Source organism: Aristolochia californica, unplaced genomic scaffold (assembly GCF_029961685.1).
Source record: "Aristolochia californica isolate CCGP_79_NKW_82.1479 unplaced genomic scaffold, dmAriCali1.0.hap1 SCAF_3, whole genome shotgun sequence".
Lineage (NCBI taxonomy): Eukaryota > Viridiplantae > Streptophyta > Magnoliopsida > Piperales > Aristolochiaceae > Aristolochia > Aristolochia californica.
In genome coordinates this window covers 43,839,379-43,900,326 of record NW_027181992.1, presented here as the reverse complement: position 1 = coordinate 43,900,326, position 60,948 = coordinate 43,839,379, and the positions used below count along the sequence as shown (strand labels likewise).

At 37.0% G+C, this 60,948-nt stretch overlaps 6 protein-coding genes across 14 annotated transcripts; 3 read left to right on the top strand and 3 right to left on the bottom strand.

Moving 5' to 3' along the window:
• Positions 1-7,824: 7,824 nt before the first annotated feature.
• LOC137959804 (uncharacterized) lies at positions 7,825-13,202 on the top strand. 5 transcript variants are annotated; one of them, XM_068807161.1, is made up of 7 exons: positions 7,825-8,159; positions 9,072-9,118; positions 9,770-10,663; positions 10,788-10,988; positions 11,219-11,414; positions 12,399-12,505; positions 12,707-13,202. In XM_068807161.1, the coding sequence occupies exons 3-7, from the start codon at positions 9,806-9,808 to the stop codon at positions 12,881-12,883; spliced, it is 1,539 nt and encodes a 512-aa protein (XP_068663262.1). In that variant the 5' UTR covers positions 7,825-8,159; positions 9,072-9,118; positions 9,770-9,805; the 3' UTR covers positions 12,884-13,202. The 5 variants fall into 5 exon arrangements, with proteins under 5 accessions (XP_068663262.1, XP_068663263.1, XP_068663261.1 ...); XM_068807162.1 differs by having other exon boundaries at positions 9,069-9,118; positions 9,773-10,663; XM_068807160.1 differs by having other exon boundaries at positions 9,069-9,118.
• Positions 12,946-14,519, bottom strand: LOC137959593 (NDR1/HIN1-like protein 6). Its single transcript, XM_068806953.1, has 3 exons — positions 13,968-14,519; positions 13,809-13,886; positions 12,946-13,038 (listed from the first exon to the last, which is right to left on the bottom strand). The coding sequence occupies exons 1-3, from the start codon at positions 14,517-14,519 to the stop codon at positions 12,946-12,948; spliced, it is 723 nt and encodes a 240-aa protein (XP_068663054.1).
• Positions 14,520-15,879: 1,360 nt separating this feature from the next.
• On the top strand, positions 15,880-18,702 carry LOC137959824 (large ribosomal subunit protein eL18y-like). Its single transcript, XM_068807201.1, has 5 exons — positions 15,880-16,029; positions 16,117-16,206; positions 17,041-17,169; positions 17,923-18,105; positions 18,402-18,702. The coding sequence occupies exons 1-5, from the start codon at positions 16,027-16,029 to the stop codon at positions 18,558-18,560; spliced, it is 564 nt and encodes a 187-aa protein (XP_068663302.1). The 5' UTR covers positions 15,880-16,026; the 3' UTR covers positions 18,561-18,702.
• A 9,679-nt stretch (positions 18,703-28,381) lies between these two features.
• Positions 28,382-30,860, bottom strand: LOC137959895 (ethylene-responsive transcription factor RAP2-12-like). The gene is made up of 3 exons (XM_068807303.1): positions 30,533-30,860; positions 28,720-29,646; positions 28,382-28,600 (listed from the first exon to the last, which is right to left on the bottom strand). The coding sequence occupies exons 1-2, from the start codon at positions 30,756-30,758 to the stop codon at positions 28,772-28,774; spliced, it is 1,101 nt and encodes a 366-aa protein (XP_068663404.1). The 5' UTR covers positions 30,759-30,860; the 3' UTR covers positions 28,382-28,600; positions 28,720-28,771.
• A 16,512-nt stretch (positions 30,861-47,372) lies between these two features.
• Positions 47,373-50,106, bottom strand: LOC137958552 (subtilisin-like protease SBT1.5). Its single transcript, XM_068805613.1, has one exon. The coding sequence runs from the start codon at positions 49,914-49,916 to the stop codon at positions 47,568-47,570; it is 2,349 nt and encodes a 782-aa protein (XP_068661714.1). The 5' UTR covers positions 49,917-50,106; the 3' UTR covers positions 47,373-47,567.
• A 5,961-nt stretch (positions 50,107-56,067) lies between these two features.
• LOC137960186 (transcription factor LRL1-like) lies at positions 56,068-60,885 on the top strand. 5 transcript variants are annotated; one of them, XM_068807708.1, is made up of 8 exons: positions 56,068-56,143; positions 57,452-58,448; positions 58,541-58,636; positions 58,741-58,887; positions 59,014-59,079; positions 59,215-59,280; positions 59,365-59,433; positions 60,197-60,885. In XM_068807708.1, exons 2-8 carry the CDS (start codon positions 57,774-57,776, stop codon positions 60,605-60,607), a joined length of 1,530 nt encoding a protein of 509 aa, XP_068663809.1. In that variant the 5' UTR covers positions 56,068-56,143; positions 57,452-57,773; the 3' UTR covers positions 60,608-60,885. The 5 variants fall into 5 exon arrangements, with proteins under 5 accessions (XP_068663809.1, XP_068663810.1, XP_068663812.1 ...); XM_068807709.1 differs by having other exon boundaries at positions 56,101-56,143; positions 57,467-58,448; XM_068807711.1 differs by lacking the exon at positions 56,068-56,143 and having other exon boundaries at positions 56,179-58,448; positions 58,547-58,636.
• Positions 60,886-60,948: the final 63 nt, after the last annotated feature.

Here is a 60,948-nt window from a genome sequence, read left to right as displayed (position 1 = left end):
ATAGGTAGATTAATCTTCCAATTAATCATTGATAATGCCCTTTGTCTACTGGGATTTGATCTAGAAGAATTCTGAGCTTATGATTCATTTCCATGGGCGTCTCTATTGGTTTACAGTCAAGCATACCGGTTTTGGCTAGAAGATCCAACACATATTTTTTTATGTGAAAGGAAGACTCCATGTTTCGATCTTTCAACCTCAATTCCCAAAAAATATTTAAGTTGTCCGAGATCCTTCATTTCGAATTTAGTGGCTAAATACTTCTGTAAAGCTTCCATTTCACATGGGTCATCTCCTGTCACGACCATATCATCAACATATACAATTAAAGTTGTTACTTTTCCTTCTTTGTGTTTGATAAACAAAGTATGATCTAAGTTATTTTGCTTATAGCCAAACTCCTTCATTGTAGCCGAGAAGCTCCCAAACTATGCTCTAGGTGACTGTTTAAGTTCGTACAATGACTTGTTCAATTCACAGACTTCACCTTGACACAAAGAACCACTTTTAACTCCAGGTGGTAGCTCCATGTAGACTCTTCTTCTAAGTCTTCATTGAGGAAGACATTTTTAACGTCAAATTGTTGCAAAGGCCAGTTTCAATTTACTGCTATAGATATAAGAATGCGAATTGTATTGATCTTAGCTACTGGTGCAAAAGTATCCTGATAGTCTATCCCATAGCTTTGCGTATATCCCTTTGCAACTAGCCAAACTTTATATCTGTCAATATTTTCATCCGGTTTGAGTTTCAATGTGAAGACCCATCGACATCCAATTGTCTTTACTCCTTTAGGTTGGGGAACAAATTCCCAAGTGACATTCTTTTGTAGAGCCTCCATCTCTTCGTTCATCGCCTTTTTCCATTTTGGATCAGCTAATGCATCATGCACATTACTAGGAATAAAAAACCCTGGATAATTGATCAACAGTAAATGCATGCGATTTAGTCAACCTATGGGAGGACACATAGTTGTTGATTGAGTATTTGGTCTTGGCTTCAAAATCATGTTCATACTGTTTTTTTGGAACCCCCCTATTCAATCTTTGTGGATATCTAGGGGGTATATTTTCTGTAGGAAGACATGTTTCATTAGACTCATCAAACACAAAATTCGTATTTACCTGAGGAGGAACATTCTGGATTGATTCTTCAGTTGTTGGTGTAGACGAGGGCAACTCTGAGGGTTCTTCAGGAGAAATTACTAAATTACAGTCTTTTTGCACATCATGACACTTGAAAAATTCATTCACCGCTTCTAACTCAATAAACTCAGCACCTCCGCTATTTTCTTGTGGAACATTCTCTTCACTTGAACTCTCCCCCTGAAGAGATTTCCAAGAGACTCCACCTGAATAATAAGGTATTGATTCATGGAATGAGACATCTAGAGTCACATGGAGCTTTTGGGTGTGTGGATCATAACACCGATATCCTTTTTGAAATTCAGAGTACCCAACAAATACACATCATTTGGCACATGGATCAAGTTTATTTCGCAAGATTTTGGGATATGAACATATGCAGTACACCCAAAAAATCCAGGGTTCAAGGTTCGGAAGATGGGGAATTGAAATTAGGGATTGTAGCTTGATTTGAGGAGTTTGAAAATCTAGTACTCTAGAAGGTGTTCGATTGATGAGGTAGGCAACAGATTTGACAGCTTTGCCCCAATAAAAGAGAAAGGCACACACTACTTCCAAATGTTGTCTATTCTTCCTTTCTGCCAATCCATTATATTGAGGAGTATATGTGCAAGAGATCTGATGACGAATTCCATGATTGGTCAGAAAAATTTCGAGAGAAGCATTGACAAACTCAGTACCATTGTCAAATTGCAAAACACGAATCTGCTTTTGGTATTGACTATGTATCATTGTGTGGAATTTCTGAAATGCTAGACACACATCACTCTTTTTTATAAGCAGAGATACCCAAGTCATTTTAGTGCATTCATCAATAAATATCACAAAGTAACGAGCTCTAGAAATAAAGGGAACCTTGGCTAGACCCCAAACATCGGAATGAACAACCTCAAAAGGTTTGAAACTTTTATTCAAACTCGGTAAATAAGCAATACGGTGGCTCTTAGCTAGTTCACAGGTGTCACAATGAAAATGCACATCATTCAAACCTGAAAAAAAGTTTTGGTCACAATTTCATAAGATAACCAAAGGAAAGATGGCATACTCATTGGTGCCATAACCATACAGTTGTTTGAGCATTATCTTCACTGTTAGCTCGATTTGTTCGACTGATTTTCGATCTCCCATTTTCTGTCAACTCCAAATAGTAGAGTTTGCCCCGTCTAACACCATAATCAAAAATCTTCCTGGTTAGAATGTCATGAAAGATACAAAATGAGGGCCAAAAGGTTATAGTAAAAGCAAGAGTGGAAGTAATTTGGCTAACAGACAAAAGATTATATTCAACAGATGGAACCACAAGGACAGTTTCTAATGTAAGATTATTGGATAATATAACAGATCATTTCCCAGTAATAGGAGAGGTACTACCATGGGTTGTTGAAATAACAGATTGTGGAGAAGGTAGGATAGATTGTAACTGACTGGGATCCCCTATCATGTGATCGGATGCACCTGTATCAATAATCCAAGGTCTATTCTTTGAATTTATAGAGAATACTAATGCTTTATTGAGAATACCTGGATGGGTAACATTTGCCATAGGTAGTTTTTGATTATCTTCAGTGGATGTCACCATAGCTTTCACAACAATCTTTTTACGGGGTTTTTTTGGAGAAATCCCACCACTCCAGATAGCCAATAATCTCATAACACCGTTGTTGCGAATGTCTTTTTTCTCCGCAGTGAATGCATACCCGATTGTTACCTTTTCCAGAGGATTGAGTGTTCCGACTGCTTGATGATCCTTGTCGGTTTTGGTTGACCAGCATCGCCGAGTTCTCTGAGACTGGACGATAACTCCCCATTGTCTGTCTCTATTGATATTCTCGTCTGAATATGCGTATGTACTCTCTAAATCAAGTTTGGGGTCTTTTCGCAAGATTTCTCCACGAACTTGATCAAACTCAGAGTCAAGTCCACTGAGAAAAATATGAACTCGAAGCCTAGCCATTGTAGAGTGCAACTGGATTAGCCCTTCGACTGTTCCTTCCTGAGATGTAGTTCTATGATCAATCTCCTGGAAAATAGCAACCAGTTCATTGTAGCACGTGGATAATGGTCTGCCATTTTGTTTGGTAGAAAAAAATCTCTGGTTCAGCTCAAATATACAGGTTTCATCTGATCCATCATAGAACGTTTTTGATATTGCTTCCCATATCTCCTTGGCAGTGGACAGGCGAATAAATCACTGCATTAGCAATTGACTCATGGAGTAAATAAGCCAACTTTTGACTCTTTGATTTTCAGTAATCCATGCTCCATGATTGGGATCACCAGATGCTAGTTTACTCATTTCGCCGGTGAGATATCCAGCTTTGTTGCGCGTACCAATTCACATCTCCATGAGCTGGGACCATAATGAATAATTGGTCTCATTGAGGATGATTCCAGTTGAAAATGCAAAATTGTCTTGGTGAACTATAATTTGTGGTGATGGGATCAGTTCGGTTGATGCGCCTATAGTGGTGGCCATCACAACTTCTGGAAATTTGGTCCAGTCTTGTCTGATCCAGTTCAGTTCGGTATAGACCGATCTGATCCGATTCGGTCTGGTCTGGTTCGGGTCCAGTAAGATTGTGGTCCGGTTTGGATCCACTGGTTTGACCCGTAGACAAATAAAGGAACAATGTTCCTAAGTTACAAAAAAAAATTTATCAGCTTTCTTCTTCGACGATGGCAGCGTCGGCTTCCTTCGGCGCTGTGGTCGATAGCGACAACGGGGCGGGTGGTGCAGTCGTCGACGGTTGTCGACAATGCTATTTCGGCTATAGGACCATCGTTGCAGAAAAAGAACATAGTTCTGCAAGTCGGCTTCCTTCGGCGACTGCAGTGATCGACGACAATAACGGGTTGGTGGTGAGGTCGTCGGCAGTCGTCTTCGGTCTTCGGTGATCGTTGTTTGTCGTCGGCGACGTTCTTTTGGCTATGGGACGGCTGGGATACGTAGTTGCAGAAAAAAACAGAGTTCTGCAACTCCCCGATGATTTTTTTTTCCGACTTCCTCCTTCAGCGACTACGGGAGCACTTAGCTTCGACTTTCGGCGACGAAAAGGAGAAGATAATTCTCCCGCTCTGATACCATGTAAAAACGAAGGATTTCAATGTAAAACCGAAGGATTTCAAAGAATTTTTTCGATGTACTCTTCTCCGTTTAGGAGGTTATTTATAAGACATTACATCCTTATTTTAGGTCCAATTTATATCCTAAAATCAAGGTACAAAATCACATATTAATGGAAGTGATTAGTTTCCTATAATTACGCTAATCTAATTTACATTACAGTCTGAACACAAAATCTTTTTGTATTTGGTTTCTTATTAGTTTGCTTTTGCTTCGTTCTTCAATTAGCAAACAACATTCTTTGCTTTGTGAGAAGATATAAAACAATATCCTTCAATTGTGTTTCTTATTTCTTTCCCACATATAATCTTGTCCCTGAGAGGAGGGTGAGACTTGTGTTTAGGGGTGGCATCGAGACGAGCCGAGCCTGAACCTACCTATGTTCAAGCCGAACTTGATTTAAATATTTCGAACTCGAGCTCGAGCCGACCCAATCTCGAGCCTAAAATTGTTATCAAGCTCGAGCTTTAACATATATTTAAAACTTTTCAAAAAACAAAATATATAAAATAAATTGTATATAAATTATGCATACATTTTACTTAAAATTGGGCATGACCTCTACATAAAATTGGCCATAACCTATATATATATATATATATATAATACCTATATAAGATTGGGCATGAGGAATAGTATGAATTCCTATCTGATTTCTACTTTTGCAAAAGATATATAGGTCACTTTGTCACGTGTCCCTTGGGAAATCTATTCTAGGTAGAAAGAAACTAATTCTTAGAAAAAATAATATTTCCCTAGAAACGTACCCTCGAAAATAGGGGTTTTTTTAGGAGCCTTCACTTTTAATTTCTTAGAAAAATATTGTTCTAGAAAATCATTCATGTTGGCAGGTTCTTTCACCAACTAAACAAAAAAAGGAGGGCATCAGACATTCATCTCTGATATTGCTTTAAGTCCACATTGTTAAGTCGTGTCTGTGACTTTCAAGTAGGACTTTCATAAGATTTTAAAGTGAAAATTCATTGAAAACCTATAATCCAGAAAAAGAAAAAAAAAAGAAAAAATGAATCTTCAGGTAAGGGAAGAAGTTTGAACTTTAGTGACCACTGGCCACATCCACCAGTTAAAAGTAACTATGAAAAGTCTTTATTAATATGAACCTATAGTTCAAAAGTCCAAATCCAATCACCAACCAAATATAGGTTCAGCAAATATCCTCAAATGAGGTAAGAGTCACATATTAATAACAAGTATATTCCTTTTCACGTACCTAAGAAATATATTTACTCCACTCTTTATTTTTTAATTATTAAAGAGTTCATTTTTAGAGTCCTTTCCACAACTCTTCACATTCATGATCTTTCATCCTCCTACGGCATATTCTATTGTGTTGGAGGAATAAAAAAATAAGTTAATTCTTTTAAGTGCAAAAAGAAGAAGAAAAAAAAAATCAACAACCTGGACGGCTACACAACCAAAACAACCGATACAGACAATTAAGATAAAAAGTTCTTGGATTAAGAAAGAGTTTTATGTACATTTGATCTCCATCAACATTCACATAGGAGAAGTAATTATCACATCAATGCACATAAAAAAAGAGGGCGGATTAGGAAAATAATTCCAACAACCTCTTCCTTTTACGGCGACGAAAGACGAAATTCACAGAATAAGAAGAAAATCAAAGAAGAAGATGATGATGAAAAGAATTAGATGTAAGGGTTGATGTGAGATGAGTAGTCTCGGATTCCGGCTCCTTCCTAACACGTCCATTCTTCCCATAAATCCTAGCTCGAATCGTTCATTCCCCTGAAGGGTTCGTCGTAACCATTTGCATATTCGTAGCTTTTGGTGTTGTAAGAATATGATTCGTCTTCATCAGTATTAGAACCTTAGATCAAGAGAGAGCCGTTGAAGCTCTGCTCGTCGGGGAGTCACAGTCGAGAAGATGAAAACGAAGAATAAAAATGATGTTTTAATTATTTTACTGTTTACAAGTTACAAGAGGGACTTTATACAGCAGTAGGATAATACGGTAACATTACATAATAATAAAATAATAAAATAATTAAAATAATATTTACATTCTAATAATCGGATTCCTTCATACTGCCCATCACCATTTGAAAACGGAAAAGGGTCACTGCCCATCACCATTTGAAAACGGAAAAGGGTCACAGAGGAAGAATCGTTTTCGTAAGAGGCAAAAATTGGTTTCATAATAATGTTACAGGGGATGAGATTTTTTGGAGGTGGGGAAAGACACCTCGTCACATGTAGAGAGGGAAAGCAACGGAACCTAGAGGTAGAAAGATTGTCTTGACAAACAGAGATATGAAGGGCCGAAATAGAAGCGGAGAAGGTTTATACTTAATGGTGGAAGGAAGAGCTTTCCTCCGTTCCTAGGCTTCTTCTGCTTTCCTTCAGATTTAAACTGGCCCTAGACGAAAAATTTGAAAAGAAAAAAAAACAAAGAAAGAAAGAAAATAGATGAAAATAAGAGAGAGCCGTAAGGGTGTGAAAGAGAAATTAAACAAAAAAACTATAATGGTTGGCCGGTAAGGGAAAGGGCGCAAGGAGAAAGACTCCCCGAATGCATAACGAGGAGATGAAAACAGAGGGGAGAGAACGAGGGAGGGAAGAAAGGAGAAAGAAAGAGAGAAAACTGGGAATCGCAGAGACGGAACGGAAGAGAGTCCCGAGTCTCCTGAATCCCGCCGAGCCGAACCAATTCGGTCAAACTCGACTCGTTAATTTAAATGAGCCGATTCAGGAACTCGAACTCGAGAAATACCGATTCCGGAACTCGAATGTATTGAAATTAAATATGTTAAATATTAAACATAATAAATAATTACTACGTGGCAATAAATGTAAAAAATTAATAATAATATATTCATAAACAATATTAAATAATAAATACTTGTTGGGTTATATTTTCTTTTGCATCTGTATTAGCACAAGAACTGTAAAAAAGAAAATTTTACTTTAAAACGATAGAGTTAAACTAAAAAATTTTAAGAAGACAAATGAAATTATAAAATTACCAAATATTAGTAGTATTATTAAAATCGTGAAAATTATTATAATATTATAAAATATTATTAAACCAAAATACAAGTTCAAGGAAGTAAATGAAAACAAAAAAGCAAAAATATTAATAAATGGGAAAGTGAAAAGAAGCAAAGTAGAAAATTAACTATATACTTTAAAAATATCCAAATAAAAAAATAATTTTTAAAAATAGAGAACAACAAAGATAATATAATTATATATTTTAAATAAAAATAATAATGATAAGAAAATATCAAAGTAAAAAAATAAAGTTAATAATAAGAATGAAAAATTAAATTATAGGAATAAAAAATTAAGTATTTTTTAAGTATTAACAATAATGTTAATATGTTCAAAGATATTAAAATCTGTTTGGGGTTGAAGTTTGTGATCAACTTCATTAATTGGGCTTTGATTCCATGGGTTTTAAAAACCCAAAACTCAACTCTTCCTTTCCCCGTAATTTGTTTTTTCAAGTACACTAACCCTATATCATGATGTCTCGATATCAAATTCCGTCTGCTCTACTTCCCAGTTAATTTGTCTATGGCTGTTAATGCACGCTGAGCTCGTTAGTGTGCGCTAAACGAAACGAGCGAATAACTCTCTCTCTTGACGCTCCTCTCGCCGACGCCTGCTTCCCTGTAGCTCGGCCGCTGCTCCCCTGCTGCTCTCTCTTCCTCTCAACCCAGTCTTCGTCTCAGCCACGTCTCTGACCCTTCTTTTCCGTTCCACTCTGTTTATCCTCTGGCCGCCCCTTCTCTCAATCCTGGAAACTATCATTTCATCGTCTCGCCGCCCCCTCTCTCAAAACCGAAGACGTAATCAACTCCTCTCACCCTATAAAGCCGAATTTCAGAAGCCGATTGACCAAGGTAATTTTTTACGGTTTCTGTTAATTTTGATGAAAATATTTTTAGGGTTTCTGTTGAATCTAATTTCTATATTTAATTAATGCATTGATTTTAATTTAGGTATTTAATTACTGTATTTATTTTTCGTAGTGATTTACAGTTTAATTACTGTATTAATTTTTCGTGTGATTTACAGTTTAATTTCTGAATTTCTGTCGGTTACAGATAAATTGAACTGTGATTTAAATTGAAGTTATTACTAAGTTTAATTGAAGCTTGATAGAATTGATCTCTGTATTTATTAATTTTCTGTTCTTTAGTTTATAGATTCCTATGTCATTGAATGTTGTATTTTATTTCGGTAAATTGACATATTATTCAATAATTATGATTTTGATTGTTGTATTTTATTTCTGTTAATTAACTGATGATTTTTTTCTAATGGACGATTTAATGGATGATTTATTGAAGTTGATTTCTGTTTTTTAATTCAAATTGTATTTTTGTGTGTTTAGGGCCTAAACCCTTTCCAATTTTTTTAGGGTTTAGGGTTTAGGGTTTAAAATTACTAATCATGTTTGTTTAGGTATATTATTTTTTGTATTTAATTAAATTAATATTTTATTTTAAATTTGTAAATTATTTATCTTATTTTATTAATTAAAATTTTAAATAAAACTATCTTAAAAATATTAAATGTATCAGAGTATTTTATTAATAAACTCATTCTGCACTTTCCACTATATTTTCCGTTGTGCACACTAACACAAAAAAGTAATTTACATTGTACTTTCCATTGAGCACACTAACACAAAAAAACCTTTCACTTTCACTTTGAAAATCAGTAACCTCCCCAAGTTTCGTTGCTTACAAAAGCCATCAAATGTTTCTTTCACCTTTTCACGTAAAATCCTTTCTTTTTCCTATCAGCAGCAACTTCACAGCCATCTGCGAGTTCGCATCCTGAGCATTGTAATCAGGTATGTCATAGAATCGTGCTTTCTTTCCCTGTCAGCAGCAACTTTACAAATTATAGAGGAGTATTCAGGTATGAAGTGCAGGTGCTATTCTGTGGTTTTCAAATGACTTTGGTTTATCTACACAGAACTAGCATTTTCAAACCTTTCGTTTCTGGTGTCATATCTTCCAAAGCGTTCAATTGCTTTGTGAAATTGATAGGTATTTAAAAAAAATAAAAATTGATAGGTGTTCCAAATGTTGAACTCCTCTTCAATCCGCTTCCACGTTGAGTTGAATCTATTCCAATTTTAGTTATTATTCTGGTCTACTATTAATCTTTTACCTCAAAATTCACCGGATATATTGTACTATCTGATGTATATCCAGCACCATATTTTAATCTTTTGGATTACCTTGTTTGTATTGTACTACTAATCACTTCATGTTTGTTATTGTATTTGCTTCTTCTTATTGCTTTTAGCTGCTTATCTGATTTTACTTGGGAAATCTTTTCTCCCTGAAGCGCTATTGTTGCCAGCATGCCTTTCTTTTTTTATAATTATTTGGTTTCTTTTTTATATATACTAATAAAGAATATTAAGCAGCAGTAGGTGCACTCGTATTGCCTCTATTTTCATTTGCATGATCTAACAAGTATTGTAAACCTGCAGCAGTGGCTTTCTGTGCTTCAAATTTCTGCTGCACGCATGGATGAAGGACGTGTTTCATATTCTTCGCTGTCTAACCTTGATAAACCGACTGATGACATTCATTATGAAGAAGATTACCCTCCTTCTATGTGGACTGCCTCTGGAGGAAAGGGTTCTTGTGCCTCAGGGCCAATGCCTTTCAAGCAAGAGTTCACTTATCAATTGCCTTTAAAGTTAGATCTTCTTGATGGAGGAAATGAGTCAAGCAAGGATTCTCAGATTTCTACTCAAAAATTTAAGAGGCCTCCTGAAGTGAACTTGAGAAATGTGTTGAATGGTATATATGCTATCATAACAGGTAGTTATAAGGGCCCTGCTGTGATAGGAGATTCACGGGATAGTAAGTCAAATTTGTCATTTCTTGGTTCTGAAAAGAATGGAGATAGTTTTTTGCATCCTTCAGTTTACATTCCAAGTGCACCACCTCTGTTTGAGCCCCTTGGCTGTAATTATGGTGTAAACAGAGATGTTCTGGATGCAGACCCTCCTGAGTGGCTTCCGGATAGTTCTTCAATGGTTTGCATGCAATGCAATGCCTCTTTTAAACCTCTCACTCGTGGTAGGCACCATTGCCGGTTTTGTGGAGGTGTTTTCTGTAGGACATGCACAAAGGGTAGATGTTTGCTACCTGTGAAGTTTAGAGAGCGGGACCCCCAGAGGGTGTGTGACACTTGCTATGATAGGCTTGATCCTCTGCAGGGTGTATTGATGAACACCATCAGCAATGCTGTGCAGGTTGCAAAGCATGATGTGACTGATTGGACATGTATGAGAGGATGGATAAATATGCCCATAGGTTTATCTATGGCACAGGAGATATACAAGTCAACCATTACTTTAAGGAGTTACTGTCAGGTGCACCTGTTATTACTTTTAGGGTCAATCTGTGAGGTTCCTGCTAATTTGAAAATTTTGAATGTATTCCATGAAAGTTATTTAGATTCCCAGTTTACTCTACATTGGTTCTTAAATCTTACAGGTTGCTAGGTTAAATCCAGAGAGATCTATACCTCTGGCAGTGCTAAAAGGAGCTAAAGGGCTGGCAATTTTAACAGTTGCAAAAGCAGGGGTGGTTCTTACCTACAAAATGGGTACAGGTTTGGTGGTTGCTCGAAGGTCGGATGGGTCTTGGTCTGCACCATCTGCCATACTGTCACTTGGCTTAGGGTGGGGAGCGCAGGTTGGCTTGCATCATGGCACATTTTTTAAAATGTTCCAATTATTATTTAAGAACATGTATTTTATTATCAAAAGTTGGATGCCTGTTTTGGCATCTAATTTAAAGACTTGTGTTAGGCTTTTCTTGAAAAAGAAAAAAATACAGAAGAAGTAAACATAAACTGTTTCTTTGCTACTAATGGTGAGAAAGCTATAAGTTTTATTGGTTACTTTTTTATTTGTATTCTACAGATTGGGGGTGAACTCACCGATTTCATCATTGTGCTTCATGATTCTAAAGCTGTGAAAACATTCTGTAGTCGTATGCATTTTTCTCTCGGGGCTGGCTTGAGTGCTGCAGCTGGACCTGTAGGGAGAGTAGTGGAGGCTGATCTTCGAGTTGGAGATAAGGGCTCTGGCATGTGTTATACTTACAGCTGCAGCAAAGGTAGAAATCAATATAACTTTGAAATCCTTGCAACCCATTTTTTCAATCATTTTTATGGTTCCAATATATCTTTTATTCCAATAAAATTGTTAACCAATTGCATTTCTTAACCTACTCTCTTTCTTCTTATGAAGACACAAAGTTGTGCATGAATTTGATTAACACTGCAGTGATTGACATGGGACCAACAAAAATCTCTTTGTTTGAACCCTCAGTTTTTGCTACCTTGTTTCTTTATTTTAAAAACCTTTCTTCTCTATCCAGTTTTTAACTTGGGAAGACATTAAATGTAAATATTGGAAGTAGATATTCCTCATTTCTCAGACAGATAGATAAGTATTTAATAGAATAAAAGAGATTTGTCAATTTGTCATGGGGTGCTAAGGAATTGAGGCCCTGACCTATGATCATGGGCTCATAGTTTTTCTCAATTTATTTAGGGGTACTTAGGAATTATCATGAGCTCATAGTTTTCCATTTGCTACATAAAGAAATTTTCTAGAAAGGGAGAAAAAAAAAGGTACTGGAGTAGATCATGACTATATAGGGATGGAATCAACTTTTTTCTAGGGGAGGAAAAAAGAGATGCAAGATTCTTTTTTTCAAATTTAAAGAGTTGGCAGTCCAGTATAGACAAGGATGGATGCTTCTTGATGGTTACCACTTATATGAATTGAAAGGCGGATGTTTTTTAGCTGTAAGGAAATTTTCATTTTTTCTAAATTTTCTATGATTTTTAAAGAGATCAGTTGATATTGCTGTAAATATCATGTTAGATGGCATATAGACCCCCCCACCCCCCTTATGAGGAATCCTAATCTTTATCTATCTGGAAGTCCTTTTGTTTTTTAAAGCAAAGGTGAAGTATATATTTTGCCCATACCATGTATACAGAAGCATATATACTTGCCTTGAATTGCAAATCTTTATTCTACATTTATCTGTTTTCAGGTAAGTTTTTGTGGTAAATGTTTTAACTTTCAGGGCAGAATTTTATTTATATAAAATTACATCCTGTCCATCAGACGAGAGAAAGTAAGCCTAAGAAGGGCCAAGCACATAGAGTCATAAAAAAGCAACATGATGGGATGGTAACTTCTCCTTCTTATGTGGCAATATGATAAAAAAAATGGAATGAATATGCACATTTATTAACAAATCAAGTTTGAAAATGTCTAACATTTTAATGAAATTATGTTGAAAATGTTGACATGCATGAATGGAAGAAAATTTGGGTAGTATTCTTTGGTTTATCCACAACTTGACCTTTGCTGGATGTGAATTTGAAACAGGAGCATTTGTGGGCGTTTCACTGGAAAGCAACTTCGTTGCAACAAGGATGGGTACAAATTTATGTTTCTATGGTGATCCTTATCTCACTACAAATGACATTCTGCTTGGGATGGTTGACAGACCCAAGGCTGCTGAGCCGCTTTATTCTGCTCTTGATGATCTCTTCTCAAAGATGAGATGTAGACTTCCACAGTAGGGATTTGCACATATTGCACTTTACTTGGGCTCTACCACCCAGTTAATTAGTACATAACCACTTGGAACTCTTTACTGGCTCCCTGGCTCCCTGGCTCCCTGGCTCCTTGCCTTTGCTAATCTTAATCTGGGTCAGCTGGAACATATTCAGTTGAATGTACATAATCATATCGTTGTGAATGCTCATGTTCGTTTGAGTTGTAAATATTCACTCTCATTTATTGCATTTATTTGGTGACATTGTTGGTGAAAATACCTTAAAGTTCTAATATCATTAGCTTTTGTCACCATCATTTTCTGGCTGAGCATCTCTTTACACTGATCAAATTTAATCAGCGTTTGCTTATGGGAGTGTTTCTTGCACTGTTCAAGAAGATTGCAGGATTGGGACCAGGACCTGTGAAATAAAGTTCATATATCGCTCAAATCCCATCCATGATACCCACCTAAGATGTCTGTTTCTTTTCTAGCCCAGAAATGCAAATTATCGGTTGAATTACTTCTTCTTTTGTTCAAAATTGTTTAAACATGGTTAATGAACGATAGTGAATATGAGCAAACGTGATCTTGCAGCAGCAGCTACGTGAAACGACATCCATGTTCTAAGACTATTACTACTTCTGCTCCGTAATCCACTAGCATGTGGTAAAAGACATCTTTTTTCTCGTATACAAAAATATCAATGAAATCACAATAAGAAACAAGAAGGAAAATTTTTCTGTTACATGTGTTCTACTAATCATCAAATGACATTGTATCGGTTATACATAAATAGCCAGAGAGCATTTTTTGGAGAACGGCGGAAAGAAAGAGAGAAGAGCCTGCAAAACCCATAAACATAAACAAAACGACGGTCAGTAATAAAAGAAAAAATGCGGAAAAAAAAATAGAAAATCTCCTGTATACCTTGTGATCTCTAGTGAAATTAATCCCTTTACTTAAAATTTTTCTGTAATCTATATCTATTTGACAGTCCAGCGCAACCTGTTGAGCAAAAAGCTTAAAAGGTTCAATTCGATGGAAATGAGCAACTAACAGAAGGATTTTATGGGGAAGCAATGGAACCTTAATGACAGGCAAGGTAAGACGGAGAAGGCAGAAACGAGCTCTGATGTCTCCTGCGATTCGAAACTCCAGCACAGGGTCCATAGCAGTAGCCATCTGAGTGAGGTTAACATTCTGGAGCACCAACTCTGACTGCACGCTTACGTTCTTGCTGTGTGCCGGCTGGTAGAACTTGGGGACGTGAGCGACTCCAACGGGTATCCCTCCGTACAGGAAATAGATCTCTGAAGGGCTGTACTTGATACCAATCTTATTGGGGTTCTCGGCGAGGAACGCGAACAAAACGACGGAAGAGACGTAGACGGTCGACGTCGAAGTAGAATTTAGTGCGAAGGAATTCACACGTAGAGCTTGCAGAGAGAAGACTGGCTTTCTGGGCTTCAGGTAGAAGATGATCAGGAACAGAACTGCTCCAGCAATGGCCACTCCGATAAGAAGAAACAAGCAGAGGAAGTAACAAAATCTTTCGAAGGAAAAGAGCGGTGCTTGTCCGAGACGATCTGAGTCGCAGAACTTTTTCCTCTCGAACCGCTCGTAGGTCTGGTTATCCATGATGCCACAAAACTGTAATTTGTGATCATGTTTAGGCTAATGAGGGTAAGCTCCTGGGTGGAGGGAGAAGAATGTGCCCTTGCCCTGTTAGTAAGCGATGCAAAAGTGCACCTTTGCGTTATTCCTTTCTTGAAGGAATTACAAAACCTTGATCGGAGATGCTTGGTTTTGTAATTTACTTTAGCAGAAAGCTAAACTTTGTCTCCGCAGATGTCCAGAACTTTTGAAAGAATTCAGGTTGATCTTGGTTTCCAGTTGTCTGCATGAAGACCAGTAAGAAAACTTACTCTGGTCAGGACCTTCCAGACGATCGATGAACTCCTCGTTACAGTTGAGATATTGCCAAAACTGGATTGAACCCACCGGTTCAACCATTTTTTTTTTTTATTCTTATTTGGACAAAAACTGGATTTGTCTTACAATCAGATGACGCGGCTGGTTACTCCAGTCCTGACTATAAACCGGACCCGTTGAATCAGTCCTTACACTAGTGTCTTGCTGTCTTCCTTTCTTTTCTAGCCTTCCATGAGCTGGTTATTCAAACATTTAGGTGAAGAGATCCTAACAAAGAGTTTTCTCTCCTGGTTGTGTGAACAATGGGCTTTATGTCTTTTAAGAGGAATGACCTCCATATCTCTTGTTGTATTGGCAATTTTCTGGCTGTTCTTGGCTGATTGCGTGATTAGTTTGAGGTTTTTTTAGCTAACCAAGCTTACTTGACACACATAATTAGTTGATTAAGTGTTCGATACCATCAAAATTAGCTCAATGGGGATTTTGAGACCAACACCGGTTTTAGAGAAAGCTAATAGAGTGAGTTTCTTTCACCTAAATTGGCTACCAAAGAGGATTTCCATGTCTAGAACAATTAGATTAATCTATTCTCCTAAAGTTTAGGTGAGCTATAGGGTGTATTTATAGAGACAAGAATCAACTAGTAGTTTCCTAATCCTTGTGGATTGAGTCAACTCAACCCTACCTCAAGTTGGCTCTGTATAACATGCCTAAAATAGCGTCCTTGATGGTTGAGTTGACTCGAGGTAACCTCTATTTGACTCGAGGTACACCATGGAATAGTTGAAGTTGCTATTGGGGATCAAGTTGACTCGACTTATTCTACACTTACTTATTATCCCATGCATTTATTTTGATATTCATTAATTTTTATTAATTTTTTATTAATTTTATACAATGAAATGAAAATAATGGCATTATTGAAAATATGGAGATATAAATGACATCTTGTAATTGGAGTAACTTAGAAGAGGTGGGGGGGGGGGGGGGGGGGGGGGGGGAGGGGTCAAATACAAATTGATGCTATCCCAAATTAAACTATCTCAAGTCTCGTCTCAGTTAAAAACAGTGGGTAATTTCGTCCAATGAGTACTATCTTTTGAAAACCCAAAACCCTAGCTCGTCAAGCTACAAATACTCGTCGCCGTTTTGGCTCTCCCTTTCGCCCGGGATTCCTGAAAGGTCATTTACTGAAATTTTCGAGAGGGGGAAGATGGTATGTTCACGATTTTATCATCTGCATTCTCCTTTTCATTTTGATTTAAAATTATATATTCTGAAGATATTAGTTTTGTTTGCTCAGGGTATCGACCTGGTGGCCGGAGGAAAGTCGAAGAAAACGAAGCGTACTGCTCCGAAATCAGATGATATTTATCTTAGGCTTCTCGTGAAGGTTGGAACTTTGGGTTTCACTTCAAAAATTCTTTTGGACGTGTATTTTTTTTGTTTGGATGGAGCTTAGCTCTTCTTGTTTTGCTCACAATTAGTGGAGATGCTACTTGATCTAGTGTTTTTTTGTGCACACGTCTCAGATGCTTTAATTTATTCTTGTTGCTTTTCTGTCATTTCTCACACGTTCTTTTACACTCATTTCTGTTCGTTAGATTGTTTGCCTTTTGGTCCTTGCCATAAGATTCGAATGTATTTGTCTTAGGTTTCAACACTTTGGTCTGATATTCGGATCTAGGGAGAATTGGCTATTTTATGAGAAACGAGAAGCTTAGATTCTATTCACCTGGGAAGTTGAACTCTTCACTAAAAGAGCCATTCCCCTTTTTACCTCTGTCCTAGCAGTGATTTTGTATCTCATCTTCACTTGAGATGGGTTGTGAGCGTGAATTGTCCCTTCATTGCTTCAAATCACATGATCTTTAGGTTATGAGATTACCTTGGGATTTATTAAAACTACATTATTAGGTTACATGTAAAATACATTGTTTTTACTGTCTTTAGTCCACTCTTTTTAACTTGAGATAATTGACATCGAGGTTTTGTATTCTAGCATTGGTAGTAGTCAATTATTTGTTGTATCTTTCACGATAACCTGGAACCACACTTGTTATATGTAGGTTCTCTTGGATTGCATCTGCACTTGCTTTTATTTGACATGTCTAGGAATTTAATTTGTCCTGTCTCTACTGATTTGTTTTCAAAAGTGGAGGAAGTCTGGTGAAAATACTGTTGCTTTTACCTCAGTTTTATATTATAGTTTTCGTTCTGGTTACAGCTTTACAGGTTCTTGGTTAGAAGGACAGAGAGTAAATTCAATGCTGTTATATTGAAGAGACTGTTTATGAGTAAGATCAACAAGCCACCATTGTCTCTCTCAAGGTTGATTCGTTTCATGAACGGGAAGGTACACATCTTTTGCTTTTACCGTCCTTGAGTTGCTTAGATGGCATTGGGTTAGCTCAAAATAATACATTAACTTTTTAGTGGTTATTCAGTTAAGTTTTTAGTGGTTAGATGATAAAATTTCATGTTTTGTCATGATACTATGTTGTTAAGAACATGACAACTATTCTGAAGTAGTTTATATTTGAGCATGCCTGAAAAATAGAAGAGTTTAAGTAGGTCATTTTTAGCAAAAAAACAGATGAAGACAATCAGTAATGTGGTGGCAACTAATTTGGTTAATTCATTCTGAAACCATACTAGGAAATGGTTTGACTATTCTTAAGTCTCAGATGGAGTAGTTCTTTTGGAATTTTATTCAGCTTTTTAAAAGTGGTAGTTAATAATGTATTGTCTATTCTTATGAACACGTCACTCTTGCCTGTGACAGAAATGCAAAACCTTGTTTAAGGAAGGTTCATGCTAGTGGTCCATATAAGAACTCAAAACAGGATTTGTATATTGAGTCTTTTGTCTCTTGGCTCTACCTCAGGTATTTCAATTTTAAAAAGTTTCAGGGTGAAATATATCTCAAGTTAAAACATTGAACTCGGAAGCTTTTTTTATAGAAAAAGGAAATTTTCAATCGGGTTCAACTATGTCATTGGTCTGCCTATATTTGAGAATGTTTTAACTATCTTAATTAGATACTTTATTCAATCTTACACAAGTGTTATTCTTTTTTTGTTTTTGTTTTTGGTTTTGGGTTCTGCAGGAAGATAAGATTGCTGTGGTTGTTGGTTGTGTTACTGATGATATACGAGTCTATGAAGTCCCTGCGCTGAAAGTGACCGCTCTTAAGTTTACAGAGAAGGCTAGAGCTCGAATTCTGAAAGCAGGCGGTGAATGTTTGACATTTGACCAACTTGCTCTCAGAGCACCCTTGGGCCAAAACACAGTATGTTCTGAATCACATTCCTTGGTTTTTTTAAACTGATAAGGGAAGTCTAGGATTTGCTTTTCCAAAAAAAAAGGGAAGTCTAGGGGCTTATCTGCTTGCACTGTGCAACTTGTCTGGTGGACTGCTGATTTTGATAATCATAAGACAAATTTAAATTTACAGCTTGCATAGCTTGTGGTGACATTATTTAAGAGTTGTTGGGAAACAAACAGTTGTTATTAATAGATAGATTTCTTGGCTAGTTTCACTTAATAGGTCTTTTATCTTCTTTCTTTGGTTATCCGTGTGCACAGGTCCTCCTGAGGGGTCCCAAGAATTCAAGAGAGGCCGTCAAACATTTTGGCAAGGCACCAGGCGTTCCAGGGAGTCACTCCAAACCCTATGTTCGTTCAAAGGGCAGGAAATTTGAGAAAGCTAGGGGTAGGAGAAATAGCCGTGGTTTTAGGGTGTGACCACTTTTATTCTGCTCCTTGTAGACAATTTACTAGGCCCAGTTTTGAAACAATTTATTTACCGTTCTGCTACATTTTTGCTTCCCTAAGGTGTTTTTGTTTTCGAGTTGGTAATGTTGAATTTTGTGGTGTTTACTCTTAAGCCGTATATTTTGTTGCCTGCCTCTGACATGGTGTAATTAAATATATGGTGAGTAATGCTAATCCTAGTTAAAACATTATTCAATTTTTTTTCACCTCAAGTAAACAAACATCTAATAAATACTTAAAGACTTATTTCCCTAGATAAAAAATAAAAATAAAAAAGACAAGATTGCATTAACTATGATTGTGAATTGAGGTCCTTTCAAATAAAAGTTCTGTGTTTGTTTTCAGGATCAACAAAATAAGAAAAAAATTAATAAAAACTTACAAGGATGTAGGTAAAAGGATATTAGTGTGTTGATAAGAATCCAAAATACTATTTTCAAAGATGTGGCACCGCTTTCCTCTTTTTCTTTGTTAGGGGTAATTTTGGATCTCTATCATTTGACCCTTATTGAGTATAAACCTTGTCCTCACGGTTGAAAGACAAGGAATCATAGAAGGAATTCATCTTCACGTATCCAAAGTAGCATACCCTAGATTTTCTAAAAAACAAAATCAAATGGTGACTTTTACTCTTAAGGTTGCACACCTTAGATTTTGTAAAAATAAATGCCCCCGAATTGTCAATTTGTACCCGTTCCCTAGCTTGGTGCATGTGTATTATTTACATAAGTTTTGGTTTTACATCCCACTCTGTCTTGGAAAATCAACCTTGCCCTCAAGGTTAAGTACTATGAAATCGTTGTAAAAACTTGTCTTCAATCTCCCACATTGCATATTTCTTGTTAAGCTCGTTTTGCTTATGCTCTTGTGGTATACGGTGCAACCAAGCTTTTTTTAGAGTAACGATATTTTGGTCTTGGACAATAGTGAATGGTTGTGCTGAATTGGATGATGGGTGATACACATGTGGTACATGAGGCTGAGGGTTTGGTTCAAGAGGGTTAGGGCCTGCATTTGGAAAGTGAGATGAGTTGGGGTTGAATTAGGAAATAGTAAGGTAATATGTGGTGTGATTATTTGAATGAATAGGATGGGATCATCATGGGGGTGGGTGGCTAGAAGACTAGCTCGGCGGGGCATAATTTTGTGGTTTGTTTCATGGTTTTAGTGGTGGAGGTGGAGGATTTGTTTGGGGAGGAGAGGGAGTGATTGAGATGGACGGAGAATATGAGTTGGGTAAGTTGTATGTCTATACATTGGTGATTTGTATGAGGTGGGGGTGTGGAGAGAAATAATAAATTTTGTTTTTATTAGATGTAGTGTGGATGATTGGATTTGTGAGTTGGTTTAGATGTGGGTTGAATTGAGAGTGAAAGTGGAAGTATTTTGATGTTGGGTATATGTTTGGGATATTGTGGCATCGAGGTGAGTAGTGGTGGAGTATATGGGTGATGTTTGAAATTGATTAAATTGGTCTTGTGAAATTGAAGATGGATAAGGTGACATTCCATAGTTGGGTGTAAAAGTAAGGATTTGGTGAGCAAGGTGTGTGATGGATGGAATGGAGAAATAGAAAGAAGGTTGGAGTGCTGGGTAATAATTTTGGTTTAGTTGAGATGGGGTTGGTTGGTTTGGAAACATCTTGTGGTGGTAAACTAGAAAACTTACCAACAACATATTTTGTTGTGTTCCATGATCTATTACTTGTTGAAGAGGGTTACCACCCTTGCTTCCATGCAGGATTGAAACATATTTGTTAGGTGTTGCATTTGTCCTTCCAAATTAGTAACATTTTGGCCCAAATTTTCTTGGCCAAACTTATGACTATCAACAACCTCATATTGATATTGTTGTTGTTGTTCTAAACATCCTTTGCGACACCATGCTTCTTTTTTTGGGTACAAAGTGATTTTGGAGAAGAGGGAGAGTATTTAGGGAGGTTGGGATGTGATTTAGTAAGTTCTAAGATGTGGTTTTGGCTGGAAAAAAATTGGGAGAGAAGTAAGGGAGTTTGGAAGAAAAAATATGGGGGTTTATTTCTTCAATTATGTGGGGGATATGAATAAGTAATTTGAGAGTTTTAAGGTAATGGGGGAAGGGAAAGGGTGAGCTTGGTCGAATAAGCTCAAGAAAGATGGAAGAAAGTTTATGAAGGATTAACCTTTGTGGCTTCTGATGATAATATCTCACTAAATATAGTTATGAATACCATTTTTAATCCATTAAGTAGACTAGAAGATATTTGATTTGATATATACTTTGATATAGAAAGTGTTCACCTTGAATTGGTTGTAGTTGTTTGAATTGATTTATTTAGCAGTAGGACCCTAGTCGACTCTGATACAGATATCCGATTGACTTGACGCTTGTTTCTTCCGAAACTATACTTGAATATATTTCATTCAAGTATAACATTGACACATTAAATATGATTCTTGTGATGGCAATGCTCTGTTTAAACACCAAATCTATAGTCTCATCCAAATGATCTTCTATTTGGTTAAACAGTTGAGACGGAGTAGGTCCCAAAGGACTATAATATCAATTGATAAAAATCTTAATTGTAAGAAGTTCTTATCTTTTCTAAAAGTGAAAAGAAAAATTGAAAATGAGAAGTTAAGAGGGTTGGAATAAGAGAGAATGAAAGAAGAAAGAAGTAAAGTAGAAGAGAGGGAGAGAGATCTTAAAGTAAAAGAGAAAAGAAGAGAAGAGAAAGAGGAGAGGTGCTACACACCAATTTGAGAGAGGAAATAGATATTTGAAAAAGGCTTAACTGATTTTTCCTTAAACTATAACCCCTATTTATACTTTTTTCCAATTAATTATTTGGAAACTCCTCGTGGTTCCCTAGGGCCTGTTAGTGCGCAGCGTAAGTGAAGTGTATTTCACTTACGCTAGGGAAAGTGGGCCAAAACCCATTAGTGTGCCCAGTAAGTGATGGGGGAAAATGAAATACACTTGCATTTTGCTTTTCCCCGTTTCAGGCTTAAAACGATGGTAAGTGAATGTACGTACTTAACCAATACAACCTGAAATGACTAATTGATTAAGTGGAACCAAGGACCCACACTTACACCTACCCCGCCAAATGCAAAGTCCCCGCGCCAAACCAAATGCAAACAAACTCATGGGGATTCAAACGCGGGATGGCGTGCCAAATGCAGAGTACCAAACCATTCACACCCAACAGACTAGTCGATTAAGTGGGACCAAGGACCCACACTTACACCCACCCCACCAAATGCATAGACAAATCAAATCCAAAGACCAAACCAAAGTCCCCTCGGGGATTCGGACACGGGGTGGAGTGTCAAATGCCAAGTACCAAGCCATCCGCACCCAACAAACTAGTCTATTAAGGTGCAGAAAGCCAAGTCTTAATACAGATCACCAACATATTCCAACACTCCCCCGCAGACCAAACCCCCGGGTTAAACTCAGGCCAAATTCCAAATACAAATGCAAATACAAAGTCCCCTCACCAAACATGCGAACGCATAGGGATTAGAAAGCGGGACATTTGGAATCTGCTCTGATACCATGTAAGTACCTAACCAATACAACCCGAAAATACTAGTCGATTAAGTGGGACCAAGGACCCACACTTACAGTGAAATTCGAGGGGTCGAGCTCGGATTTCACCTACCATCGCTCAAATACATCTTGCTATTGGGGAGGAACGTTTGTCGAACGAGGGTTTCAGAGAGAAAAAAAATTTCTCCCTTGCTCGCTCATCTTCGGCGATTTCAATCACCCTACGACCTTATCTCTGGCGCTCCTCTCACCGTTCCCAAATCCGACGACCTTCGGCGACATCTCTCCCCTCTTTGACTCCTTCCTCACTCGCGGCCGTCGGCGATTTCAATCGCCCCCTCTGCGACCTCTCCCCGGTGCTTGATTCTCTTCCTCTCGCCATCCCCAGCACCGACGATCGTCGCCGAACCAGTCTCCCTTCTCTGCAACCTCTCCAGCTCAAATCGAGGTATTTATGAAGTTATTTGAAGGCACATCGTGGACTTCTTGGTGCACATTGGTGATGAAGAATTATTTCTGACCGTTTATCAATTAGCATATCTCAATCCAGTGACAACAAAGAGATTGTAACTCAATCCATTGATGTTATCTGTGTTTTAAAAAAATTGAAAAGTGGATAACTTAAAGGTTTAGAAACTTGATATATTCTCCTTTGCTTATGTTTTTAATTCATTCATCTGAAGCTGAATCAATTGTATTATCAGTTCTGAAAGCCAAAGCCTGACTCCAGTTATATTTAATATAATTCATCCATTATCTGATTACACAAACTTTATTGATTGACTATTCTTTCCTATTGAGAAGTTCTCTTTTGTAACATAATGGACCTATCAAAGAGAAACCTGAAACTTCTTTGTAACTTGCAGAGTGCGATTGTATGAGATCAACCCAGTAGACCTATAAGTAGTTACCCAATTGGTAAATAACTAGACTAACAGGAGTGGGAATCTTATGCTTTTGTGAGAGTGTAGATAAAATGAAATAAGAGAAATAGAATAAAATGAAACAGAGTTTTTGACGAGGTTAATGCACTGTAAAGATTTTTAGGTGGTCTTCATTTCAAATTTACTGTTTTTCTTTTTCAGGACCTATTGTTATTTTTAATATGTCTACAACACTATATGATTTTATCCGAGGCTCTTCTATCTAATATGCTATATATTTCATGTTAACGATGCTTAACTTCTTGTAGTGACAGTAAAAAGAATAATAGTTTCATATATTATTACTTTGATCACATGTCTTATATTGATATGCAACATAAAAAAAAAATTAATTTCGTATAGGAATTGTATGTTTCTAACCTCAGAGTCATGTAGCTCATTAAATGGTTTTAGACAAATAGAAATTTATTAAGCATGGGATATTGAACACCAAAAATGCCTGGAGCAATTTGTATATGAACTATTTGCTTGTGACTTCATTCCCACATGGACTTTGTAAGTTATTGGGGAGTTTGGACATTGGAAAATAAAAATAACAAGGTAATGGAAATTGTTACTGATGTGTGAAATTTTTTTTTTAATTCATTGTCTACTGGTTATGAGTTTTAGATGGCTAGAAGGAGGAAAGGTAATGACAATATGGATAGCACTACAAAGAGGTCATACGACACATGGACGTCTGACGAAGACTGTAAAATGATTGATTTGCTCATTGAGCAAGTCAATTTGGGTAATAAATTACCCAATGGAGTTTGGAAACACGAAGTTTTCAACGATTGTGTCAATAAGTTCAATATGGATGAAGCAAACCAAAAAACAGTAGAACAGTTGAAAAACCGCATGAGGACTTAGAAAAGAATGTATATGGTTGTGAGTACATGCCTAAACACTAACAGCTTTGGGTGGGATCCAACAACCCAGAAAATCACTGCTAGTAAGACAATGTGGCAAGACTATAGAAAGGTTTGTAAATGCAAGATAGAATGTTATGTTTCTTCCTTTATTAAGCATGCTTTATGAATCATGTTTTATTAATCATGCTTTTTAGTATTTTAAACGATAACTTTTCATGTAGATGCATAGAGAAGCCGACAAGTATAGGCGGGAAGGTTGTCCGCTCTATGAAAAATTGGCTATTGTGGTTGAAAACACTATGGCCGTGGGGAAAACAAGTAACACAAGCATGGAGGCAGATTATAACCTTTCGAATTTTGTAGAAGGGACAATGATTGATGACATTGATGAAGATGATGCAATCAGGGAGATCCCAGCACCCAACATTACAGAGTCTCCAAGTGATGTTCCTCCGAAAAGCAAAGCACCAAGCAATGATGGGGATAGAACTGTTAATGTAAATATGTATATGTAAAGGGGCATACTTGTCTTTTTCTTTGGTCCAGGGGCATACTTGTCTTTTTCTTTGGTCCAAGGGCATACTTGTAAATTCTCTCTTCCTCTTTTTTTTTCGAATAGGGTTTCTCATCAACCCGACTGATTTTTTGTATTCTGAATGAGAGTTCGATAATGAGAAAATCTCTCTGAAATCAGAGAGATTTACATAGTATCAGAGCAACACAAGCTACAAATATCCGAGAAACAATCTGTTGTCTCTCGCTCTTCTGCCGAGGCAGAATATCGGGTTATGGCAACCACTGCTGCTGAGTTAATTTGGTTTCGCCGCTTACTTGAAGAACTTGGCTTTCCTCAACTGTCTACTACCCCTATGTTTTGTGATAATCAAAGTGCTATTCAGATTGCCAAGAATCCGGTTTTTCATGAGCGTACGAAGCATATTGAGATTGATTGTCACTTTGTGTAGCATCACTACTTATAAGGCTCTCTCACCTTGCCCCATGTTTCCTCCACATCTCAACTTGCGGACGTCTTCACCAAATGCCCCTTCATAAGTTTGAGGGGGGGGGTTTAATGTAAATATGTATATGTAAAGGGGCATACTTGTCTTTTTCTTTGGTCCAAGGGCATACTTGTAAATTCCCTCTTCCTCTTCTTTTTCGAATAGGGTTTCTCATCAACCCGACGGATTTTTTGTATTCTGAATGAGAGTTCGATAATGAGAAAACCTCTCTGAAATCAGAGAGATTTACAAGAACTTCTTCTACTCTGCGTAGGAAGAGATCCAAACCATTAGTTGAAAATGCTAACATGATCGTTGAGGCTATTAAAAATATGTCATCAACCCCTAGAGACATCTTTACTCCCCCAGTAGAACCTCCATGGTTCGAAACACTCGAGGCATTACCTAACTTGCCCATAGAAGTCAAATATTATGCCATGGAGTTGCTCGACACCAAAGCTAAGAAGGATATGTTTATGAAGATGAAACAAGAAGATCAGTATAACTGGTTGATGGCTAAATTCAATGCAATGTAATAGACTATTACAGATGTTGACAGTTTTAACTTATATTTACGAGACACATTTGATTTTGTATGAATGATGTTGATTATTGAGTATTTCTGGTCAATAGTGAATGTGTTTGAACCATGTTTTCATTATTCAATGTCTAGTATTACAGGTACCCATGGATGATCTACTAGATAGGGAGAAAATATGTATTTGTATTGCAACTTATACAGTTGTACTTGTCCTTGTCCATTCATACTTAAACTATTGTAATAGGCAAGTACAACATTCTTATCATATGGGTGGTCCACGATATTTAAAGAAATCATTAAAAAGATCGCCTATTAAATTTCGAAAAGTGTATAGGATGAATCAAACTATTTTTCTATAGTTGGCTGGAATCTTGAAAAGTAGAAGACTTTTATTTGATACAAGTACAATATCTGTGGAAGAACAGCTTGCATATTTTTGTATCATTGTTGGTCAACAACAATCTTACAGTGTCACCTCAGAGATGTTTGAAAGATCAAATTGGACAATTAGTAAGTATTTTAACATGGTGTTAAATGCTATTATCAGACTACAATCTAATTACATCAAGCGACCTTCAAGACATACTCATTTAAAGATCTTAAATAGTGATATATGTTATCCATATTTTAAGGTAAGTATAAAGTCGTTTGATGAATAATTTTTAGTTACTATAAAAATATATATTTGTATTAATGATATTTTTATTAGGATTGTATTGGTATCATCGATGGTACTCATATTAAAGCACATATCCCATTTGATCAACAAGCAAGATTCTGGAACAGGAAAGGTTTTCTCTTACAAAACATAATGGCAGCATGTACATTTGACATGCAATTCACATATATACTTGCTGGATGGGAGGGATCAGTAGCCGATTCACGTGTATTGAAGTCAGCATTAACCAGACGAGATAAAATTTATGTTCCTAAAGGTAAATATCGTTTCTCTCTATATAGTCTATTTAAAATTTTTTTATTCGATTATAAAAGATATATATTTTATTGTAGGCAAATATTATTTGGTAGATGTTGGATATGCAAATCTTCATGGGTTCTTGGCACCCTATCGAAGTACTCGTTATCACTTGCAAGAATTTGGGAATAATACTCCTATGGATGAAAGAGAATTATTTAACTGAAGACACTCATCTTTACGGAACATTATTGAGCGTACATTTGGGGCTTTAAAAGCTCGTTTCAAGATATTAAAAGATGTTCCTCCTTTTGATTTTGATGTCCAGATTAAAATTGTATTGCCTGTTGTGTATTGCATAATTATATACGCATAGAAGATCACATGGATTTATTTGAAGATGAAGAAGATGATTCAAGTGATGATTCTGGTGGAGAACATTGTGAAGATAACAATGAAAGTGATATTGAAGACAATGATAGTAGTGATGATATGGATACTCAAAGAAGTACTCAGAAGGAGTCCGCAGTACAATTTGCAAGAGTATCATATTATCGAGATGTTTTAGTAATTCAAATGTGACAAAATTATTGACTATTATGTTATACTTTTGTATGAACATATATATTTCTTTGTGTTGTACTTTTGTATGAACAGATATATTTCTTTTATATTAAAAAGATGATTGAATTATATTTGTATTATTTTTATTTTTATTATTACGATATTTGTAAAATATGCTATGTAATACGATATTTGTATAATTATTTCATATTTAGATATTACAAAATTAAAATTTGATTACAATTTTAATAATATAAAAGTAAGCATTTGTTTAATTATTATATTTAATATATTTTATAAATATCGTACGATATTTTATAAAAATAAGCATTTATATATTTATTATATTTCATATTTAGTACTATATTTGTATAATTATTTTATATTTAATATATTTTCACTCCAACTTTGACTAATCCCTGGGAGATAAATTTACCTTTGTACCCTTAAACTCAAGTGACATCACTTTTTAATTCTCAGTGGTATCACTTTCTATTTTTATTTTCTCTTCTTGTTGGAGGTAATTTTGAGTGTTGTCAAACTTTTGAAGGAAAAGAAGGTTTTTAAACTAAATAGTAGACAGACCTAATAATTTTTTACACAAATGGAAAGCAAAATTGTAACATTACACGGCCAAAAAGAGAATTAAAACAAGTTTTGGACCGCGTCTTCAGTTTTTAGACAAAGTGATAGGAAACGCGAGGATTGAGAAAGAATTTTAAATGAAAATCAAAGTTTAAAGAAAGCCGCTCACACTATCATAGTCGTGCGCACACCCAAAGATGCAAAAAGGAGATACCTGACGGCCGAATAAATAGTCCCCCGTGAATCTTTCGCATCCCTTTTCCTGGAAAGGAAGAAAGTTGACAGCCATATCTGTCTGACCTATCTGACAGTTCAAAAGGCCAAATCCTCACGAAAAAATATGCATAACCAGGAAATCAAAGTCCCCTTCCGAAACCAGAAGATTTAATCTAGGACGCAAACCAAGTAGACCATACATCTGCACAAGAAGCTATATCAAAGACCCAACTAATGCAATTCTGATGCACGAAACATTAAGGATTAAAAACCCATAAGGGTCGGTGTGCCCTCACAGTGATTATTGCCACGAGAGAGCACCATCACTACAAGCCTCAGAAGAGAACATGGAAACTCCATCTGTCATATAAGAAAGCATCAACAAGAATCAAACCCAAAAACAAAGAACTGACACAGCCACAAGAGAAGTAGAAGAATTTTTAACTCCATCTCAATGAGATAAAAGAAGTTTCAATAGATGAAAAACTCTTGACCCGATATACACGCACGCACGCACAGATTTTTATCTATTTACTCCTGTTTTTGGATAATATGAAGCATAAAAGACTGCCTGCATTTTTTGGCACCGTAGCCCTAGACGAAGAATCACTCACCCTCAATCCAATAGACAAAAGCTAGCAATAAACAAACAACAATACTGATTATATCAAATTTCGGTCTTCAACATATACTACCAGAAACACATAGGTAATTCATATTTAGCACATGTTATGTTATTACATACAAAGTTCTAAAACTATACCTATACTTAAAAAACAGAGACTCGGAAAACACTCCAAGCAGAGCACTTTTCTTGTCCTACATTTCCAATTGCCAATGCCTCCACAAAGATTCCTGCAACCAAAACAAAAGAAACAAGAAAGAAATTTTATCTCAAGAGGCTGTCATCTAATGAATCACAGAAAGGAGGTTCACAGAAAATTAGACAACAACATAGAAAGACTCTTACTAACATTGCAGTATTTACATATCATTGCCAACCACACCAGCCTTTCCTAGAACACACTACCAGCAAGAAACCAGATCGTCAAAGCTCCAGAGATCCATAGAACCCCCACCATCCTGAGTTGCATCGCCACTAAGCAAGCTCTCAATAGGTGTGTCCGAGGCCCCTTCAAGATAAGGAATTTCAAGAAACTTCATGCATGATTCAAAAGCAGAGAGCTCCTCGGACAGCTTTATTGCCACGTTTTCTTCAACAGGCACCGTGTTCACCACATTACTCTTAAGCTTCTTTTGTGGATTTGTATCTTCTAGAAAATCAGTTTCATTCCTCTTCAGGGTAGCAGGAATAGAAGAAATCTCCGGGGTTTTTGGTTCAGAGCCCCACCCAAAGTCAGAACACTCAAACGAATTACCACTTTGATCTGAGAGGAAACATTGGCGACCAATATCATTAGGTGCAAGGGACTTGTATTCATTCTGGATAGAACCCATGTAAGCAGCTCTCTTAGTTGGTGGTTCCTTTTCTTCAGAAAATCCAAAAGTATCATAAAAATCTTTGTCCTGATTGCCAGCAAAACTGAAGTTCTGATTGTAATTTACGTTTTTCATCATGCAGGAATTTGATTTAGGCACTTTGTGTGTGTTCAGCTTTGTTGTGCGTTTTTGAGCAGCTGGCATTGATTCATCAGGAAAGTTGACCTTGGCTTTACAGCCACGAATCCTAAGAGCTTCAGCATCATAAGCTCTTGCAGCTTCTTCAGCAGTATTAAAGGTTCCTAGCCACACACGGACACCTTTTCTTGGGTCTCTGATCTCAGCTGCCCATTTTCCCCAAGGACGCTGGCGAATTCCACGATATTGGTTCTTTCTCTTCCTTTTTGCAGATTTCTCACAAGGCCCAGTAAATTCAGAGCATTTAACAGTAGATGATAGATCTGCAATGACAAAGCAAACGGTCAAATCAAACAAACGGCAAAAAATCTGTGATGTATGTGATGCAATACAGAGAAAGTTAAGTATAAAAAGATAATAGAAAATTACAAAAAGACACAAAAGAGAAACCGGTGGATAAGTCAACGAAACAGGCTCAATTGTTCGGAACATATAGCCTTTGAGTGATAAATAAGAAAGGTAGGATTTTTACCATTGACAGGAAGACAACGTAATATAATTACAACCACAAAATACATATACACCAAATTCCATTCTGATAACAATACAAAATGGTAGAACAAAGATGACAAAAAATTAAAAAAAAATAGAAAAATCAGAAAGAAGATCGGACAAGAAAGTATGTATGGATAAAATCACATAACCAGATATTAAATCAAATGATCCTTTAAATCACAATATTTCTCATCGAGTAAATAGAAACGACCCCATGGAAACATAACTTAATACGCACTAAGCTCGATATAATGAAGCGTATCATATTCCCGTTTGTAGTCAATTCATTAAAAGAAGAATGACAGAATCTTTACAAAACTCAACAACCCCGATGATAGGCTGATTTGAAGAACGGATCCAGATATAGCAAACCAAAAACGCAACATAAGATCGATGATCCCTAAAGAAAAACAGACATTAGCAACAGAACATCGATTGCATTCTAAGACGAATAACAGTGACGGGACAACAGGACCCATATCAGAGCCAAATCTAAAAAAAAAAGAAAAAAGAACCCCGTAAAACGCTATGGACGCATGGATTCCAGACGATCGGCTTGGCAAAACCCTAAACCCCCAATCATGAAACCTCAGCCACGGATTAAAGATTCGAATCCAAAATGTACCGGAAATAAAAAAACAAAACGGAGATTACCGGAAGCCAAACGATTCTTGGGAAAGACGATGGGCTTGATGTCCTCTTCCTCATCAGAATCGTCCTTGAAGTCCTGAAAATCAGCCTCGAAGTCGTCCTCTACATCTATGACATTCGGCTTGCGCGCCTTCGAGTAGTGATTCTTCTTCAGGTCCGGCCAAAGGTAATCGGCCGTCACACGCCTGTTCGTCGGGATGAAATCAGATATAATAGCTCCTCCACACATGTTTCAAAAGCCCAAAAGCAATTCCAGACTGAAAATTCGATTCAAAGAGATGGAGAGTTGCAGAAAAACGAACGAAACGAAAGAGAGAAAGCCTTTGGAGCAGGGGGTTTATAAATGTAAAAATGTCCACCACCAGATTGCGGCATGGATTTTACGACACACGCTGGGGGGCAAGGGTAAATATCTCAAGTCAAATTACCTATCTACCATTTTCTTTATTAACTAACTACACCATAATGATCTGGAATGGGCGAGCTGAGATCTAGGTCCCGCCGTCCGCGCGGCCATGTCTACTGACAACGTGTAAATGAAGTTGGATTTTATAAAAAATAAAATTATATTTAATTTAATCAATTAATTTTTTATTCCTTTGAATCAAATAATTATTTTATTATTTTTATTCCTTTATTATTTGATTCAAAGGAATAAAAATATAATTTTAGCAAAATAAACAAAAATATCCGAAATGTAAAATTAAGAGAAAATTATTTAATAAATTATGAACACTACCTTGAATAGTTAAAGAATGGCAAAATGGATATTATTGTGATATGGGACGGCTAATTTGGAACCGGGGCAATTTCCAGTCAAGACTGGGTTAGAAAAAAGAGGCGGAGTGAAGAGGGAGGTGCGTGAACGGAATCTACCGTAATTGAGAGGATTAAAAAAAATATATTTAATTAAATAAAAAAGAAGTGGAATAGGTAGGAATAACGACAAAAGAGGTTGTGGACCAGTTGGACCCACACTGGCGATGCGTAGCTTGTACAGGTTCGGTCCCCTAGGAGCCTCGGAGTGAACGACTGATGACGTGGCATCTACTCTCATCCTTAATAGCCCCGCAAGCAGCCCTTTTTTACCACCATGCCACTCCGCTCGAAAGTCCGGAACTTGCTTAATACTAATCACGTTTTAAATTTGGAGTAATTAATTAGTGGTAGATGAAGGGCAACGAAGCGCGTGGCCAACACGCTTTCACCGGATTACATGGAACATGTCACGAACGAATAGGTGGACAGCGCGGCGCACGTGTTTGTCTTGTGACGACTTGTCCGCATCCTCAAGTCGTAAAGCCGCCTTAGAGGTGTCATGGAAGGGGACACCCTAATTATTGGGTGGCTGGTGCCTCAGATCGGTCAAAGTCAAATATACCGCCTATATTGGAATTTGGATGGGTTAATCCATGTTCACTAAGCTCAAAAATAGACATCACATGAAATTGTAATTAAATATGGAAATTATTTTATTTTTATGTTTAATTAGGATAAAAGGAAAAAAAATATTTTATTTCTTGATTATCCAACATATATTGAGACATGATTAATTTTCTAGTTTCATCATAAAAATTCAATTACGAATCATATTGTTCGTTAAAATATTAACCCACAAGTAGATTTTAATAATACACTGATTCGTGTTTATTTTTAGGTGTGACTTCCATCGATAAGTGTACGATGTATGTGTAATTCAATGTGCCTCATTTTTTTGTGTGATTTAAGCCTGATTACTTTGTTTATTTATTACTTACAGTTTTTCCATGTATGATAAAGGAATTATGTCAAAGTTGTTAATAGAAAACAAATATTTTAAAGTTAAATTTGAATTTTGATGTTAATAAATTGCAAGGAAGGGAGGGCCCCAATTGGTAGAAAAAAGCCCACAACCCCTTGGGGTTATCCTAAGCTTAAATACATAAGCAAAGTCTCCACCTACGACAAATATAAAAGAATAAAACTGACTATTGTATGATAAAATAAATAGTCTTCCACTACTACTTATTTCATGTAATAGAAAATATTAAAATTACCAAGATGATTTTTTTTAAAAAAATCATGTAACGAGTAATACTATCTCCACGAGCTTCCTCTTAGGCTACAACCATAAAATAAAAACTTGTTAAATGAAACTAGAATATTCACATGAAAAATATCATAATTAATAATTATCCAATACTCATTAACCTTTTAATTTTTCTTGACACCATGAAGAACCTGAATCCAGTCACTGCCACAAATTAAAAGTTGAAGTGTATTTTGTGCAAGGAAAATGATATAGGATTATCAATCTACCAACAAACACTAAAGGTAGACTTTGAGGCTATTGCCGGTATGAGAATTACAAGAATCTCTACTAACATCTTAAATAATAACGATATTTCAAGTTATTTACTTTTACCAAATTAAAAACATCAAAATCATATTTTGAAGTCTCATTACAAATATATTTACCTTCTTTAAGATAATTATCCAATTATGATTTTGGAGATTTTGCTACTTCTACTTCTTTCATGCAAGTCATTAATTTTGACTAACTTGAATTTGATGAAGAATGAGACCTAAAACTTGTAGAAATACCTAGAAAACTAACACTCAAAGTTAGCTCTTCATTACTAGTTCCCACATTACACATGGCTATGTATTCATTATATATCTCAAATAAGGTCTAACGAACTAGGTTTACATTTATTCTAGTTTTTACCTCAAAATATATCCCTAGAAAACACATTTTAATCAATTTTAATTTAACTCTTGAATCAACAAGTTTCATTCGTCACAATACTTTTCAAATTGTCCTTTCATTTTACCTTGCCAAAACAAAATTATTTTCATTCATAGAATGAAGATTCAAAATTTCTTTCACTCTAGATATCCCACTAAAGTATAAATTAGAAGTAGAGTTTTCACTCTAAAAAATGATATCGGTAAATACATTAAAAACTTCTAGAATCGTATATACCATTTTCAACATTTCTCATTCATCAAAACTGGACAAACAATCATAAGTTGGCTGTATATATTGGAGTTTAGGAAATGCATCTTTTAATTCTAATGCATAAGATAACATATCATAAATAGAATTTCAACAAGTAAGATAATCACTGACCAACTTTTTTGCACCTAGTTGTAATTGCAACACAATTTTTAGAAAAGTAAAAAGTCTTGCCTCAAATTTATTAATGAATTTAGCATTGTCACATATTTTCAATGATATCCTTAATTTCACCAAAACCATATTGGGCTAATAAGTTCAGAATAATGAGTACAACAACGCCTATGAAACAAATTTTCACCACAAAGAAATTTTTTATTTCTTGAAAAATTATCTTTTAAAACCTTAAAACAAACATCATTATATACAATACTATCAACTGAGATAGTAAATACTTTATTTTTAATTTTTCAATCTTTCAAACACTTATAAATAGCATGTGTCATGTCAACACCATGAGGAGGAGGAGGAACATGCATAAAACTCAATACTCCTTTTATATAACTTCTAATTGTTAACAATGAAATGCCTAGTAATAACCATATATTTGATTTCTTGATTTTGAGACTTCGAAAGATATGTGACTTGAGACTTTCTCTGTCTTTTTTTATTATTATTATTGTGAACAACATTACCTTCTTCTTTATTTTGATACATTCACCTAGGATCTTTTCCATTGCATTAGAAGTTTGAGGGGGACAAGACTCTTATAGAGTCTTTTACATAACCAAAATAAGATACAATTGTTTCCTGATACAAGCGCTTATTGTGGTATTGAAGAAGAATTGTAAAGCACTCAATTTATATTAATTAAAAAACATAGAATCATTTTCTCATAAAAAAATTATATAATTTAAATGATTTAATTCACATTTAAAAATTGTTGTGTACTTCATTAGAAATAACTTATGTACTCAAATCCATATGGTAATCAATCATATCTTACTAACACCTAAGTTTTTAAATATTTAAAAATGATTGAAATTTCACCAACTACTATCTTTTAAAAACTATAAAAAAAAACAATTGGATTATAAATTCGTAAGCTTAAAAATTCAATTAACTTTCTAAAAACTAATCTCACTAACCCTCTGATGGTGCATGTTTGATCATTACATAAAAATGTGAACTCTCTCCCATACATCTTATATGATAACAAGATTAAATGAGTAATTCTTATATCTAAACCAAAATTTTAAACAAACTCAAAAGCAAAAAGGGACAAAACTGTTGCAATCATAATTACTTGGTTCCTCATATGAGCTATATAGAGTCAATCTCCAAGGAAATCTTTAGGATGAATCTCATAATATAGGTGAAGCATCAACTTTGATTTAAGAATCTTTGTCTTTAAAATTGTTAGGCATAAAACGCCCTAATTCCAAACTAACGAGAACAAAAATAATAACTGTGGAAGAAAAGAAAAACAAGCACGAGAACAAACAACAAGATTTATACAGGTAATCTACTATGAAGATGAAATAGTTTACAAGAAAAATCGCACACTTACAAGTGTTACTCTTTAACCTCTCAAGCTACAACTCGAGATGCCCATTGCATTAAGATGATTAAACCCTAATAGCATCAACTCTCAATCAAGAGGAGAAAATTAGGGCAACCGTGATATAAGAGTAAAATTCCCAAACTGCCTTTAATGAAACAACAATCAATATATCGTGGATCAGACGAGGGCTCCGCCCTCGCACCCCCTTCGAACCCCCACGAGCGTTAATTAGGCTCCACAACTTAACTATCTCCCACTTGGAGACTAATATATCAACAATTTCTCCTCTAAAACGACAACAACTTATCAATCCTCGGAGAGAAGTCCAACTGAAGTTGCACATAACTTCAATTTCTCGATCGTAACTGTCTTTGTCAACATATCGATCGGATTTTGACTCCCTTGAATCTTCGCACGTGCTAAGACTCCATCCACTAGAGCTGATCTGATGAAGTGATAATGCACCTGTATGTACTTTATTCTGGCATGATAAATAAGATTATTTGCTAAATGAATAACACTCTAACTGTCACAAAATAACACATTCTTCCCATGTTTGAGACCTAGTTCTTCCCAGAAAGAATGCAACCATACCATCTCTTTGTCGGCTTCAGTCACGACAACATATTATGCCTCAATAGTGGGAAGAAAAACTATTTTCTGTAACGTAGAAACCCAACTAACTGTTGTACCACCCAATGTGTATACATATCTAGTGGTATTCTTCCTACCATTAATGTCTCCAGCCATGCCAACATCTACATAACCCTGTAATCCCAAGTTTGACTTTCTAAAACATAAGGCTGAGTCTGTAGTGCTTCTCAAGTACCTAAAAATCCACTTCACTGCTTCCCAATGTTGTTTACCCAGATTACTCATATATATGTTCACAACTCCTATTGCATGAGCTATGTTTAGTCTAGTACACACCATGGCATACATGAGATTGCCAATAGCATAAGCATAAGGCACATTGGCCATGTTCGCTCACTCCTGCTTTGTAGAAGGTGACTGCTCCTTAGATAGACTAAAGTGACTAGCCAAATGAGTACTCACTAGTTTTGCATCATTCATGTTGAACTGCTCATCACCTTCTTCACATATTATTCTTGTGACAATTTCAAGACATCAGTATCTCTAGTAATCCTCATCCCAAGGATTTGTTTTGCAGCACCCAAATCCTACATTGCAAACTTCTTCGACAACTCCCTTTTAAAATTATCTATTTTCTGTTTGCAAGCACCTACTATCAACATATCATCAACATATAGTTGTAAAATGATGTAAGAGTCATCAAGTTTCTTCGCATAACAACAATGCTCTACCTGACACCTCAAGAAACCATTACTACTTATAAAAGTGTCAAACTTCTTATACCATTGTCTTGGAGCTTTTTTAAGACCATACATGTTCTTTTGAAGTTTGCACACCGTTTTCTCCTTTCCTTGTGCTTTGAAACCCTATGGCTGCATCATGTAAATGTTTTCCTCCAAATCACCATGAAGAAAGGTTGTCTTTACATCCAACTGCTCTAAGTGCAAGTATTCATTTGCCGCTAGTCCAAGCATTATTCTAATAGTAGTCAATTTCACTACTGAAGAGAAAATCTCAATGTAGTCAATGCCTTCTTTTTGTTGAAAGCCCTTTTACCACTAGTCTTGCCTTGTACCACTTGCTGCCATCATGTTCGTCTTTTATTCGGTACACCATTTATTCTGCAAGGCCTTCTTTCCTTTTGGTAGCTCGATCAACTGCCATGTCTGATTGGATAACAATAAATCCATCTCATCCCACATGGGCAACTCCCAGTTGCTTGATTTATCAACTTGCACGACTTCCTCATAACTCTCTGGTTCACCTTTATCAGTCAACAAAATATAATTAAGTCTAGGGGAGTGCCTCTATGGTGGTCTACTAGTTTTGGAAGATCTCCTGAGTTCAATCACATGAATGTTCTGATTTACTTTTGAGGGTATGTTCTCCTGGTCTGTCTGAGCAATATTTTCCATCTCAATAGCTGGAAGATCTCTCAACTGAATCACTTCAGACTTCTTGGCTTCATCACTTGTGCTCTCAGACTCTGTTCTCAACCTTTTCAACCTGTCTTTATACAAGACACCTTCATTGAAGATCACGTCATTTCACCTGATAACCTTACAACTTTGGTCATACCAGAAGCAATAACCAAATTCGGTACCACTATAACCAATAAAAAAACATAATTTAGATTTGGCATCAAGTTTACTTCTAGTAGCAGAATCAATGTGAATAGAAACACAACCAAACACTTTCAAGAAAGAAAGGTTTACCTCTTTGCTGCTCCAGACCTCTTCTGGAATTTTGTAATCCTATGGTGTTGAGGGACATCTATTGATCAAATAGTTAGCAGTGCTATTAGCCTCAAACTAGAACATCTTTAGCAATCCCACAAGTAATCTCATTGCACCTAACACGCTAGTTCAAAGTTTTGTTCATCCTCTCAACCACACCATTCTATTGAGGCTTTCTAGGAATAGTCTTCTTCATCTTGATTCCATTATCAACACAATACCGCTTGAAATAATCATCTATGTATTATCCCCCATTATCTGACTACAAACACTTCACCTTTAATTTTGTCTCATTCTCAACCTTTGTTCTCCATCTCTTAAAGGTATCAAAGACATCATTTTTCTTTTCATTCTTCTTCGGTGTTTTGCAGCTCTTCTTTATGTGACCAGACTTGCCACAATCCCAGCATTCCACATTCCTTTCGAATTTGGACTTGCTTCTACCATTCCTTGACTTCCCTCTAACATTGCCCTTATTGAAATTTCTCTCGAAGTTCTTACCCCTAGTATCGACACTTGGGACATAATTAGATGTCGACAATTCTCCAAAGTCCTTTCTACGAACTTCCTCCATCAGAATGGTATCTCAAACATCATCAATGATCAACTTCCCGTTGCCTACAGAGAGTTTGACCGCATCGCTCATAGGCTCCCAACAATTTGGCAAAGACGCCAAAAGAATTAAAGCACAAACCTCATCATCACATTTAATTTGAACGAATATCAATTGATTGACAACCGTGCTAAACTCATTCAAATGTGATGCAATTGATGTATTTTATGTCCTCTTTAAATTGAAGAGTTTTTTCATGAGATGTAGTTTATTATTTGCGGAAGGTTTCTCATACATGTTGCATTGAATCTTCATCATCCCCGTTATGGTTTTCTCCAATGCCACGTTGTGAGCAATGTTCTTTGATAGTGTTAACTAGACTACTCCCAACACTTGTCTAATAAAGAGATTCCACTCATCATCTTTCAAACCTCCTGGTTTCATATGTAGAAGTGGTGTGTGCAACTTTTTATTGTACAGATAATCTTTGATTTGTATTCTCCAGAACACAAAATTCATACCATCAAACTTGTTGATCCCTAGTGTCTGTCCTTCTCCGCTAGGCATTGATCTCAATCCAAATCTCTGATACCACTTGTTAGGAATTAAATGCCCTAATTCCAAACTAATAAGAACAATAATAATAATTGTGGAAGAAAGGAAAAGCAAGCACGAAAACAAACAACAAGATTTATACAGGTTTGCCTTATGGTGAGACTACGTCTTGTCTTCCACCGTTGCAGTAATCTACTATCAAGATGAAATAATTTACAAGAGAAATCGCACTTACAAGTGTTTATCGCTAACCTCTCGAGCAACTTGAGATGTTCCTCGGATTAAGATGATTAAACCCTAATAGCGGTGCCCCTCAATTAAGAGGAAAAAATTAGGGCAACCGTGATACAATAGCAAAGTTATCAAATTAACCTTAATGAAACAACAGTCAATATATCGTGAATCAGACGGGGGCTCCACCCCCCTTCCAACCCCCACAGGCGTTAACTAGGCTCCACAACTTAACATTAAACACATAAGGTACATCTTTAACTAAAACAAAGAGGACAAAATCAGCTTTCAAAAGGGATCTGTTGTTTGCATGAATAAAAAATGTTTGGGAAGAATTGAGACAGTCAAAGAGCCATTGGGTACTATCAAAATCGCAGTGATACAAAAGGAGAAGGAAGAGCAATTTTTTTTCATTTACTAAATCTCAATGGTAAGAATAAATTGTTATGCTAGATGAAAAATAAGATAAGATAACATTGCTATTGAAACAAAAGCAAAAGTTCAATAGGTAATATTTGTCAAACATTTTAAACATATATATTTACAAGGTCCCATTATATAGCAAAACTTGTAGAGTTTACTACTAAGGAAATTAAAAACTTCATGTTCTGTTGCAAGTAAATGAAAGTGACCTATTTAGAAAAAAACACAACTAGAGTTTGACTTGTTTACTTTAACCAACTTTATCTAGATCTCGAAATCAATTCGAGATTGAGATAAATTGAGCTGAGTTGAGATAGGGCCAAGCTAGGCTCTAGTTATTTGTGAACCAATGCGCTTGGTTCGATGACACCCTTAATTGTTGCAATTGTTCAAACCAATTGTCAAAGAATGCTATAATTTTCATTATTATTATTTTGTTTTTTTTAAGTTTAATTGAATTTGTCCTCTCTCATATCCACAATTCACGTTAAGGTTATGTTTGGAACATAGAAAGTGGAGAGAAGAGAAAAGAAAAGAAAAAAGATGTTTCTTTTCTCCTGTTTAGATATTCACAGAAAATGAGAGAGAAAATACAAGAGAAATATAATTTTTTTTCTTGTTCGGACACACGCAAAACAAAAAATTTAAATAGTAATGATTAAAACTTTCACTCAAGTTTCTATTTCTTTTCTTTTCTTGTCGACCCAAATTTTATCATTTTGTGAGAGAAAATTTATTAACTAAGAAAGAAAGTGATTTTTCCTCTTATTTTATTTTCCCACAATGATTTTCTACCAAACAAAGAAAATGACTTTCTCACACCTTTTTTTTTTTTTTTTATGGGATTCAAACAGCCCTTACAACAGGTAAGTAACTGAATTCCTCTGTACATTATTTTGTTATTTGTAATCTCTTACTTAGGATTACAGTTTTTATTAGAAACAAAACAGCTCTATCATATTTTCTTTTGCATAAAACAGAAAAATCCGTAATGTCTTCTTCACAGGTAGCGGGTTTCAAGACCCATACGCCGTTGGGTGGTTTAGTTTCTTTCAATTTTCTACGGCTTAAAAGTTGTTGAATTTTGTAGTCAGCAATCTTTTTCTTTCTTCTGTTTTCTTTCCGTAAGAGATTTGGCCGACGTCTCGCGACGAAAAGAACAAAAAAACAGACGAAGAGACTGCTCCTGGCAGTGATGTTAAAAGTTTTGGAGACATAGTGACCTGGTAAATGCATTGCATGATGCCCTCGAGTACGTGAGTGAACCAGGAATCATTTGGAAGGTAAAAACGGGAATGTCTTATCCTTCAACTTTATGCCGTAAAGTTCAATGAAACCTGAGGAGAGACTGAAGACTCTCTCATCTGTAGTTGTCTGAGCTCAGAAGCGGTCGACCAGTGGATCTGTTATGATTTTATTCAGTATCCACCGGATCAGAGATGTCTCACTTGTCGTATAACTGGTAAACTGTGACGGAGGTGCAGAGACCTGACGGAAGCAATGAACTTGGATTTTGTGCTACGCCTGTCAGTTCAATTCTTCCTGTTGCAGATTTTCATGAAATATGAGAGTACATGCACGACATAGCATAACTCAGAACTGGTGATGGTGAGATAAATAAGATGGCCAACGACCCAACGATATTCAGTGGCATCAGGAATAAGTAAATAGCCGTAAAAATATCATCCCAGGAACAAGTAAATGGGGAATAATCAACAACAGCCTGACTGAATCTATATATGAATGCAAAGCACAAGTTAACTTGAAGAACCAATTTCGAGAGGCTTGACATAATCTATGCAGAGATTTTTTTAGACAACTGCCAATTTATAATGCATACCTTCACATAGATTTACAATAGCAGCTAACTATGATACTCGTTTAGACAACATAGGGATTTGCAATAACTCACTAGGCATACCAGACACAACCCGTAAAGATTTTTTTGCATTACCGGCCTACATAGTCTTAAGGCTCACATAACAACAAAGACAATTTTTTAGTCATTTTTCCTCAGCCACATAAGCTTTTATCAATCAATTTGAGATGAAGACGGTCTTGCCTACGTAAAGGATTGACCAAAACTTGCAATAGCCTCTAAATTGGGTATATTTTATAATTCAAGTACAAATGATCAACGTAATTGTTAAAAGACAGACACATGTGTAGGGGTGAAATGACTAGTAAATAAGGAAAATTTTCATAGATATGACATAAAATTATATTTACGCAAGTTGGTGTATGTCCTCTTATGACCTTTTCCTTTTAAAACATGTAATCCTAAGGCAGTGTAATCATTATAAACACCTTCCCACGGCTATAAATATATCCTTAAGGCATGGGATAGAGTATTCTAGTTTTTTCCTCTTGGTTGAAATTCCTCTGTACACCTCTCTCTCTTTTCCTCTTCTTTTTTCTCCATTGGTTTCTTCTCTCTTCTCTCCTAAGTGCTAGAGTTCATCTCTTCTCTCCTTCCCTTGAGACCTTTTAGGTTTATGTGTTGGCCCTAGAAATCAACATGTATCAGAGCATACAAATATCTGACGTGGAAAAAGAGAAGAAAATGAAGAAAAAAAAAGAGGAAAAAGAAGAAGAAAAAGAAAAGAAACAGGAGGAGTTTCTCATTTTTCCTTTACTCTTCTTTCCCAATTCCTATTTTTCATTGAATTGTTCCCTCTCTTACCATACTTTTCACATAGAAAATTACAGAGCATTGGAAAGATCCTTGAGTCTAGTTTCTAACTCAAAAATAATCTTTGAAATAAAATATTTATATAAAGAGAAATCAACATTTAAAGCAAAAAAGGTTCGAGTAGTAGTAGAAAACCTCAAATTTCTTAATGGTTTGTACCAACATGATTGAGAATTTATATTAAGAATTGTATCTCAAAATAAAGCTATGTGAGTTTACTTTCTATTTCAATAAAATGTTTCTCAATTTGATCTTACTAGAGAGATATATCCATAATGGAAGAATCAAAATTCATGCTGGTATCTTGTTGGATGCAAAATCTGAATTTTTTGCTTCACTTTTTGAGTTGCTAATGTTGGTTAAGTTTTCCATTTGTTTTCAAAATCTACTTAAGATTTTACCCACTCGAGTATCTTTCCTTAAAAATTTTTTTTGTTTGATATCATATTACATTAGTTTCCTTAAGAGAAATCTTTCCCATTATGAGTCTAGTTTCCTTTTTTTGACAAAGTATAAAAATTTTGAATTAGAAAGATTTGTTTGCTCATTCTAAAGTCCAAATATTAGTGTCCTCAATCTCTCTTGTTCTAGAAATTATCTCTTGAATATTTTTCTTTGGAAATTGGTCAAGTTGTGTTAAAAAGTAATTGTCTTATATGAGAAGTCTATGTTTAGAAAGTTTCCATTATTATGTTCCATCTCAAAAATTTCTTATTGAAGATTTTTTTTAAGTTTCTTCAGTCATCATGTTCATAGAGGAATGATTTTTTTTTATCTCCTTCTTAGGTCATACTTGGTCAAAATTGTTAAGTTATTTTAGTACTACCATTACATTCTCCTTTTTATTACGGTGGTAGTTATTTTCTTTTTAATTAATTACCATTTTAATTTGTTGCCTTTCTTCTACCATCCTTTTTTACTCTCTTTGGCTCTCTTAGGCCAACACCTTCGTGTGATGCTTTGGTTGGTCCTCTTTTTTTTATATATGGGTGTGTTTAAGTCCACTGTGACTTTTTTATCGGTACCCTTCGGAATTTTATCGCCATCTTTTGAGCGACAAGTATTACCCTCTTTAGTGATTATTGTCACTATTTTTTTCAAAATCCTTTGAGGTTGGTTTTGACTCCTTTAGCACCCATATTTTTTTTACTTTATGAGAATTTGTGTCTGATTGAGTACTTATCCATAGAACACATTGATGGAGGTGATAAGTACTACAACTATTCTTTTGTTTCAAGTTGGGATCATTACCATTATCTCCCAGCTGAGGGGGAGAATAGAAGGAGAAGAATGAGGATGAGATTGAAAGTTGAGTGTCGCAGTGGTTGTGTCACCTTCTGAATTCCATGTTTGAGAAGAAGAAGCAGTATTATCTACAATGAAGAATTCTACATGTTGTGGTAATCAAATTTTATGTGACTAGAATATCCAAGTAAGGGGGAGAACAAGATCAAGACTACAAGCAAGATGTGAACAAGGACAATTAAAGCAAGACAATCAATTTTTTTTTTCAAGCTACACGAGATTAAAATTTTCTTGCAAGCACACAAGTTTTTTTACCAAAATTATTTGCAAAGTGAATTTACAAACTCCAGTTTGAGGGGGGTGTTAAAAGACACCCGCATGTGTAGGAGGAGCGTGACTAGTAAATAAGGAGAACTTTCATAAAGATGACATAAAATCGTAATTATGCAAGCTAGTGTATGTCCTCGTATGTCCTTTTTTTCTTTTGAAGCATGTAGCACTATGGGCATTGTAGTCATTGTAAACACCTTCCCACAACCATAAATATAACCTCAAGGCATGGGGTAGAGTATTCAAGCCTCTTCCTCTTGGGTCAAATTCGTCCATACACATCTTTTTTTTTTCCTCTTCTTTCTCTCCATTGGTTTCTTCTCTCCTCACTCCTAAGAGCTAGAGTTCTTATCTTTTCTCCTTCCCATGAGAACTTTGGGTTTATGTGTTGGACCTATAAATCAACATCTAATCCTATATGCCTACCAATGTGATAACAACTCAAATAGTCCTTAATAACTAGATTCCAAAATACAAGCTCAAAATAATTTTGTTTTTCAAATCAAAGGGAAACACACAAACTAACTCAATTGAATAAATAATTTCCAAGTATAACATAGGAGTGGTAATATGAACTTTAATGAATGATTATAACGTAAAATGAACTAGTTCAAAGTACTCGACACAATATGAGCAAACTAAATGTATTTAAATTCTTGGATTTTTTAAATTCTTCCCTCAAATTTGAATGTTTGAGTGAATAATATGATTTCAAAGTACAGGATCAATGTCTCTAACATAAGAGATGCTAAGGATATAGATATTTTAAAGTAGAAGCTAAAAAATACCTCAATGGAGAAAATTATCAAATTTTACTTCCATTTGAGCTTTGGTGGAACAAATTTTTAGATCATGTGTGAGGGCTTAGAAGGCTGGGAGTTTGCTTCCTCAAAAGTTCTAGGACATTTGAGGTGAGTTTTGGTTTAATAGAATGCTCCCCAACATTTATGGCTAAAACTATTATTTTTTTATTTAACAAAAAGGTTAAATTTAAGTCCAAAAATTCTTAAAAATATGCATTAAATCCTATGTTTGTTCTTAAACATAATGGTAGGTTATGTACATTTTTTTGATAGCTACTAATCTCGGATCAAGGCTTGGAAGATTATCAAATTTGAAATTTTGTAGCATGTAGTCAACTACATAAACAGTGGTTGACTCTTCTTCCATTGCTACTTTTAGCGTTGTATAAGTAGTCGATTCCTTTCAAAATGGTAAACTTATTTTTAAAGCCTTTTGTGTGAATGTGGTCAATTCCTTTTTTAATTATGAAAACTCATCTCTTTCTACATGTAGGCAACTCCTTTGTATGTAGTTGACTCATTTGCTTCGACTCTTCATTCTTCTTACTAAAGTGGTTGACTCTTTTTACATGTAGTTGACTCTTTTTGCACTTTTACTCTTCATGTCTCTTTTGGTTGGGGCCATTTTGATATTTGGGTGAATGGTCTTTAATAGAGAGTTTTCTCCCTCTTATTCAATTGAGCAATAATACTAGGCTATTCGAATAGTGTGATTTATGGCATGAATGTATTGTTTCCCTTTTTTTTAGTCGTCGTTGGTCGGTTGAATGGACACGTTATCATAAATATCTATTAGGGCTTTTTGAGCTACAATGTATACTTAATGCACAATATTAGTAATTAAGATATTTGTTATAACAAAATATATCTCAATGGGGATATTGAGACCAACAATACAGACTTCTTCATGCAAATCTCCATGTAAGAATGGTTTGGTAACATCTATTAATGTTGCTCCCATCCACATGACTTGGCTACACTCAACAAACAACAGACGGTAACAAGTTTGGCCACCGAGCAAATATTTCATGAAAATCCATGCCTTTCAGTTGAGTGGATCCTTTTTGCAACTAAGTAAACCTTGTTGTTTAGTAGATCCATTAGCCTTTCATTTTATCTTATATCCATTTGCACCCAATCAGTTTTTTTTGTGAGTAGAAGACCTATTCATAAGTAACATATTTTGTATAGGAAAGGACAAACATGAAGGAGTCACTAGGTAGAGGAGAGGTCAAGAAGGGTCAGTGAGATGTGTAGCATGTCATATGTAATCTTTGAGATAAACAGTTGGATGACAACTATGGGGTGGTTATACTTGAACAACTGGCATAGGTGATTAATTAGAGAGAAGAAATTGGTTGCTAGAGAGATTAGTGGAGGTAGATCACCCCTTGTTGAGTGAAGAGGGTGCAGTTTCTTCTGGAATGTTAGAGGAAGACGGACCATTGCAGGTGCATCATAATGAAGTTCTAATTGTAAATCACATAATGAGATTTACATATTTTATGAGTAGTAAGATCAAATTATTTTCCTTTCTTGCCAGAAGGATATCCAGGAAACATGCACAACATCCACAATATGAAAATGTGTCCCTAGGTCATGGCTATTGATGAATATAGTGCAAAGAACCAAACACTTGAATCTAAATGTAGGTTGGGATCAACTAAAGAGAATTTTAAAAAGGATTTTTCAAAAAAGTAAAGGAATGGGAGTAATATCTTGTAGTTGTTGCGCGTTTGATCAATTCTCGAGCAAAGTTAAGGATATGACGATATTTGCTTTAGACATTGTGTTGGGGTGTGAATGCAAGAAGTCTGATGTAGGACTTCCTTGTGTATAAAATCTACAATTGATGAGATAAAAATCTTCCTCATATTTTTGTATTTTCACTTTCTTTAAAAGGTTTTCTAGAATCTTTAAGTCTAGAAAGGAATTTGCCCAGAAGAGCTCGAATCTAGTTGTATTTGAATCTCTTTAGGAGAGATTGTGAAGCGTAATGGATTTGAAGAAAGTAAGAATCTCTTTTGTAGTTGTATTGAATCTCTTTGGGAGAGATTGTGAAGCGTAATTAAGTATTACACTTGGATTTGAAGAAAGTCGGAATCTCTTTTGTAATTTTCATTGTTGATTGCTTTAATTTGTGTCGTTTAATTCACTTTTTCTAAATTGTACAAAATGAAGATATTACTTTATTTGACTTATATTATTATTCACAGGAAGCTTGATCACTTCTTCCTATACAAAATCGATTATAGGTTTTAATTTGCCCATTTATTTTATATTTATGAGATTTTAATTAAGAAGCTTGATCACTTCTTCCTATACTTATCTTGCCTGATTCTTCGTCCCCCACTTCATATGAGAACGGAGAAAGAGAAGCAAGACTGAATGAGAACAAAGAAAGAGAAAGAACTCGATAGGTCGTGAGAGTTTGGAAGAGGGAAGACAGGAATAATGGTGAAGGATCTCGATAGTCGGCCAAAATTCCTCCCCTTTTTTATCGGGAAGAGGAAACTTCGAGCGAGCTTAAACGGCAAGAAGATGGAAACCTGGGGCGGCGTTTTCATTCTCTACCGTTTCAGTCCCTAAAGGAGAGGCATCAAGCTTCACTCTTTCCGTCTCTGAATGTGACTTCTCCACTCCTCTCCGGCCCTTGCTTGCTTCTGGTTCTCCCCAATTTTGGTTTTCTCAAAGAAATTTCCTCCCAGAAAAGCAGTGTAATCTCATTTTACATAAACGAAGACCAGAATTAATAAATGGAATTTGTCTGTATTATCCAAATTTTTTAAAATAATAACATAAATAACCAACTTTTCAACTTAAATCTCACAAATACCCGTAGCCATATAATCGAATAAATATTTTTTAAATAATATTTAAATTTAAATTTTAAAATATTTTCTCTTATTTTTAAAATATTTTAAAATATTTTTTGAATATTTTTTAATATTTTATATTTAAAAAAAGTAAAATATTAAAAATATATTTATTTTTTAAACATATTTAAAAAAATTAAAATATTTTTAATAGTTAAATAAGATTTTTTTATAATGATTATTTTCTAAATATAATGTAATAAAATGTGTAGCTTTTTAAACTCTAAAATAATTTTTTCAATTAAAAAATATTTTAAATCTATAATAAAAGGTGTTAAATAGGTAAGAAACGAACGAATAATCAAGGTTGGAAATTTTGAATTCTGGAAGTGCTTCTGAGTCTTTACTGACTAGTTACTTCTTCCTCAACATCTCCGCGCTTGGAGAACATTTTGCCTGTACATCATCAAACACACAACCTATCTCGACTATTGCTTCCCACTCTTTCTCTCCTCCCACACACCTTCAACATATTTATATGTAGTTTTTTTGTTTCTTTCACACCTGAGCCTGCACTGTCATCACGATGGGACTGGTGACAAGATGCTTTCCGTCCGACCACGAGATGGTCCCACTGTTTATTCTGGAGCTCCCGGGTGACAGCCTCCCAATGTCCTCCATCTCCAGTCTTACCACGAAGCTCAGCTTCTGGTTTAACCGCCTGAACACCAGCTTTGGCGGCTCCACCGTCACTCTGCTCCCCGACGGGGATCTCACCGTTACATTGTACTCTGACTTGGAATCTCCGACGTTCGTCACCGTACGGATGAAGTGCGTCGACACTTTCCTCCTCGCGTCCTGCTGGAACGCCACCGCTAAAGAAGGGTAATTCAGGTTGCCGACGTGCCCCGCCCTGCGCGCGCCCTTGCAGTCAGCGTACCTGCGAGTGATCACCTGGATGTTTTTCTCCGTGTAGTTGGAATTGCACAAGAAATCGATGTAATCGCTCGTGGAGATGTCATAAACCAGGCCTGGGTCCATCGCTCGCTGCGGATCGACGTGCCCAGCGCCGTAGTCCATGACGGTGGAAGCATTCCCGGTCGACTCGTCCATCATGATCTCCCCACGGTTGTCTCTCACATAGGCCGTTGTCATCAAGGCCGACCGGATTGCCGCCGGTGACCATGTCGGGTGCGCCGCCTTCAGCAGGGCCGCCAACCCGGACACGTGGGGACACGCCATGGAGGTTCCTGACAGGATGTTGAACTCCGTCCGGCGCTTATCGGATGAGAGCCCGGACGGACCCACTCTATCCGGCCATGCCGCGAGTATGTTCAACCCCGGGGCTATCACGTCCGGCTTCAGAATGTCCGCCGACTCCGGATTGGGTCCACGGGCGGAGAAGGAAGCCACAACGGGTGCCGGTCTCACCCCCAGACGGGTCCCGCGGAAAAGGATCGTTGCTTTGGGTTTGGAAGCCGATCCAGGCCGTTGAGTGGAAGAGATATATTTCCGTATCTCGTCCCCAGCCGCGGCGCCGACGGCTGTTGCCGGCAACACGTGGCAGTCGGTAACAAGGCCTTCTCCGTCGAAGACGCCATTGGCTAAGATCATTCCGACCCCGCCAGCCTTCTTCACCACCTCACCCTTTGCGGTTCTCGAGTTGATCCCTCGGTCGCACAACACGATTTTGCCTTTCACCGATTTGGGGTTCAGAGAACCCTCCAAGCACAAGGATGACGAATACCCATCACGGCCTTCGCTCCCCGCGTAGGTCAGTGAGTAGAGCTTGCCAGGAACCAAGCTGGGTCCCCCGTAGACGCTGACCCCAGGGATGATCTTTCCGTTACCCAGTTTGACGTTGGCGGGGAAATCTCGGTCTATCGTGCCTGCGCCGACGGTGGTCACCCACGGCGCAACGTTAGTGACAGAGAGACCACCGGGCCCGCCGTTGCCGGCTGAAGCAGAGACGAATACCCCGGCGGCATCAGCGCCAAATGCCCCTACTGCGATCGCGTCCAGGTAGTACGGCACGACTACACCGCCGACACTGAGGGAAATGACGTCGACACCATCGGCGACAGCAGCGTCGAAAGCCGCGAGTATATCCGAGTCGAAACAACCGGCCTGCCAGCATACCTTGTAAGCCGCAAGTCTCGCCTTGGGCGCCATACCCGCCGCAATGCCGCGCGCGTATCCGAGAGTAGACGCCGCAAAGACGTATCTTCCCGCGACGATGGACGCCGTATGCGTTCCGTGACCATCCGAGTCGCGAGGTGACCGGTATTCAACCGTCTCGTTCATCTTCCCGTTGGTCGATTCATAACCGGCAGCAAAGAACCGCGCGCCGACCAGCTTCCGGTTGCATTTACCCGTAAAAAAATCACATTTTCCCTTCCACTTGGAGGGAACAGGGCCAAGATCCCTGCCGACGAAGCTCCGCCTCTCTGGCCAGATCCCAGTGTCAATGACGCCGATAACGAGGTCGGAGCCGAAATCGGACTCCACCAACAAGCCGGAGCTGTCTCGACTCTTCAAACCGAGAAATTGAGGTGAACGCGTAGTCTGGACTTGCCGGATCTGTTCCGGAATGACAGCAACGACGCCGGGCACAGTTTCCATGGCTTCAGCTTCGGATGCTTCAAGTCTCGCAGAGAAGCCATGGAAAACCGTCTCATAGGTGTGAATGATACGCGCAGCGGCATCGGAGAGGACGTCACCAGCGGATGACTTCACCGACGAAGAGACGGATCGAAGGGTTTGTTCGTACCAGTGCTTGTGGGTCGGGAAAACGGAGGGTTTAGCGTCGTGTTGCACGCGAACGATATAGGTTTTAGTTCCGGAAGCCGAGAAGGGTAAGAGAAGCAGCAGGAAGAAGAGGGGGAGGCGTAAGAGAGGGATGGCCATCTTCTCCACCTTCCGTCTCACCTCTGAGAGAGAGAAAGAGAGACGAAGTTGAGTAAGCAAGCAAGCTGTACTCTGGCTGGGTTTTGGTTTGTATTAAGCAGGGAATCTGTGGTGGAGAGAGGGGAGGACACTGACAGTTATAAATATAATCCGGTTATTGTACTGTGGGGCGTGATGGTTTTTGTAAGGATCGTGAAAGAGACTGCCGGATTTGAGAGAAAATTTTGGCTGTGTTTCCCTACTCCCTCTTCTGCTACTACTGCTGCTCCACCCTTTTCCCTGCATACAAAGCACTCGCATTGAAATTTTGAATTTGAAAACGTAGCATTGCCAGTACAAAGCTCCAAGGAAAGTGGGTTCTTGAACGCGATGCAGAAACGAGTACTTGGATTAAAAATTTAGATGCTATTTCAGCCACTTTTACCTTCCTGTTCTTTCTCGTGGGTCTGGTTCATCATAAAAGCCTTGTCTGAGAAGTAAAGAGACCAGCCTGGCAAGAATGGAGAGGAACCCAGTGGCAAGAAGGGACAGGGGAACATGACATCTGCACTAAGAAAAGATTTGTAAGTATTAGAAAAAGAACTCTTTAAGCCTATCATCCACGGGTGCTCTTGTTTTTTTATCTATTCTTACCTTCCAGGAATTAGAATAATTCTCTGTTATAAAGACGAAAAGGCCTAAACTTTTACCCTACAAAAATCATATCGATTACAAAGCACGAGACCGGTTAAAAGCTAATATTCTACTAATGATGTTCTAAGTGAATGATATGTGGCTTTTCCGTTACAATGTCAGAGTGTTGATTTTTAGGGTTTCATGAATTTAATTCATGGAAACAAATGGAGAGAGGAGAAAAAAAAAGACTCATAGGGAGAAAACCAGAGGAAGAAGTGTTATGGGTTTGATGTCCTAACCCTCCTCCTAAATCTTTATTTATAGATTAATTAAATAATTATATTATAATAATACCTCTGAACTTAGAGTTTAGGATCTACGGTTTTAACTCTGGAACTTTAACTTAATTACATCAATGTCATAACTAGGAGATGACCCTTTATTTACTATCTTGTCATCATTGTATGGGTATGTGGGTCTTCTCACTTATATATGGGCCTTGAGCCCATCTTTCACATCTCTTTGATGTATGGGTTTCCTTGGTTTTATGGACTTAGGCTCATCTTCTAACGCACTTGGATATGTGGGCCTTCCTTGGTCGTTTAGGCTTGGGTTCTATCTTCCAACACTTCCCCTCAAGCTAGAGGTGAGAGAACAGTATGAACTCATAGTTTCCTGCAAATAATGTATAAAATTTTTTTTTGTATAATGTGGCACATCTTCCAACACTCCCCCTCACGCTGGTGCTCTCGTTCATGAGGCCCAATTGGCATAAGAAAAGTGAGAGTAAAATCACTTAAAGTCGTATGATATTACTCTTTAATCCAGTCAAATAACTCATGTTGGATGTTCGACACACTTCTATCTTCCGTAGGTAGTGTCTCTCCTATTAATGTAGGTAATAGGTTTATACGTTGGTCGGACCTCCATCACCGTGTCCCTCCACATGACAAGACTTTCAAGTGGTAGGAGTAATAAATTTTAATTTATGGGGGTAGTGGGTCCATAGATATTGAGGTTGTCTCTTATTCAATAACAATGATTCATCCAGAGAGATATAATAGCAGCAGTTGTAATGGGTTTTGGCCCATATAACACGAACCAAAATAATACTTTGAAATAATCTAATGCAAATGTTTGTACTAAATAATATGCTGACCAATAAATAATCTGTCAATACTTCAAAATAATAATCTAGTCATAGAAAAATACCGAGTTGCACCGAATCAAATAGTAGACCAATATATCTGAGTCATGGAAGAAATATATATAAAACTTGGACACGTACACCAAGGCAAAAAAATAAGTGGGCCATGTCTGAGTTGACTCATTGAGTTGACCCAGACCGTGTTGACTCTGTCCGACCTATTGGATGAGTAGATAGAATGAGTATGGCAGGTCATGGTTTGCAAGGAACTCGGTTGGTCTAGTTTGGGTTGGAAGAAGCGCGGGCTGACGCTCGATTAAATTTTCCTACCTTAGGAAAAATTTAATCGCATTCGTCTTCTTCTTCTTTAGCAACGGCAACAAACAAAGCGCATCGTTGGTGATGACTCAGCGAGATTAATCAGCAAATCGACAATACAGAATCAAGATAACTTCCATAATAGCAGTATCGACAATAGTAAGAATCGGGAAACATCTCCTTCTTTCCCACAACGTCGAACAACTCAAGAACAACAAGGTAGCCGAGAAATCAACAGCTTTTGAAACAAATCATCGACATGCACAATGACAACAAGACCAGTAGAGGAGTCGTCCTCCCAAAGCGAAAACTAAGCAAGATTAGTTTTCTGGATTGACGATAGTTTACAGGATGAACAACAGAGATAGCTCTGTGACATCAGAAAAAACAATAGCAATGATGTTCTCGACAGACACAGGTCTGTGACTTCTGAAAAAACAGCAACAACGATGTTCTCGACAGAGATACTCGGCAAGCAATAGACAACAGTAGTGGAGAAAAGATCTCACGACGCACAGTAGACAAGATATGATACGATGAACCACGAAGATCCCTTCGTTTGGCAAAGTATTTGTTGGAAACTACCTCTGTTAATGAAGCACTAGAAACGACAGCAATAACCGCGACGGTGACGAGGAGGCTGCCAATGATGACGGTAAGCCAGACAGGTCGGCCGACGAAAATAAAATAAAACGGCAGAAGATGGCTCTATTTGGAACTTGAATTTCGCCTCGCCGACGAAAATATATCTCAACGACATCATTTGCAATGACACGATATGGAGGACTCACCGGTGGTTGCCTCCGACATACGGGCATGGTGGATGATACAATTTTATCAAAACACGAAAGCAAAAAAAAAAAAAAAAAAATAGTATACGAAACTAAGAAATAAAAGAGAAAAAAAATATTTTCTAATCCTAAACGGAGGAGAATGAAACAGTGAAAAACTATAGTCGGAGTCTTGAAAATCAATGATCTAATACCATGTTGATTTTCAGGAGTCTGTGAATTTAGCTCATGGAGAAAGAGAGAAAAACCCATTGGAAAAAAACCAGAAGAAGAAGGGTTATAGACTTAATGTCCTAACCCTCCCCCTGAAGCTCTATTAATAGATTAATGAAATTACTGTATTACAATAATACCTTTGAACTTAGGGTCTAGGGTTTTAATCCTAAAACTTTAACATAATTACATTAATACCATCTTTATGATATGACCATTTATTTACCATTCTACTATCATTGTATGAGCCTATGAGTCTGCTCCTTGATATATGGGCCTTGAGTCCATCTTCCACATCTCTTGAATATGTGGGTCTTCCTTGGTCTTATGGGTTTGGGCCCATTTTTTAACACACTTAGATATGTGGGTCTTTCTTAGTCATGTGGGTTTGGGCCCTATCTTCCAACACAGTGCAAACTAATGGGGTAACTAAAGTTCAGCATATCCTAAGTGGGAGCCTTGAAAAGGTTCATCAAGAGCTCCACTGAGGCGTGCATGACAGAGTCTGGACCCTTTGGAGAAGATGAGGATGGGCAATGTCTCAGAGAATTTGAGGAAGGATGAAGTCAAAGAGGGAGGAGGCTCTATATCTTAATGGTGAAATCTCTCTCGCTTTAAAAGAATTCGTCTCAGTGAGATAAGTACCAGAGGTTAATGAGAAAGCAGAGAGAGCTCAAGAACCTTTTTTTTTAACGAATAGAATTGGTGGTACGGTCCAAAGGATTTTCGATTCGTGATGTGAGATCGGGACTGAATCGTCTTCTCTCGGAGGTCCAAGGTGTTTCCTTTTCAAGACTTGGGTCTGTCTCGCTTTCATATTTCTTTCTGCTTTGCTTTGCTGGGGTAGTTTGGAAGTCTCTCAGAGATTGATTAAAAAAAGAAAAAAGAATGAAATCTCAAAAGCTCTAATGTCAGGCAACAAAGTCTTGAAGCGGATGATTTCCATATCTGTGGTGCCAATCCCCATTACTGACACGGCTGTTGACTCGGGAACTAACTCCGTCACCAGAAATTCCAAGCAAGAATATTTTAAATTGAGTCAGATGGGCCGAGTCCGAAGCAGGAGTAAGAGGGCACTCTGGAGCGATTACTCCCATCCAAGTCGTAGCTTCCAAAACGGAATGGGCCCAAGCAAAGTCTTCAATAGCAGGGGTGGCTTCGAGCTGAGCCGCTTCCGAATTTGCCTATATTCGAGCCGAGTTTGATTTAAATATTTCGAGAACCTAAAATTGTAATCGAGTTCGAGCCAAATAATTTTAACATCAACATTCATTTAAAACTTTTATATGTCTTTGGTTCATGCTCCAACATACATTTAAAACTTTTTAAAAAATACATGTTAAATAAATTATATATAAAATTATGCATACATTTTACATAAATTTGGGAAGACATCTACTTAAAATTGGGCATAAAGGTGACATCGAATCCAGTTGAGTCTGAACTTTGTTCAAGCTGAGCTTGATTTAAATATTTCAAACTCAAGTTCAAGCCGATCTTAGCCTCGAACCTAAAATTGTAATCGAACTTGAGCCTAATAATTTTAACTGAGTTCGAGTTTATCCTACATGTAATACTCTATATAAAATATATGTCAAATTAATTATATATAAAATTATGCATGTATTTTAAAAAAAGAATGATAGGAGAAGTTCAAGATTGAATTTTAATAATGGATTAAAACACACCAATATTAATCTTTTTTACTCCAAATGTTGTCTAGCTTGTTTTGTAATTTTTGAAGCTGACCATAAATTTACTATGGCCTCCTTAGTGCCCCTAGTTGAAAATTTATATTCTAGGAAAAACTAGAAATATTTTTCTTATGATACATATTTCCAAAAAAAAACCTTTAAATAAAATCCTATTACTATTAGTGACTTATTAGAAAATTACAAGAAATATTTTAAAAATTTCTTAGGAAAGTTAAATGGACCTCTTACTACCTCTTCTAGGGACATAAATAAAAATTATTAATCAATCTAATATATGACTATACTTATCGATAAATTTTTAATCAAATAAAATATCAAACACAAAATTGCCTCATGCTAAAAGTATTATTGTCAAAGCTAGGTGGTTCTGGTCCACCTGGGTTAAGTTTCGTTCACCCCTAGTCCACCTGGGTTAAGTACTCTGCTTTTCGCACCTAACAGACCGGTCCATTGAGTTGTATTGGCTAGGCATTTGACATGGTATCAGAGCTGAGCACCACGTTTTATGTTCGAATCCCAACGAAAGCAATAGGGAACGGGAACGTTAGGTATCAAAGCTAGGTGGTTCCTGTCTACCTGGGTTAGGTTTCGTCCACCCCTGGTCTACCTGGGTTAAGTACTCTGCTTTCCGTACCTAACAGACCTATACTTATTCAAAAAAATTTTATACAGTTTTTTAACTCGACTTATTAATTTAAACTAGCCGATCCCAGATCTTGAACTCGGTTCAAAATCCAGGATACCGAATTGAACCGTTTGCGAGGAGACTCGGTTCTAAGCCGCCCCTGATCAATAGGCCCGGTTTCCAGGGCGGTTTCCAACTATCACACGTAGTTCCGCCAATTGCGCGTGCTTTTTCGTAATTTCCTACCGTTTGTGCCAAAACCGATCTTCCCTATTTGCTGCAACGACTCCGCATTCTCCGGCCCAATTTTTTCAAGCCCTTTACGCTTTTTTGTTCAATACTCGTTTTTTAATTAAAACATTATCTTATATTGCATCGAGGGTTTTAATGTCATTGTCCATAATGCACTGACGGCTTTCTTCCTACTATTCTAAAAAAAAAAAACAGCGTCTTATGGGGTTCTCAGCTAAAAGAGCTTCTCGCTGTAGACAGCGGAAGGGCAATTATGGTAACTTTGTTTTTTTGTTTGGACGAGTAATAAAGAGAAGGGCCTTTTTGACCCCTGAAGGCACCCGTTTAAAGGGCTTAAAAATTCTGAAAAGCAAACACTGAAGAACAGAACACATACTTCTCAGTTAATGCTGTGCTGCCACGTACGTCATGATCTTTCTCGGGGAAATACGGAAAATGCTCAAAATTCATCATATATTATACCGCTATAAATTACCTCATTTTCATTTTTCGTTTTTCAGAAAACGGTAAAACTTTAGACGCTTTGGTGCTCACGCTCTTGGCTTTTCTTCGTGAGTGTTCTCTGTTCTCTCACACTGTTTTCTGTGATTGTTTGTGTTTTTCTCTTTCTTTTGTTTCTTTAAGAGGTTTCGGAATGCTAATTCGGTGGTGAATCGTTTGTCTTTCATTTGAAGTGGTGGTTGTTGGTTTTCTTGGAGCAGTGTTGTTGTCCTTGACTCTTTTTTTTTTTTTTTCTGATTCCGATCATGCGATTGGCTCCTGTTTTTGGTCTCGGCGTTGCTCCAACGATGGTAGATTTTGCTTGTTGTTAGCTCTTAGGTGCTTGACTTTTGGTTGTGGCTATTCATGTATTCGATAAATGGACGTCGGGGTTTTGTGTTTGGGCGTTTGGAAGTACAAGCATTTGCGAGTGGCAATGATGAACGTATGAATGAGCTGCTGTTTGTTCTCTTGGCGTGGGTCTGGCTCCTTGTTCCTTTGAATTTCCCTTTGGTCTTTACGGATTCGAATCGAGGGTTTAGTTGCAGAACAGGGACATAGGGGATTTTCGTTCTGGGGTCTTGGAGGCATCATTTGTGTTGGCCTTCGATTTCTTGCAACTTTTAGCGTCAGATAATATGCATGTAGTTTGAGTCAATTTGGATAACGAGATTATCTTCATAAGTGTCGAGTTCATGAATTTTTAGTATTTGGATGGTTAACTATACCTAGGATTTCCTGTTACGGAACATATAAAAAATTTTAGGAAGTTGTTATGATGTTTCATCTTTTGGCATTCTTTTTCTAAATCTCACAGCATTAGATATATTACTCTCCAGGTGTTGTGTCTTCTCCTGTGATTCTTGTGGCGTTAGAAAATTTTTGCCCGAAAGACTGAATATCAACAATATTTCTGGTCTGCTGCAGCAACTGTTTCTCTTTTTGAAAAAGACAGTTTCATGTTTTTGTTAGCTGATGTTGGGGACTTACGATTCATCATATGGAGGACTTAAGCAGTGTTCATAATTTCTCAAATTAACACTGACCTGGTGTAGCTTGTGATAAAGCTATGCTTTTCCTCAGATGTGTAGATTTAGACCATTTGCTTGAATCGGGAGGATAAATCCGTTCAAATTAGTCTGGAATATGAGCAGCTTGTTTGAATTTGGGTGTTGATTTTGATTGATGTGCAATGTGTACTCCTAATAGCATTGTGTGGAAGAGGAATTTGATGTTTGAGACAGCTGGATTTTAGCTTTACAAAGCTTAAGCTAATTGTCTGTCAAAGATAACTTAATCTTATTGGACATCTTTCTCTGGAAATATTATCGGTTATTTCTTTTTTTCAAGTAATATTTATCTATTGATGCTGACTTCAGGTTTTATTTTATAAGCTAGGAGCCAAGACAAAACACCTTCTGCGTACTCACTTCCAAAGTCCAACTTCTGGACACAGCCCAGAATACAGAGCCTTTAGGGTTCCACTTTTGGTTTGAGTCCAACATACAAGGAACACTGCTGAGCAGCAGTTTTTATGAATGAGTAACACCGCCAAAGGATTGAGGACATTTCACACCCTTCTTTTGTTGCTGCTGCGATCTGGAATGATTTGAATCAAATATAAGTTTATTTCATTATAAAAACATCTCTTTGCCAGCTGTGTTCACCTCACTTGAGTGAAATTCACAGAATTATATTGCAATGGATGACTTTCTAGACAATGTCTTTCTTTCTTCATCATGGACAGACATGAATAGGTCATCCTGGATTGGCACAGAAACTCAAACCAGTGGAGTACTTGCTGACCCAACAGGTGCATATGAACGGGATGATAAGAGCTTGCCATCAGGCATGATAACCTCAACCAGTATTGTTCAAGCCAGTGAAGATATGCCAGATGAAGGTGCTTCTATCCCAGTTGATAGAAATTCAGACTGTGACATCCACAAAGGTTTATTTCATGGAGATACACAAGCACAGGAGAGTCTGGATCACCTTTCTGTCCCACCTGGCCATGTCAATGGGTCTGCCAGCAAGTTTACATCACAGGGAGCTTTTGAAGGTACCCTAAGGTCTGGTTCTCTTGGTCTTCAGTTGAACACATCATCCGGAGTCATGCTCCCTCAGGGTTCACCAAAATTTTCCACTTCTCTTGGAGTGAGAGGGAATAACACATCTGGATTTCAACAATCACTTGTAGATTCCCATGTCATTACACCAATGTGGACTCCATCCTATGGAGGTGTCCCTGTTCCTTCTTCACTTACTGCTCAAGGTAAACTACATGGTTTTGGATTGGAAGGAGAGTTTGTAGAAAGTGAAGCTTCTATTTTGGAAACGAAACTTCAGCAACTGGACAGTTTGACTACAGCATCGGTAAGTCAAATCTGTTGATGACTCTTAAATTTTGTTCGCTCAAAATGGATTACATTGTTTTACAGCTTACTTCTTTATTCCTGATGTTACAGGGACAGGATGGGCTTCGGGATTCTGGTTTGCCTTCTTTTAGTGGTGGACCATCAATAACATTGACAAGAGCTGCTGCACTACAACCTCAAAATCAGGTTTAAATTGTATTTTGGTTGAGGAATTGTGTCATTTTTTATGAAATTCTTTTTTAGAGAAAACAAAGGCATGCATAGCTCATTCCCATGTCTTTCTTTATTAGTTGTCACAATCTGTGGAAGCAAATGCCATTAAGCATTTTACAAACCAATCATCAGTATCACAATTACAGTCTCCACCAGCTGGTTCAAAGCCACGGGTGAGGGCACGGAGGGGCCAGGCCACTGATCCACACAGCATTGCTGAACGTGTTAGTGCTGTTACTTTAGTTCCTTTGAGTTGGATTGCATATTTTAAACCTCATATTTTGGTTAATAGATTTTTATACTATTCAACTATGCACCTTATATGAGAAAACAGAGTTTTATAACTGCAGCTTCGTAGGGAGAAAATTGCGGAAAGGATGAAGAACTTGCAGGAGCTTGTTCCAAACTCCAATAAGGTATTGCGGCATATTGTATCTATCTTAATGGTGCTGACACTAGATTCTAAATTCAAGTTTATGGAGGAACCTTTTATCTTCATTGTAGAGTGCTACTATAATTCTAAACCTCCCTTTGTCCATTCTTTTCTGCAGACCGACAAGGCTTCAATGCTCGATGAAATTATTGAATATGTCAAATTTCTTCAGCTTCAAGTGAAGGTATGGTTAATAATGCAGATTAAACCTTCCAACAGTAAAAATGACATCCAAAAGTAAATCTCATTAATTACATCTAAAGTGCAGGTCTTGACCATGAGCAGGCTAGGAGCTGCTGGAGCTGTTGTGCCCCTGATAACAGATGTTCAACAAGAGGTGCTATATGTTTCTTCCTTTTCTTACCTATGTTTCCATTTTAGTATAAGGGCACTCAATTGCCCTAGACATTTCATTTGAAAAAAGAAAATTGTTAAACATTGGTTATCAGATGACCTTTTTTTGCATGAAGAATGAAGGAAAAGCAACTTTACTTAGGGTTTTGGCTAATCGGTGGATGGCATGTCAGGCTTGATCAAATTATGCATCTCTAGCCTAGGCTTTCAATAGTCTGGGAAAGTGTCTTCTAATTAATTTTGTCCTCTTACAACTACGTAGCCAGCTCTTTTAATCGTCGTATCTGTGTCTTCTGTTCTGGAGCATGACGTGTTTTTCTGTCTATTCTGTTCTGAGAAGCTGATTACAGCTTGTTGGAATTTCCAATAAAATCATTTTGAATTTGTCAAAGTAAATCAGAAAGGAGTTTAGTTCTGTAAAGAAACATTGTTATAGGTCTATCAGTTGGTTGGGTTTTGAACTAGGATATGATTCCTTGTACATGAAGAGTTGACTAATTTTCAAGCACAAAGTAATTTAATTTGGAAAAGTAGGAATTCAGCCATGAGAAAGCATCTTTGTCCACTGTCCTTTATCACAAAGACCTCGGTAGAAAATTCTTTCAGATCAAAAGTGCAAAACTCATATTAATGGTTCGAAGAACTGTTTTGTTTAAGATTTTCAGAGTAGATTATGATGCTTAATTGTACTGCAGAGTTTTCGACAGAATCATTTCTAATTTATGGTTTGAATTTACATGTTGTAGCAGGGATCTAATAGCCTCCTCCTATCTGCTTCATTGGGGCAGGGACCTGATCTTGCAGATTCACCGGATAATATTGCCTTTGAACAAGAAGTCGTAAAGTTGATGGAGTCCAATGTTACCTCTGCCATGCAATTTCTTCAGACAAAAGGCCTTTGTCTTATGCCGATCGCTCTTGCAGCTGCAATTTCTGGAGGTACATCTACCACAAATGCTCCTTCTGACAGAAAGAAACCCATCTTGCCCTTTGGTATGGTATCACCCAATGGTAGCTCAACCACTACAAGCGCAGGGACCCATCCCCCATCTTCAAGTGAGAGTGGGACTCGTAATGAGAATAGAGATGACATAGTGGTTAGTGGTTGTAATGGAGCTATGACAAAGGATCAAGTGCAGAAAACAGCTTCTGATTGAAAGGAAGTTAAAAAATGAGTGTTGGATGGGTTTCTTCTTTGGCTCTATTGAGATCTGACTTCTGAGTTGTTAGGACTAGTGGAGTTCTACAGTAATTATCAACAAGTGTTTTTGAATTTTGAGGATATAGTAAACTGTTGTATAGCTTTTTCATGTATATGTTGCATACATACATATGCTTTTATAAACATATATGTATAAGCAGTATGTGTCTTCAAGTGAGTGGTAAATGAATAATAACGTATGGGAGGGAGTTGGATTTGCAGAGCATACCGAAACAGCGGCCATCAATAAGCTATTGTCGCCGGGAGAGTATTGTGGGTTTTCCTTCTTTTTGATAG

Bases quoted from the DNA above. Each gene is read 5' to 3' on its own strand.
- LOC137959804 (XM_068807163.1), top strand. From the start codon at position 9,806: ATGGATGAAGGACGTGTTTCATATTCTTCGCTGTCTAACCTTGATAAA. The intron at 11,415-12,398 runs GTAGAAATCAAT...TTTAACTTTCAG, and splicing joins TACTTACAGCTGCAGCAAAG to GGCAGAATTTTATTTATATA. The intron at 12,506-12,706 runs GTAACTTCTCCT...AATTTGAAACAG, and splicing joins AAAAGCAACATGATGGGATG to GAGCATTTGTGGGCGTTTCA.
- LOC137959895 (XM_068807303.1), bottom strand. From the start codon at position 30,758: ATGTGTGGAGGAGCTATTATATCTGATTTCATCCCGACGAACAGGCGT. The intron at 29,647-30,532 runs GTAATCTCCGTT...TTGTCATTGCAG, and splicing joins CAAGAATCGTTTGGCTTCCG to ATCTATCATCTACTGTTAAA.
- LOC137958552 (XM_068805613.1), bottom strand. From the start codon at position 49,916: ATGGCCATCCCTCTCTTACGCCTCCCCCTCTTCTTCCTGCTGCTTCTC.
- LOC137960186 (XM_068807708.1), top strand. From the start codon at position 57,774: ATGGATGACTTTCTAGACAATGTCTTTCTTTCTTCATCATGGACAGAC. The intron at 58,637-58,740 runs GTTTAAATTGTA...TTTCTTTATTAG, and splicing joins CACTACAACCTCAAAATCAG to TTGTCACAATCTGTGGAAGC. The intron at 58,888-59,013 runs GTTAGTGCTGTT...TTATAACTGCAG, and splicing joins CACACAGCATTGCTGAACGT to CTTCGTAGGGAGAAAATTGC.
- LOC137959824 (XM_068807201.1), top strand. The intron at 17,170-17,922 runs GTACACATCTTT...TGGGTTCTGCAG, and splicing joins TTCGTTTCATGAACGGGAAG to GAAGATAAGATTGCTGTGGT. The intron at 18,106-18,401 runs GTATGTTCTGAA...CCGTGTGCACAG, and splicing joins CACCCTTGGGCCAAAACACA to GTCCTCCTGAGGGGTCCCAA.
- LOC137959593 (XM_068806953.1), bottom strand. From the start codon at position 14,519: ATGGATAACCAGACCTACGAGCGGTTCGAGAGGAAAAAGTTCTGCGAC. The intron at 13,887-13,967 runs GTTCCATTGCTT...TTTGCTCAACAG, and splicing joins TTACCTTGCCTGTCATTAAG to GTTGCGCTGGACTGTCAAAT. The intron at 13,039-13,808 runs GTATACAGGAGA...AATATGTTCCAG, and splicing joins ATTTCACTAGAGATCACAAG to CTGACCCAGATTAAGATTAG.